Below are 72,089 nucleotides of genomic sequence, written 5' to 3'. Positions count from 1 at the left end.
GCCATCTTGGACAAAATGGCGTCAACGACTGCCGCCATCTTGGACAGAATGGCGGCAAGTACGGTGGCCATCTTGGAAGAAATGTTGGCAAGAACGGCCTCCATGTTGGACAAATTGGCGGCAAGTACGGCCACCATCACGGACAAATTGGCGGCAAGTGCAACAGCCATCCTTGAAAAAATGGCGGCAAGTACGCAGAAATCTTGGACAAAACCGCGAAAAGTAACATGCAGAGTGTCGACAGTGATACGACAGTGATCCCAGAATGTCCCAGTGAAACCTCAGTGACTCCAGATTGCACCTGGTCACCACAGAGTGACTCCAGAGTGCACCCAGAGATCCCAGCATGCACCCAGTCACTCCAGACTGATCCCTGATTGCACGCCGCATCCCAGAGTGAACCCAGTCACCCCAGATTGATCCCAGAGTGCACCTCGGGTTCCCAGATTGCATCCAGTAACCCCAGAGTGCAACCAGTCATACCAGAATGATCCCAGGGTGGCAGTCATTATATTTAGACCAATACAACAAATACTACTACAAGAACAACAACCTGAATTTATAACTTATATGTATGTGTATTGATACACGGCCTGCATGACGGTTGCCATCTTGGACAAATTGGCGGCAAGTACGGCGACCATCATGGACAAAATCGCTGCAAGTATGGCGGCAATCTTAGAAAAAATCGCGGCAAGTACGGCGGCATTCTAAGACAAAATGGCAGCATGAAAGGCGACCATGTTGGACAAATGGCGGCAAGCTCCTCAAGGCTGTAGGACAGGAACAGCAGGAGGACATTGAGCACTTCGAGTCTGTTATACAGTAACAGGTGGAGACCATTTAACTCCTCGAGCCCGTTACTCCAGAACTGGAGGCAAATCATCCCCTCCAGCCTGTTACATCGGAACAGAAGGAGCCATTCAGCCCTTCGAGCCAGTTATTTGGTAACTGAAGTCTATTCAGACCCTCCAGCCGATTACACTGGAACAGAACAAGGCCAATCAACCCTCGAGCGTGTTAAGTAGGAACACAAGGAGGCCATTCAGCCATTCGAGCCTATTATACAGAACAGGAGGCGGCCATTCAGCCCATCGAGTGTGTTTCCTAGTAAAGGGAGTAGGCATTCAGCCCCTCGAGCCTGTTACAATGGAACAGAAGTACACAATTCGGCTCTTTGAGCCTGTTCCGCCATTCAATTAGATCATGACTGATCTGTATCTTAACTCCGTCCACCCGTCTTCGATTCAGAATCCTTAATAACCTTGCCTAACAAAAATGTATCAATATCCGATTTGAAATTTAGTGTTGAAACCCGCCTGAACAAACTTTTGTGGGAGAGAGTTCCAGATTTCCACGACCCTTTGTGTGAAGAAGTGTTTCCTGACATCACCCCTGAACGGCCGAGATCCATTTTATGCCCCCTTGTTCTGGATTCCCCACTAGGGGAAGTAGTTTCTCTATCTACCCTATCAACTCCTTTAATCAACTTAAACAACTCAATTAGATCATCCCTTAACCTTTTATATTCATAGGAATACAAGTCTAGTCTATGCAACCTGCCCTCATAAATTAAGTCATCTTGCCCAAACATAATTCTGCTGAATCTGAGCTGCAACCCCGACAAGGCCAATATATCCTTCCTGAGGTGCAGTGCCCAGAACTGAATGCAATCCTCCAGATGAGGTCTATCCAGAGCTCTCTACAGCTGTAACATAACTTCCACCCCTTTATATTCCAGCCCTCTTGAAATAAAGGCCGACATTCTTCGCCTTTTTAATTATTTTTGTAACTCTCCACTAGCTTTTAATGATTCCTGTACTTGGACCCCTAAATCTCTCTGCTCCTCCACAGTTCCGAGCTCCTCACCATTTAGAAAACTCTCTGATCTATCTTTCTTAGATCCGAAGTGGATGACCTCACATTTCCCCACATTGAACTCCATTTGCTACAGTTTTACCCACTCACATAATCTCTCAATATCCTGGGAATGCTTGGTACTTTTGTTTGGTTGGAAAATGCTTTATGTCAGATCGTTATTTTAAAAAGATTACAATTGATTTTTATTTTGTACAGTTTGAACAAGATCATTATTCCCCGATCAGTAAAATGTCTGTTTTTCAGATAGTGGCGACAGTTCAGAGATAGTTGTCTTTATGCCGACTTTAATGAAGTGAAATTTTGCTGATTTAAAATCAGATATATTTCTAAGCTTGATAAAGCAGCTCCTCTGTCAGTTGAGGCTTCACTCCCAATGTCTCAGTGTTTCCGCTTGTCCTGATATCAATGTAACATTTGAAGGGCTCCAGATAATGAATAGTGCCTGCTCTTCAGAGGGTGTCGATTCACACTACACTAGGCCTTGTTTCAGACTTTAACTGTCAAACAAATTGATGAAACAGTAAGAGAGAAAAAACATAGTAGCAGTAAGACAATAGTTTTACTGTAAAGCTCAACCAGATCCTTACTGGAAAAGAAAATAATAAATAATTTACAAATACTATACGAAAATGTGACTGAACATTCGAAAATCCTCGTTCTTTGTTGTCTTTTTCTCACAAACTATGGAAACTGTCGACTTGATTAACATTCTCAGAGATTCCAAACAGACTCACCAGTTTGAAAAAGACAGGCTGATAAATGCCTTCAAAACAGTGACTGGGAGCCAGTCATTTTAAGCAATGGTCTGTTTAATTCAAAAGAAACTTCCAATCAGAACTGTACGAGAAGAAATGACCCCGGAGGTTTGTATCTGAATCAAATTTTTGACATTGTGAGGTGCAACCTGCCTTTAAGAGGTGCAGCCTGCCTTTCAGAGGTGCGAAGCACTGACGCAATATCTGGGCCCCCCTGCTGGTGAGAAGCGGTTCAACAGCGCAGCCAGGCCTGACTGCTCGCAGGAATCAGGCAAATCACCAGGCAGCACCAATATCACGGACTGTCTGCATCTCAATGACCGGGTGCAGCTTCATGATCTGGGGGGTTAATCGACCCCCGCGCACGGATTCGGGGGTTATCGAATTTAACCCCGTACATATCTTTATATATATATTACATACAATACAGCACGGGACAGAAACAGGCCATTCAGCCCCTCTGGGTAAAGAAGTTCCCCTGAATTTCTTATTTGACAACAACTTCTGCAGTAGAAAATATAATACAATGTATAATCAAATATTATGTGTATATATATTTAACATCGAATGTACAGTACAGCACAGTACAGTGTCCATTCGGCTCGACTACTATTTCTGTTTTACAACAGCTACTTCCTAATATAAAATACAATACAATATATCTTTATATAAATATTACATAGAATTCAGCACGTCACCGAAACAGGCCATTCGGCCCACCTGGATAATTAAATATCCCACAGTGTTCCCACAATGACCAAGTGATCCCACAGTGCACCCAGTGATAGTGCCCCATTGATCCACAGTGTCCCAGTGATCCAAAGTGCACCCAGTGATCCCACAGTGATTGCAGAGTGACCCATTGATACCACAGTGCATTCGTGATATTGACTCAGTCATGCGCAGTGTCCCAATGATCCACAGTGCACCCAGTGATCCCACAGTGATCGCAGCGTGACCCAGTGATCCTACAGTGCACCCAGTGATATTGCCGCAGTGATCCAAAGTGTCTCAGTGATCCCAAAGTGCCCCAGTTCTCTCAAAGTGATCCCAGTGATCCCACAGTGCCCCCAGTGATTGCACGGTGCACCCAGAGGTACCAGTATCAAATTGCATTTGTGTAAACGTTTGAGAGACTTTCTTTATTTACAACAAAGTGTGCATATAAAATAACGTGTTTTATATATGTATTACATATTACATAGAATGGGTAATGAAATTCCTCCTGAATTGCAATGAAGCTGAAACGAAATGGCGGTCATTAAGGCGGTCATCTTAAACAAGGTGGTCGCCAGTGTCCCAGTGCTCCCACATTAACCCAATGATTCCACAGTGTCCCACTGATCTCACAGTGTCCCAGTGATCCCATAATACCCCAGTTAACCTGCAGTGTCCCAGAGATCCAACAGCAACCTGTGACCCCACAGCGCACCCATTGATCCCACAGTGACCCAGACAAAACTCATGTAAGTGTCATTGGGTGCAGCCTGTGGTGAAGGCCTCGGTCAGTGCCCTGTGGAGAGAAAGCCTGTAGTTTGTGGTCAACTTACAGTTTGTGGCTTTTTCCAATCAGCCAAAGAGTTCAAAAAAATTCATGACATTCAAAAGAGCCAAAGCAAAAAGTTTTTTCAAAAACCTAACACACGGCATGATCCCTCATCAGTTGCAGGGACAATCTCTCAGCAACAGTCAATTACACAGAAACAAAGCCCAGTTTATAAAGGAGAAGAAACTAAGTAGTAAAAGATTGAGAGACAATCTTTATCGACAACAACTTGTATTAATATCTTACAGCAACTACCACAACATCAATTTGCATATATACATAAATATATATATTTGCATAATACAACTACTCTTACAAAGCCTCGATAAAGGATGTGGGGAAAGATCAAAGGGGGAAATTGGACGAATTGGACAGCCGTTTCAAAGAGCTGGCACAGGCACAGTGGGGCGAAAGGCCTCCTCTTGTACCATAGTTACCATGAAACCTTAAATCTCTGAACAACAACTTCAATGTCATGAAACCGAAACAAAATGGACACCAGTAAGGCAGTCATCTTATTGAGGGGAAAGCTGGACATCTTACTGAGGGGCAAGCTGGACATCATACTGAGGTGCAAGGCGGCCATTTAACTGAGGGGCAAGGCGGCCATTTAACTGAGGGGCAAGGCGGCCAAATTACTGCGGGACAAGATGGTCATATTGAACAAATTGGCCGCCATGCAGCTTGAACAAATTGGGCGCCTTGATCCTGAAACCTAATGGCCACCAAGAAGGCAGCCATCTTACTGAGGGGCAAGATGAAGCTGGCTGTGTTGTGAGACACGGAGAGGGTTCATTTGCTGTTCCTGTTAAATCACTGTTGAACGATAGTTAAAGACGCAAACGGAGTGAGACTGGCACTAGCTGGTGTTTAACACAAAGACAGCGGAGCAGTGAGGAAATCAAGGACCAAAATGTGAACTTCTGCAAAAAAATGGATTAATATTTGGTTATTTGGACTTAATTCTTACAGAGAAGGAGAGACCAGACATTCGGAGGAAAGGTCAAATGAGCCATGTGTGTAGAGAATGTAATTCTAGCTTCTATTAAATAAATCAGAGTAAAATTGGATTCAATCTGAATGTAGTTCTGATCTGGGATTTGGTTTAATTCTACATTTTTCATATTTTTCTTTAATCTGAAACAATAACAGTATTTGTAACAGTAACAGAACAGGAGAGTGCTGCGGGTCTCTGCCCGGTTTAGTGAGACAGCAGAAGGGGTAAGAGAACATTGTGATTTATTACAGAATCCCAGCAGCTCACTGGGAAAGTTACACATGGAGGAATAAAAAGGTGCAAAGTGATTTTATACTTTAATTTGGGGCAGTGACTTTTTATCTCCAAAAGGTTAAAATTTATGTTTAAATAATGGGCTCTTTCTCCGAAAGAAACTTTAGGCACAAGCCATGGCTTTATGAACAAAACAATCATTTATTATTCTTAATACACTAGAAAAAATTACATTAGAATGTAATCAACATCTGGGGATTATACCCGATTTAGAATTGCTTTAACACCAATAAAACTACACATTCTGAATTCCCAAAATGAATAACCGTTTGGAAATCCAATGTCTATCTTCGAATAAGCTGATAACGAAAGTTATATCCTTGTGGTTGACTCAAGCTTGTCTGGAGGATTCCAGGTATTTTGATGGATACCGTTGTAGGGTAGCCTGTCTTACTCTGGCATCCAGGTCATCTGCTTCACAGGCAATCTGAAAACCAGCATCGAGGCATCAAGCTGGAAGGTTGCGAGCAGTCATGAAGATTCCAGGTGAGGTGGTGCTGCCAGGAAGTGAAAGGTGAGTTTGGAGCAGCAGTGGTGGATCTGCGTCTCTCTCCACTCAACTTCTGCCCAGCTTCTTTGTAACATAGAATCACACCTCTTGGACGTTAGCTGATCAAAAATAGGTTCCTACAAATACAACCCATGATTGATTAACACTTCACTTGTTTTCTCTCAGTGTCCACAACGTAACCAAGTCAAGCCGGCAGGAGTTCAAACCATCTCCAGCCCTCCTGGAATCGTTATTATTGCTATGGTGATCTATCCTCTGCTGTGTGATCTTTTACAATGTGTCGTTAACAATCCTTCCAACAGCCCTTTCTCCTTTTAATCGTCCTTTTCCTTCAGACATGCTGAAGCCGATTTAATCTCAGGCTTTCGTTTATCAGATGATTTTTTTACGACACAGGACAGCTGGGAAACCCCTGCAGTAAGTAATGGTCAGGGTCAGGTACACAAGACTGAGTGACTTTGTTGTGCAGCCTCCCGGCATCAACTCTCTCTTTGTTTCTCTCTGTGGATATACTTTTCCCTTTTCCTTCTTTCTATCTGTCTCTTCCTCCTTCCCTTTCCATCTGTCTTTACATCATTCTGTTTGCTTCTCACTCTCTCCAGCACTGCTTCTGTCTCCTTCTTTCTCTCTGTTTCTATTTGAATTCTCGAACTCTTCTTTGCATCTGTTTCTGTATTTCATTCCATCTCTCTCAGTCGCTGTTTTAATATTTGTATTTCTCCCCCTCTATCCTGTTTTCCATTTTCTCCCTGCTTTCTGTTCCTCTTTTTCTCTTTCTCTTTGTCGTTTTATGTCTGACACTCTCTTGCTCTGAATCTTCCTCAGTCTCTCGTTATTTTGAATTGATTTCTTCTGTCTATTAACCTCTCCTCTCCTTTGTAATTATTTGGCAGTGTCTCTCTCTCATTATATATAGAGAAAGAAAGTATAAATATATATATATATATATATATATATGTATATATATATATATATATATGTATAGATATACTTTCTTTCTCTCTTTATTTTTCTCTCTTGTCTTAATAACTTACTCTTTATTTCTCTCCGTCTCTGAATAACTCTGCCTCTGCCTCTCTTTATTTCTGCACTTTTCTAATTGGTACATTTATGTTGTCCTTGTGTTCTCTCTCTGTCTGTCCTCTCTGTCTCTCGTCTCTCTCCCTCTGCCTCTCTATCTATCTGTTTATTTCCCTTTCTCTGCCCTCTCTGTCTCTCATTCTCTCTGTGTCTCTCTCTCCCTGCCTCTCTCTTTGTCTTTCTCCTGGTCTCTCTCTCTGTCTCTCTCTCGGTCAATCTATGTGCCACTCTCTCTGTCTCTCTCTCTCTCTGTCATTCTCTTTCCCTCGCTTCCCTCTCTCTATATCTCCCTCTCTGTCTCTCTGCCTCTCCTTCTTTCTCTCCCTCTCTCTCTCCCACCCTCTCTCGCCCTTTCCCTCTCACTTCCCCTTTGTCTCTCTTTCTCTGTCTCTCTTTCTCTGTCTCTCTCCAAATCTCTCTTTGTCTCTGACTCTCCCTCTCTCATTCTCTCTGTCTCCCTCTCTCTGTCTCTGTCTCTCCCTAATTGCCGCTCCCTTTCTCTCCCACTTTCTCGCTCCCTCACTCCTTCTTTCTCACTCTCTCTCTGTCTCCCGTTCTCCCCCTCCCCTCTCTCTCTCTGTCCCTCTCTCTGTCTCCCCTCTCTCTCTCCCTCTCTCCCTTCCCCTCTCCATCTCTCTCACCATTTATGTGAAGGACACACATCCTGATCAGGTCCACAGAAGTGACATTGATTTCCAGCTTTGCCCATTTTGTCTTGCGGTCAGTTAATTAAAGTCCAGCTGAGCTCTTTGGTGCCGTCGTTTTGAACAACAATTCACTTGTTGTCTGCAAAGCAAACCCTGCCTCAATAGGTGAGATTATCAATAAAATATAATCTCAGAATCAGATTTAAGATAATTTCAGGGCTCTGTGCTGCTAATATAAAATGTACTTTCCATCCCCCGGGAAGTGTAGGGGATGGAGTATGAAATGGGATTTAGTTCTAGTGCTTGAAACCCTTCAGCTCTTTCGATGATTTCACTAAATTAACAATTAGATTGAGTGGGTATTTCACCGCGTTCTTCAGCTCCTCTCTGAATTTAGTCTGGGTCAGGACATAAATACACGTGTTTGTGCAGGAACTGAGAAGCCGCAGCATCTTTGATGTCTGTTCTGAGATATAACCAGGGTCAGTGAAGGAGTAATAAGACAGAATGTCTGCAATTCGCACATAAATGAAAAATACAACATATGTCAGCCACAACAGTATAAAACTACCCGAGATACTGAAGAGCAAAATGATGGATTTCTTTCGGTTCTCCATCTCTGGATCACTCCGATTCTCTACATTGCTGCGGCCCCGGAGTCCCCTGCGGACTCGACTGGACATTAAAATACGCCTGATCGTCAGAACATTGAGCAGAAAAATCAAACAGAACGGGAGACAAGGGGTTAAAATGAGGTGAAACATGTCAAATGCGGCCCATGCGGGGGAAGTACGGAAGCTCAGTTTACTCGCACAAAACCAGGGAGCATTATCAATTATATATAAAGGTTCATTGGTAAAGTACCAGGGGACATTCACCAAACAGCCCAGCACACTCACTATTCCCAGAACCACAGCCGCCGTTCTCTCGGTGCAATATTTAGTTTTCAGCTTCTCACAACAAATGGCCACAAATCGATCAAAGGTGAAAGCGACCGTGAACCAGACAGAAACATTCGTGGTTACAAAACTCAAGACTATAATAAAACTACACACGGGAGTGATGTCCAGGAATGACATTGTGAAATAAATCGAAGTAATCTGACTCAATATCGGATCAGTGATAACGACCATGAGATCGGCCACTGCCATTCCCACCAGGTAGTGACTGATACATTTGGAGAGACCGCACTTTCCTCGGGACAGGATCACAATCGCCACCAAGTTAACTGTAAGAGAGAGAAAAGGAAGCAGAGAAATTATTGATCTGACCTGGAGTGAAAGCAGCAGTTTGAGAGGATCTGAGGTGAAATTTCCAGCTTTGTTGCTGCATCAAACGGTGGAAAGTGATTGATTGACCTAGGCAGCGCTTTCGGTCAAAGGGATGTTTTTAAACACAATGTTCAGTAATGAATTAAGAGATGGATGCAGAAAGCGAATAAAGTGAGCACCGGATCCACTGGAAGGGCTGGGTGAGGGCACAGTGCCGGTGGGGAATGGAGAAGGGGTTTTGCACACCGGGAATCCAGCTGATTAAAGCCGGATTTGGGTTCCAGACTGATGTGAAAAAGGGGGAAGGGTGGGGAATGTGAGGGGACAGGGGTAGGTACATCTGGTTTCTTGCTCTGGGTTAAGTGAGCCGACAGCGGCTGGCACTAAATGGGAAAGGCAGCTGGAGCCCGAGCCAGTGGGTGAGATTGGGAGGGAGACAAGGAAAAGGACATGTAGGAGCTGAACGGGAGTCAGGAGCAGATGGTTTGGGAAAGCGAACAAATTGAAGCAACGGATGAGGAGACAGAGGATTCAATGCAGTGAGAGGAGAGGCTGGGATTCACAGGGAGAGACTGCAGCACAATGTTATACGAAATCTAATCTATAGGTCCCACTAACACAATCCAACTATTACATTCAATAGTTCATTTCTGTGGTTATTGATATCAGGGAACCTGTGTCGATATAAAATATGTACAATAAATTTACTTTGTAATTCACTTGAAATTAAATTTAAAAGTATTAATTAAATCAACCTCGTTGTTTATTGAATTCACCTAACTTAAACGTACTGTATCCGAACAATTCATTCCGATCAAGACGTTTATGATTATATTTTTTTCAGCAAATTTTAATTATGTTTAGTGTTAAGTTGGAAAACAAGGAACATTCACAAAAACAGACTGAGGACCTGACAGGGATATAAACATAAAGAGCGAGTCCCACAATAAAAACTCACCCAATCTGACCACATCATAATAACACCTTCAAGTCATTTTTTCTCTGTTTAATTGTACTGGAAGTTTCAGCAGTTCATTCTGATGAATTATTCACACCACAGCCTCTCGCTTTCCCTCTCAGTCACCCTCTCTATCACTCACTCCACTCTCTTTCTCAAGTCCATTTTCATATCCGATTAAATCCTATCATCCTGTGCCTGCATTCTGTTCACCAGCCCCGTGTTCCACCGATCCTATTCTCAGTGTTAGTTTGTTAAATAGTGAAGCCTCTGTGGAATAGTTTAATGTTTCTACAGATCATTAAAGTCTCCACCTGTTCACCTACACTGTTCTCTTCATCCACAAATCATGGAATAAACCGAATCGAATCCCTCTCCCAGGCAGATCTCACAATAATTGAGATTCCTTCTCCAGTAATTATAGGGTACAGGGATAGATGGCGGGATTGTTCAATTTACAAAACGCCAACATCATACTTATAAACTACAGGTACATAGAAGGGCTGCTGATTCCAACAGGGACAGTGCAAATTGAGACCACAAAACATCAAAACATTTCATTTCACAATGAAGTCCAGTGACAGTCAGTGAATTCATCCACAGTGAAGCAGAGAAGGAGATTTGAAAGAGTCAGCAGAAAACTCAGTTCAGTAACCAGACATCTGAAGCGGCGTCAGATACTCACATAATGAAATAATATTTCATAACAGTGATCACCAATAAATACATTGAAATCCCAGTTAAACTGAAGCATGTTATTGGAGAGGGGGACATTGCACTGCCTCCTTGTAACACTGAGACCGTGAGCTGTCTCATTATCAATCACTGCAAACACATTGATGAAAATATATTCCAGGACAGGTTAGTTCCACAACAAGAAACTGTTATCAGCTCCCGATGGTCTGATACCAACTCTTAGCTCAATACATTCAGTACAGAGAATAATCCAGTAACAGTGCCAGGGTTGGATGGACAAATTCATGACAGATATAATGCAGCGCTTCAATACCGAAAGAGCAGAGACTTAACACATTCTATAATTCAACCATTACAACAGAACAAGTGACTGTGTAAAATATGTAGGGACAAAAAACAATTTGCCAAGCACAGCAGCAGAGTTAACACCGATTTACACCTTTAACAGCTGAGATAACGGCTTACCTGGAACTCCAATGGCTGCAAGAACAGGATAATAAATACGTACTATCCGAATTATTACTGGATATTCCATTTCTGTGAGAAGCACTGACTTCTGTTGGCCTGGAAACCACAGCTTCGGCAGACACTCTGAGCTGATCCATTCCAACAAGCCCTGATTTATACAGGGGATAAGTCTCCACTGACACGGTTATACTCCTGACCATTGCTATTAGTTACAGTCAGTTTAACAAACACATTATATCAGCAGCTTTGACTCCGATGTAAATAATGTGGTGAATAAAAGACAAATATCTCAAATCCCAGCTTATTATCTTAATCAAATCTCTCTCAGGAATAAAGTTTAAATCTGTTCTCATGCAGGACTGATCCAATAATAATGAGCGGCTCCATTTACAGTTTTTATATAATTGTATTGACCATGTTCACTCCTGGTGATTCATCTATAAATGTTATCGATTCTTCGCAGTGTAGACTGAATCCAGGGACACAAGCAGACCCGTTTCACTCTGTTCCTGCAGTTTCCCAGTTAAAGTATGAATTGTGAGTCTCTGACACGAGGACAGTTAAAGGGCAGGTTGAGGATTGCAGCCTAGAAATGACTGTGGGTGATATTAGGGGACGGACACTGAACGTGTCCCATTGACATTCCTCTCTCCGCTATTTCACTGCAGATGTTTACCCGTTTATTCCACATTGGTTAACGGCTCCAGTAAAATTGGTCCCGTGTAACACCGAGCTGAGCTCATGACCCGATTTGACCTCCTTCACAAAGGCCCTGTGATTCCCTCACCCGCCTCCATTCCTTCCTCAGCCCATTGCCATTGAAACCCTCATCAATGCCTCTGTCCCCTCCAGACTCCATTCCTCCAATGCACTCCTGACCGGCCACCCAACCTCCACCTTCCATAAACGTGAGCTCGTCCAAAACTCTGTTGCCCGTGTCCAACCAGCACCAGGTCCTGCTCGGCCTCACTGACCCTCACTGGCTCACAGTTCCATATCCCTTAAATTTAAATTACTCATCCTTGGGTTTAAAACCCCCCATGTCCCACTACTGCACATCTTCATACCTGCACACAACCCACCGGTCACCATCTCATTCATCGGACACTGGCCTCTTTTGCTGGGACTCCCCTCGCTTGGTTCCACTCACCTATCTGATCAGAGCCAGAAGAAGCTTCTCTTCCCACCCTATCACCGTTATCTCTGATGTTTCTAAAGGTTCAATCCTTGCCTCCCTCCTCTTCCTCATCTACATGCTGCCCTTTGGTGACACAGTCCACAGACATGGACCAGCTTTCAGATGGACGCTGACAAAACCACCGCCTCTCTTGACCCTTCCAATATCTTTGCGTTGTCAGACCCACTTTCTGTTTTCGATGAGCCACAATTTCCTGCAGGTAAAAATTGGGAAGTCATGAACTTTGGCCCCAAAATCTCCACATCCTTGCCACAGATTCCATCCCTACCCCTGGCTTTTTGATTGGTGAGCGGCTAACCAATCACCAAAGCCCTTACTGACCTGCATTGGATTCCAATCTCCAAAGCCTGTAGTATATTTTTGTTCCTTCTTACATTTAAATCTATCAGGGCCTCACCCTTCCCTATCTCTGTTACCTCCTCCAGTCCGACACCCCTTCGCAAACACTCTGCTCCTCCACCTGCGGTCACTTGTGCATCCGCAGTCCATTTGCCCTACTTTTGACAGCCGTGCCTCAAGCCATATCCACGTTCCAGAAAGCACAACCTGAGCCCCTCCATCTCCCACTCCCCCTTTCAGGTCTCAGACGTGGCTCAGTGGCAGCAGTCTCGCCTCTGATTTAGAAGGTTGTGAATTCAAGTCCAACTCCAGAGACTTGAACACATATTCCGGGCAGACACCACAGTGCCATTCTGAGGGAGCACTGTACTGTCGGAGGGTAAGTACTGAGGGAGTGCTGCACTGTCGGAGGGGCAGTACTGATGGGGTGCTGGACTGAGGGAACACACTACTGATGGACGATCAGTACTGAGGGAGCTCAGTGCTGTCGGAGGGTCAGTACATAGTGAGTGTTGCACTGTCGCAGGGTCAGTACTAAGGGAGGGCTGCATTGCCGGAAGGGCTGTATGGACGGAGTGCTGCACTGTCAGAGGGGCAGTACTGCAGGAGTGCTAAACTATCATAGAGTCAGTACTGAGGGAGTGCTGCACTGCGGGAGGGCCAGTACTTAGGCAACGCTGCACTGTCAGAGGGTCAGTACTGAGAGAGCACTGTACTGTCGGAGTATCAGTACGGAGGGAGCGCTGTACTGTCGAAGGGGCAGTATTGAGGGTGTGCTGCACTGTCGGAGGGTCAGTAGTGAAGGAGCGCTGTACTGTCGAAGGGGTAGTATTGAGGGTATGCTGCACTGTCGGAGGGTCAGTAGTGAAGGAGCGCTGTACTGTCGAAGGGGTAGTATTGAGGAAGTGCTGCACTGTTGTGGATGCCGCCTTGCAGACGAGACGTTAAATCGAAGCCCTATCTGCCTTCCCAGGTAGATGTCAAAGATCCCACGGCACTGTTCGAAAAGGGCCAGGCGAGTTCGTCCCGGTGTCCTGGGCAATATTTATCCCTCAATGAACATCACTGAAGCCGATTTTCTGGTCATTCATCTCATTGCAGTATGTGGGATCTCGCTGTGAACAAATTGTCTGCAGCATTTCCAACATGACCACAATGACTACACTTCAAAATCAGAGAATCATGGAATGGTTACAGCACAGGAGGAGGCCATACGGCCAATCGATCCCGTGCCGGCTCTTTGTAAGAGCAATCCAGTTAGTGCCAATCCCCCGCTCTACCCCGGAGCCCTGCAAAGTTTTTCACTTCAAGCATTTATCTAATTCCTTTTTGAAGGCCATGATTGAATCTGCTTCCACCACCGTTTCAGGCAGTGCATTCCAGATTATAACAACTCGCTGTGTAAAAAAAGGTTTCCTCATGTCGCCTTTTGTTATTTTGCTAATCACCTGAAATTATTTTGAACGCTTTTATCAAATCACCTCTTAACCTTCTCTGCTCTAAGGAGAACAATCTCAGCTTCTCCAGACTCTCCACGTAACTAAAGTCCCTCATCCCTGGAACCATTGTAGTAAATCTTTTCTGCACCCTCTCTATCTTCTTCACATCCTTCCTAAAGTGTGATGCCCAGAATTGGACACAATACTCCAGTTGTGGTCGAACCAGCGTTTTATAAACGTTCCACATAACTTCCTTGCTTTTGTCCTCCATGTCTGTATTTATAAAGCACTTGACGCCACATGTTTTTTTAACCGATTTCTCAAACTATCCTGCCAACTTCAAAGATTTGTGCATATATACCCCCAGGTCCCTCTGTTCCTGCATCTCCTTCAGAAATGTACCATTTAGTTTATATTGCTTCTCCTCTTTCTTCCAGCCAAAATGTATCACTTCGCACTTCTCTGCGTTAATTTAATCTGCCACGTGGCCGCCCATTCCACCAGCCTGTCTATGTCCTCTTGAAACCGATCACTATCCTCCTCACTGTTCACGACACTTCCAATCGTTGAGCCATCTGCAAAATTTGAAATTGTGCCCTGTGCACCCAATACCAAGTCATTGATGTATATCAAGAAAAGCAGTGGTCCCCGCACCGACCCCCGGGGAACACTTCCTCCAGTCAGAAACACAATCGTTCACTACTACTCCCTGTTTACTGTCACTGAGTCAATTTCGTATCCATGCTCCCACTGCCCCTTTAATTCCTTGGGTTTCAATTCTGCTGACAAGCCTATTATGTGGAACATTATCAAACAACTTTTGAAAGTCCACATACACATCAACTGCATTGCCCTCATCAACCCTCTGTTACCTGATCAAAAAACTCAGTCAAGTTAATAAAACACGGTTTGCCTTTAACAAATTCATGCTGGCTTTCCTTTATTAATCAACACTTGTCCAAATGACTGTGAATTTTGTCCCGGATTATCTTTTCTAAACGCTTCCCCACCACCGAGGTTAAACTGACCGGCCTGTAGTTGCCGGGTTTATCCTTGCACTCTTTTTTGAATAAGGGTGTAACATTTGCAATTCTCCGGTACTTGGACTCCACCCCCATATCTAAGGATGATTGGAAGATTGTGGCCAGAACCTCTGCAATTTCAACCCATACTTCCCTCAGCAATCTAGGATGCATCCCAGCCGGACCGGGTGACTTATTTATTTAAGTACAGCCAGCCTTTCTAATAGTTCCTCTAACAATTTTTAGCCTATCCAGTATCTCAACTTCCTCCTTTTTTTCTGTGACTTAGCAGCATCTTCTTCCTTGGTAACGACAGATGCAAAGTACTCATTTAGTACCTCAGCTAGGACGTGGGGACGTAGCCGAACATTTAGAGCCAGGACGTGCAGGAATGAAGTTCAGAAATGCTTCTACGCACTAAGGGTGGGAGAAGTTTGGAACGCTGTTCTGCAAGCGGCAGTTGATGTTAGCTCAATCGAGAATTCTAAATCTGAGATTGATGGATTTCTGTGAACCAAGGGATATGGGGCTACGGCGGGTATATGGAGTTAGGTCACAGGTCCACCCTGATCTGATCGAATGGTGGAAAAGGCTCGAGGGGCAAAATGCCACCGCCACTTGCTGCCTCCTGATATGTGCCAGCTTCTCCTGCAAGAAAGCGGGACGTGTGTCTGGGTGATGTTCCTATCATGTTTGAATAGCTGCCAGTGTGTGTGGCCTGTGAGTTGTGGGTGGGCGGCTTGCAACGGTGGTAGTGGGTAAGGGTGAGAAGATTTAGTACCGATGGAAATAGTTTGTTGGTATGTGGGTGATGGGGTGTGTCGTGCGTGGAGCAATGGGTGCGGCTATTGGTGTAGTTGGTAGGAGACGCCACTTGACAGTTGACCTCACTCATCTTGACCACTCATGTCAAAGCATTTAACTTCTTCCTTACTGCATCCATGTTCATGATGCTGTGCGCCTGGCATTGACCTCATCCCCTCGTGCCTCCCACTACCTTTTGGATGTATGTCTAGAGGATATATTGCCCTCCGCTGATATAGGATGTCCCTCCTTCAGTCCACCTCTTGCACCAAGGCCTCTGGTGAATCAGCAGAGAACTTTGGTGCACGGACTCTCAGACCGGCGGATTGGTGAGGTCTGGCCTGCAGATTTGGAGGATGTGGGATTTAGTGGTGCACAACCTTTATTCAACATTTTAAATTAACTCATCAGTATGTAAAAATAGGGATGGGACCTGCATCTGTGCTTTCCGTGTGCGATGTCTGATCTCTGTTCAGACTCTGTGCAGATATATTCGGCATAAGCTGCACAGAGAGACCTCTGGTGATCAGCAGCCTGAAGGAGGAAGAGGTCTCGGTGCCGTCTTCACAGACCGACATACTGAGAATCAGCAAGTCCTTTCATGCCGGGCTCTATGACGCGAAGCCCAGAGACAACACGACCTCCCAATCCTTCCTGTCCTCTGTCTCTTGGAGGAGAGCGAGCGGGAGGGCCTGGATTGGTCACTGACCTTGGAGGAGCTAACAAAGGCCGTCTGGTCCTTCGAGAAGAGTAGATCTCCCTGGAGCGATGGTTTACCCGTTGACTTGTACTCGGCTCTGTGGAACTGGATAGACCCAAACCTACTGGAAGTGTACGGGGGTATGCTTCTGGCAAGTAGCATGTCAGAATCCATGAAGAAAGGCTTCATCACCCTCATCCACAAGCGGAAGGGGGAGAGGAAAGAAATCTGAAATTGGCGACCCATTTCCTTGCTAAATGCTGACTACAAGATTCTGTCGAAGGCCATCGCCGACAGGCTCGAATCTGTTCTGGAGCGGAAGATCCACCCGGATCAGACCTGTAACTGTACCCGACAGGAAGATCTCTGATAGCCTTGCGTTGCTCAGGGAAACGATCGCCTACGTGCAGGACAGAGGGGTGAACACATGCGTCATCACCCTGGACCAGGAGATGGCCTTCGACAGAATATCCCACGCTTACATGATTAACGTGCTATCCAAAATGTGGTTTGGTTCAGCGATTGGATCCGACTGCTCTACATGGACATCCATTGTACAGTCCGAATCAATGGGCGGGAGTCGGAGAGTTTTCCGATCAGATCTGGAGTCAGACTGGGTTGTCCTCTCTCTGCGGTCTTGTTCATGTGTTGTGTCGAGCTATTTGCTGCGTCCATCAGAAAGAACACAGTAATTAGGTAGGGTGACGATCCCAGGCAACGGAGGCTCTCAGGTTCAGGCCTCCCTGTACATGGAGGACGTCACCGTCTTTTGATATGATCAGCAGTCGATCCACAGACTGATGGACATCTGCCATCGTTTCAAGCTGGCCTTGGGGTCCAGAGTGATCTGCAGTAAGAGTGAGGCCATGTTCTGTGGCAGGTGGGAGAACCGATCCTTTGTTCCCTTCACCGTCAGGTCCGACTACCTGATGGTGTTGGAGATCGGGTTCGGGGGTCTCAGGACTCCACCAATAAATGGGAAGAGCGCATCGCCAAGGCCAAACAGAAGCTTGCTATGGTGGGGGGACGATCCCTCTCCAAAACCAACAGGAACCAGATGATAAAGTGTGAGGTACTCGCGCTTTTGTACTACGTGGCACAGATCTGGCCCATTCCCCACAGCTCCGTCACGACAGTCACCCGAGCATTCTTCCACTTTGTCTGCAGGTCCTAAGTAGAATGCGTCCACAGGGACACCATGTACAACACACTGAGAAAACTGGTTCCAGCCAACCGAGCAGACGCAGGAGGTCCCGTTCAGCTGGACTGTCCCCCACCACCTGTCCCAGGTGTCGAAGTTCCTGAGTTGGAGCCACTTCGACCACAAGGCCGTCAGACAGTGGAACGTTCAGGGGGCTCTGCAGGAAAAGGAGAGGGTGGATCCGATCGACCAGTTCCCCGACCAGATGGTTGATGCCATTTGACAGAACGTCTCGTCGCCAGAACTGACCAACAGGCACCAGGATGTGGCCTGGATGATGGTGAGAAAGGCCCTCCCAATGCGGTTCTTCCAACACGCATGGAATCTCAGCATCACCTCGAGCTGCCTTCAAGGCTGCGGGAATGGGACCGTCGTCTGTTTCCTGGTGGACTGGACCTTCATGCAGAATGTGTGGGGAGAGATGCGTTGGTATCTGTCCCAGTTCATCCCCAACACCTCGGTAACACAGGACGCTGTGCTCTATGGACTTTTCCCCGGGAGGCACACCGAGACATATATCAACTGCTGCTGGAAGACCATCAACTCGTTGAAGGAAGCCCTTTGGTCCGCCCGAAACCTGCTGGTCTTCCAGCTGAAGGAGCTGTCCACGACCGAGTGTTGCCGACTGACACACTCTCAGGTCCAGGGGAATGTGCTGCGGGACGAACAGAGGCGCGTTGCGGCCTACGAAAGGGCCCTATGGGGAAAGAGCATCGTGTAAAGCCATCCCACCTTTTATTATGCAGAATGTATAATAAGACATGTACTGTGTATTGTATTGAAATAATGGGATCATAGTTTGTGCGATCTGTTTTGTATTGTTTTGAATTGAAATTGCGATTCTTACCCTGAACTGCAGGTATCATTAAATATTATGAAATAACGTATATTTTGAAAATTAAATTGCCGCTCAACGGCACTCCTTTCAGCAGCGAGAGACCTGTCCGAAAGACTGAGAGAAGTCTTTTTTGCCTGAAAGTGAGTCCGGTTTGACGTGTTGTTGCACAAAGGCGCTCCCTGCTGGTGAGCAGAGGCAAATGCTCGAGCAAAACAGGCGTGTTCGGACAGACACAGAAAGCGTTTCGGTTTGAGAAAGGAAAAGCGCCAACATTTTAAGCAGGAAGCAGTCTGTAAAGTTAAGAAAGCGGCCTTGAGCTCAATGCCGCTTACTCCAAAAGCACGTTCGTTATTTTGAGCCAGAATTAAACCAACGATTTAAGAGTGATTGTGCTTTCAAGTTTTAATCTCTACAAGTTTTCCACACTACCAGCTGAGCTCTCGAAGGGAAACAGCAAATGTCCCTCTCTTTGGTGATTGTTCACCGTGCGCCTTTTGACACTCCCGGACTCGTGGAGTCGCGTGGGCATGACCGAGACTGACTCGGTACCTGCTCATACCGCAGCGCTGTGAGCGTGTGAGCTCCGACTTACTCGACACACCTTTGGCCAGTCGAGCAATGGGGAACGTGTCTGACCAAAGTTCAGAAGATTGTTGGTTCGATTTCCACCTGGATGGAGAGTTTTTGCAAACTGCCGATTAGTTTATGATTTTACACCTTGCAAACTGTCCTACTTGATAGAGCTGCCCGGATATTTATATAGCAAGTGCTTTCTTAGCGCAGCAGGCAGCGCGTCAGTCTCATAATCTGAAGGTCCTGAGTTCAATCCTCAGAGAAGGCATCATTATGCTTTTTTTTACCATCTTTGCTCAAGACCAAAATCAAGAATTTTTGCTTGCTGCAGCACGCCAAAAGATTTGTTGCCCCTTGACCTCTCTGTACCGTAGCATGCAGTTAAGCTTAAGAAGTACATGGACCACGGGCTCGCTGAAAACTGACACCACTTTTGTTTCTGGACAATTGACCCAAGTCAAAAGGTGAGTGGAGAATGCAAGAATCTATCCTGCTATCTCTCACATGCTCAGCGAGCACTCTTTCAGAATCATAGAAATGTTACAGCACGGAAGGAGGCCATTCGGCCCATCGAGTCCACACCAGCTCTATGCAAGAGCAATCCAGCTGGTCCCAACCCCCGCCCCATCGATTTTCTTCATGTCATCTTTGGTGCTTTTGCCAATCACCTTAAATCTATGTTCTCTGGTCCTTCACCCTTCTGCAAATGGGAATTGTTTCTCTCAATACACGCTGTCTAAACCCTTCATGGTTTTGAAAATCTCTATCAAATCTCCTCGCAACCGTCTCCATTCCAAGAAGAACAATCCCAGCTTCTCCAGTCTATCCACGTGACTAAAGTCTCTCATCCCTGGAATCATTCAAGTAAATCTCTTCTGCACCCTCTTTAATGACTTCATACCTTTCCTAAAGTGCGGCGCCCAGAAGTGGACATAATACTCCAGTTGCGGCTGAACCAGTGTTTTCTAAAGCTTCATCATGACTTCCATACTTTAGTACTCTCTGCCTCTATTTATGAAGCCCAGGATCCCGTATGCTTTTTTAACCGCTTTCTCAACCTGCCCTGCCACTTTCAATGATTTGTGCACATGTACCCCTAGATCTCTCTGTTCCTGTATCACTGTTAGAGTTGCGGCCTTTTGTTCTTCCGACCGAAATGCATCAATTCGCATTATTCTTCGTTAAATTTCATTTGCCATGTGTCCGCCCATGCAACCAGTCTGTATATATTCTCTTCAATTCTAGCACTATCCTCCTCACTGTTCTTAACCCTTACAAGTTTGGTGTCATCTGCAAATTTGGAAATTGTGACCTGTACACACAAGTTCAAGTCATTAATATATATCAAGGAAAGAAGTGGTCCCAGCACCGACTCCTGGGGAAAACCACTGTCCACCTCCCTCCAGTCCGAAAAACAACCGTTCACCACTACTCTGTTTCCTGTCCCTTAGACGATTCTGTATCCATGTTGCTACTTCCCCCTTTATTCAATGCCCTTCACAGTGGTTGTTTCGCACTCGCCTCCAAGCAGCTCCACGATCAGCAGAGAAATCTTGCCTTGGGTTGGCCCCCTCCCTGACGACAATCAATACTTTGCTCCAATCGGTGGTACCGCGAATAAGCAAGTGAGCAACAGCAGAACGGGAAGCCACAGTAATCGTGAATGATGCTGAGAAGTTCCCGAGGCTGCGGAAGGTAGACGAGATCACACGAAAGGAACAGCGGCCCCGAGCTTGAGGGAGCAGCGAGAGCCCTGTCTGTCTGCCTGATCGAAGACATTTTTGCCTGAAAGCGGTTTGAAGTGTTGTTGCTCAAAGGCACTCCCTGCTGGTGAGCAGAGGCAAATGCTCGAACAAAACAGCCGTGTTCTGACAGACACAGAAAGCTTTCAGGTTTGACAAAGGAAAAGTGGTCTCCTGTGCCTCAGCGCCAACATGTTAAGCCGTAGGCCGCCTGTAAAGTTAAGAGAATGGCCTAGAGCTACTTACTCCAAAAGCACGTTTATTACTTCGAACCAGCAACCTTTGATCTGTTAATTGTACTATAGACCTCTGCTCTACAAGTTGAGCGATCGAAAGGAAGCGGCTTCTGTCTCTCTCTTTGGTGATTGTTCACCGTGCAGCTTTTGACACTTCCGGACTCGTGGAATCGCGTGGGCATGACCGAGACTGACTCAGTAACTGCTCATTCGCCAGCATTGTGGGAGTGTGAGTTACTGCATGCTTTTTGAAAACTGGGCCAGTGGAGCAATGGATAACGTGTGGAGGTTAGATTCCCGTTTGATTCGAAAGTTTCTGCGAATTTTTTTTATTACAAAACATACATTAGTGCATAAAATTTAAGAATACACAGAGTTAAAACTAAATTTCACAATTTCGAAGCAATACAGTACAATACAGACCGCATCTCACGGTATGAACCGTCCAGTTAAAGGGGCCTCATGCTGTGATCTCACGGTGTGAACCGTCCAGTTCAGGGGGCCTCATCCTGTGATCTCATGCTGTGAACCGTCCAGTTAAAGGGGCCTCACCTTGTGATCTCACGGTGTGATCCATCCAGTTAAAGGGGCCTCAAAGATTATCTTTCGCTCCAGAGTCCGCTCCGTGGAGTAGGACGAGAAGTGCTCGCGCTTCTTCTTCCAGAAGCTGCTCAGGGAGACTTCTGTGATCAGCAGCCTGAAGAAGGAAGCGGGGTCGGTGACGTCTTCACAGACCAACATACTGAGTCCACTCCACCTTGTAATTAGCTCATGCGTTAATATTGCATTTTTTTTGATAAAGATTAGAAAGTTATTTGATAAACTTCAGTAATGAAGGTGGAGAGACAGAAAGTGATATTGGAACAACAACAGAGCAATAAACAGGTGGAGGGAGAAACACATATAGAGAGATAGGGAGATAAAGGTAGATAGATAGATCGATAGATAGATAGATAGCTATATGGATAGATAGAGATAGATCGATCGGTAGATAGATATATAGATTGATGGATAGAGAGACATATAGATAGGTAGATGGATGGCTAGATAGAGAGATGGATAGAGAGATGGATGGATAGATAGATGGATCGAGATATTTATAGATAGATAGATAGTTAAACAGATGGATGGATAGATAGATTGATAGAGAGATATATACATAGAAAGATAGATAGATAGGTCGATGGATAGATGGATGGAGAGATATATAGATAGAGAGATAGATTGATAGTGAGATAGATGAATAGATAGAGAGATAGCTGGAGAGATAGATGGATAGAAAGTTTGATAGATAGATAGATAGATAGATAGATACATTTAAAGCAGTGGAGAGACAACGATACATACGAATCGGTCGAAGGAGATTTATACTGATTTTTAATAAGGTGAAAATAACAATGGATATAGTTGAAAGAGATAAAGAAACATAAAATTAGTAGAAAGAGAGCACGATAGGCAGATTTATAATTAGAGACAGAGATAGAGATTGGCAGAAGTAGCGATAGAGAAGTCGAGTAAGTTGGAACATTGGTAGTGGTGGGGGGGGGGAGCGGGGAGTGGGTGCAGGAATAGCCCGTCTTTTTGTGATAGTTTAATTGAAATGTATTGAGTCAATTGAAGATCAATTAGCAATGGGCAGCTACAAATTGCCCGCTACAAACTCAAATACCCCTCGCCCCAATAAAGGAATGCTGGTAAAGAAAAAACTCTATTCAAACACAAACTAAACTGCAACAAATCAGCAAAGGTTACTTGAAAGGCATCTCGTGATGAGCTTCAGACGAAATGTTCTGGGGATGTTGCACTGAATTAGGCCGACCATGGAAGGCCCTGCGGTGATATTACGCACCACGTGTTTCTCTGCTCCAATGTTGAGAAAAGACTCGAAATTAATTGAATACAACTGCAGTTACTGAACGGGACTTTCTCCTCCAGCTTAATATCCTCTCAACAGATCCGCCGCCTGTCAAGGTCAACCTGCTTGTCCTGTTCGGACTTGACATTTCAGTTAATGATTAGTTTTGGGCTACTGTATTCGTTTGAGGTGCTTTATTAGTTTGAGGAACACTATTAGTTTGAGATGCTGTCCTTTGTTTGAGGAACACTATTAGTTTGAGGTGCTGTATTTGTTTGAGGAACACTATTAGTTTGAGGTGCAGTATTTGTTTGAGGAACACTATTAGTTTGAGGTGCTGTATTTGTTTGACGTACTTTATTAATTCGAGGTACAGTATTATTTTGAGGTACTGTATTAGTTTGAGGTGTTGTATTTGTTTGAGGTACTGTATAAATTCGAGATACTGTATTAGCTTGAGTTACTGTATTAGTTTGAGGTACTGTATTTGTTTGAGGTACTGTATTAATTCGAGGTACAGTATTAGTTTGAGGTGCTGCGTTAGTTTGAAGTGCTGTGTTAGTTTAAGATGCTGTCCAAATTTGAGGTAATATATTAGTTCGAGGTACTGTATTAGCTTGAGGTGCTGTATCAGTTTGAGGTGCTGTATCAGTTTGAGGTGTTCTATTAGTGTGAGGTGTTGTATTAGTGTGAGGTGCTGTATTAGTTTGAGGTGTTGTAGTAGTTTGTGGTGTTATATTATTTTCCCAATCTGTGTCAGTTTGAGGTGCTGTGTTAGAGTAAGGTGTTGTATTAATTTAAGATACTGTATTAGTTTGAGGTACTGTATTAGTTTGAGGTGTTGTAGTAGTTTGTGGTGTTATATTATTTTCCCAATCTGTGTCAGTTTGAGGTGCTGTGTTAGAGTAAGGTGTTGTATTAATTTAAGATACTGTATTAGTTTGAGGTACTGTATTAGTTTGAGGTACTTTATTAGTTTGAGATACTGTATTAGATTAAGATGCTGTATTAGTTTTAGGTATTATATTAGTTTCAGATTCTGTATCGGTTTGTATTAGTTTAAGGTGTTGTATTTGTTTGAGGTACTGTATTAGTATGAGACGATGTATTAGCTTGAGTTATTATATTAGTTTCAGATTCTCGATACGTTTGAGGTACTGTATTAGTTTGAGGTACTATTTTAGTTTGAGAAACTCTATCAGTTTGAGGTGTTATATTAGTTTGGGGTATCTGCATTGTAAGGAAAGAGTTCGTCTTTATATTGAAGTAATACTAAACTTTAGCTTTTGCCTTTAAGGAAGGAAGGAAGTATAAATCTCTGTTGGGAGAATGAAACTACAATCATGAGACAGATTTGCTTCATTTTATATGCATGCATATGTTTAACATAGAGACTAGTAGATTCTGAAGTCCAGAAACTCTTGGATTGCAGCTGATATCATTATACTCGTAAGTTAATTGTCCTTTTGATATAAACAATTCCCTGACAATCATAACAAGGCCTTGCCATCATTCAGAGCTGGTGTGTATGTGTGTCAGACAGCATTGTGTGCTATTTGTCTTACCAGCTTCACAGGGAAGCAGGAGAGGTGTGACGTCTGCATGATTGCTCCGTATCATTCCAAGCTGATGCAGTGGGAAAGGGCTGTACTGATGAGAGATAAACACCATTCTGTTTTCTGGTCAATGGGCAAGGCCATATGTTTGAACTAACAAGTTCAAAAGTTATAGTTATAATTAATACCAAAAGCAGAACACCTGGCTGTGCCGAAGGAGCCTGTTTGCACCACAAGGCGACATCTAGTGGAGGAGTGTAGTTAGGTGATGAGGGAAGTGATACTCTGATAACATCGAAAATGCTGGAAACCCTCAGCAGGTCAGGCAGAATCTGTGGAGAGAGAAACAGAGTTAATGTTTCAGGTCAATGACCTTTCATCAGAACCAAGTTGGCCAGTTGTGTTAGGTAATCGTATGAAACATAGGAATTGTTTCACTCATGTGGGCTGATTTGGGTACTTTTCTGTCTTTGGAAGTTCAAGATCAAAAGTAAAATAAGGGCCCGTCCGGGATTTGAACCCGGGACTTCTCACATATTTGAACTAATAAACCCAAACGTAAGAAACATACCCCGAGACCAACGAGCCCACTACTAAACACCAATCCACTCATCGTAAAACACTTTTTGGTGGCTATCCTTGATAAGCAATTATGAGGACAGGTTGCATGTACTCCACTTGCATTCCCTTGAGTATAGAATAATAAGGGGTGATCTAATTGTGGTGTTTAAGATGATTAAAGGATTTGACAGGGCAGATAGAGACTATTTTCTCTGGTGGGGAAAGTCCAGAACAAGGGGGCGTAACCTTAAAATTAGAGCTCGGCTGTTCAGGGGTGATGTCAGGAAGCACTTATTCACACAAAGGGGAGTGGAAATCTGGAACACTCACCCCCAAAAAGCGGTTGAGGCCGGGGGTCAATTGAACATTTCAAAACTGAGATTGATTGATTTTGGGGCTAATTCGGGAGTTTAATGACTTTGACATTTTCCCCTGTGACTTGTATAGTTTCGATCGATGAAATGTTCGTGAAGAGAGTCAGTGTAAAGAGACTCAGCAGTTCATGTTTTCCCGAGACACTTCCTTCAGACCTGAGATCGAAAAGTTTGTCCTTTCCGTAGTGTAGCGGTTATCATGTTTACCAGTTACATGCAGAAAGTCACCGATTTGACCTCGGAGGGAAGCATTTTGTTGGGACTTGCTCCCCATAAACCTCCAGGGTCGAGTTTGTTCAAGCGTGAAAGGGGCGACAAACCTTTTTAAATTCAACAGCGGCTGCACCAGATTCCTGGTATAATAAGCACTAAACATTTTTAAGCAGACTCCTAAAATACAGTATGTAAAATGGGAAGGGATAAAAGTTTATGACATGCAAAGCTCAAAGATTTATTGACGTTTTAATTGTCACTTGGCAAACAAGTTAACATTTCCTTCAGTGTGCAACAGAACGTATTAATGGTGATTAAAGAAAACATTAAATGTCTCACAGACTTGAATTATTTTTGTGCAATGAACTATTCCCAACCACAAGGGAACACTGCATCAAATATATATATTTAAGGATATAATAAGTTTTTATACATATATAATCGTGGAGAAACGGTAGCGCGTCTGACTCCAGATTCTGAAGGCTGCGTATTTAAATCATGTCGAAATCACTATTTATCTTACCATTCATATCAGCCTGGATAATTTCGGAATCACTGCTTTTTAATAATAAACGGAACTTTGGTCACTACTTCATTGTTCATTGCTCCCTGTCATTGATAATTGAAATTAAATGTTAATCTGGCAAAACCGGAGAACAAAATATTAAACAAGCGAAAACAATACTGAGCAAAATTATTTGCAATGTTTGGGGGAAGTGCAGCTGAAAAGCAGAAGATCTGAATGGAATGATCAATGATTGAGCGGAATACATTGCTCGACTTGTTACTCGATTGCCTTCGACACCATGGAATTCAGGAGAACCTGTTTCATGGTTTGCACTGAACCCTTGGAGCGGAGCCAACATCCGGCTCGCTGCAACAACACACAAGGAAGTAACAGTTCCCTCAGGCTTGGCGAGCTCAGTCGGTGGAGGCATTCCCCTCAGGATCGTGGGTGCGAGTTGCAACTTTTACGCTGCACTCATGAGCGGACCCCAGTGCTCCATTTTCGCTGAAATTGAGAATTTCAACGCCATCTTTTTCATGATATCACAATTGCTGCCGGTGCGAGTGAAAACGGCCCTCCGCTTCACTGTGAGTGCAAGAGACAAGTCTGGAGGTGCCGCGTGGCGTCCAATGAAAGTCAAAACTTTGAAAGAAGAGTTAGCGATTCAGGTACACAAACCTCGCTGGTGGACAAGAGATTTTTTTTTTGTCAGAGTTTACAGCCTTGCCTTCATCTCTTGCCCTTTGCGAGGCACTTATTCCGGTTTAAATTTACAAACTGGGTGAGTTGGTGATCGGGGGGACTGCAGGAGACTCAGCGGCCCCGGGTGAGACACAGAAAAATCCGCCCAAGCCCTTTCCCAATGTACGTATGTGGAAGTAAAGACGGGAGGGGACGGTGTGACGTTCCAGTCATACCCCCTGTCCGGGAACGCCTCGATTTTAAAATTCTCATCCTTGCTTTCAAATCCCACCAGACCCTCGCTACCCCACCCTATCATGTGGCTACAAGAGCAGGTCAGAGGCTGGGTATTCTGCGGCGAGTGACTCACCTCCTGACTCCCCAAAGCCTTTCCACCATCTACAAGGCACAATTCAGGAGTGTGATGGAATACTCTCCACTTGCCTGGATGGGTGCAGCTCCAAAAACACTCAAGAAGCTCGACACAATCCAGGACAAAGCAGCCCGCTTGATTGGCACCCTATCCACCACCCTAAACATTCACTCCCTTCACCACTGGCACACAGTGGCTGCAGTGTGCACCATCCACAGGATGCACTGCAGCAACTCGCCAAGGCTTCTTCGACAGCACCTCCCAAACCCGCGACCTCTACCATCTAGAAGGACAAGGGCAGCAGGCACATGGGAACAACACCACCTGCACGATCCCAACCAAGTCACACACCATCCCGACTTGGAAATATATCGCCGTTCCTTCATTGTCGCTGGGTCAAAATCCTTGGACCTCCCTTCCTAACAGCACTGTGGGAGAACCTTCACCACACGGACTGCATCGGTTTAAGAAGGCGGCTCACCACCACCTTCCCAAGGGCAATAAATGCTGGCCTTGCCATCGACGCCCACATCCTATGAACGAATAAAAAAAATCTCTGTGCTCCTCCCATTCTGGCCTCTTGCGCATCCCCGATTTTAATCGCTCCACCATTTGCGGCTGTGCCTTCAGCTGCCTCGGCCCCCAGCTCTGGAATTCGATCCCGAAATCTCTCCACCTCTCTCTCCTTTAACACATACCTTAAAATCTACCTCTTCGACGCAGCTTTTGGTCACCTGTCCAAATATCTCCTTATGTGGCTTCGTGTCAAGTTTTGTTTAATAACGCTCCTGTGAAGCACCTTGTGAACTTTTACTACGTTAAAAGCGCTATATAAATGCAGGTTGTGTCCTCTGGTTATCGACCCTCCTGCCAATGGAAACGGCTTCTCCCCATCCATTCTATCAAAATCCCCTCATAATTTTGAACAGCTCTATTAAATCTATCCTTAACCTTTTTTTCCTCTAAGGAGAACAATCCCAGCTTCTCCAGTCTCTCCACATAACCCATCCCTGGCCACGATGCAAGGTGGAGGGTTGCAACCAGTTTTGCAAATTATTGCCAGTCGGGAGCTGGACAAATCGAAAGGAACCGAAATGACAAACAGCTTTGTGAATCTGTAGTTCCGCTTTGGGAAACGGAATTGGAGACGAATAAAGGACTGACCAGACAGGCGGCCAAGACGCAGCTGAGTCGGCATGTCCCCCTGGAACAGTTACTCTGATGTTATGAGTGAAATTAAGAGGTCGGAGCCATTTAAACTGCTCCCAGTTACTGCAGATCAGGGATCAAAACCTGACATCAGCATCAGGACGCTCAGAATATTTTTTTTTATTCTTTCATGGGATGTGGGCGTCGCTGGCGAGGCCGGCATTTATTGCCCATCCTAAAAAGCCCTTGAGAAGGTGGTGGTGAGCCGGCTTTTTAAACCGCTGCAGTCAGTGTGGCGAAGGATCTCCCACAGTGCAACTAACTAACAGACAAAGCACCGGTGGACGCGCCGGTTGCAGGAGAGCTGGTTGGCGGTGATATCGATGCTGTGAGCGAGACCAGACCGTTTCCATGTTTCCACAAACAATGTCCCATCCTTTATTGTGGAAAAGTAACACTGATAGTGGTCAATTGCATTTCTGTGGCTGCAAAATGAAACTTTCGGTAGGTGACACGCTGCTTTAGTGTATCTTGCAAAAAAAATACCCAGACGGTCTCTGTGGCGCAATCGGTTAGCGCGTTCGGCTGTTAACCGAAAGGTTGGTGGTTCGAGCCCACCCAGGGACGAAAATTGCACCTTTTTCGTCCCACTTTCGGATTCATTGCCTCATTCTGATCGCCCTGAAGCCGGTGCCAAGTTTTGATTCCTGATCTGCAGTAACTGGGAGCACTTTAAATGGCTCCGATCTCTTCATCTCATTTCAAGTTTTCTAATGTGTGATTTGGCTGCAAGAAAACACTCTGTGAACAATGTCATCTGAGCATGCCTGATTCGCCATAATTTACACTGCCGTCGGATATCAGCAACATGCAAAAAAAACAGTGAAATGTTTGTGTGGGCGCGATGCTCTGGGATTCCCTGCCTGACCATCCCCACCGATCCTTCTCTGCAGCCTTCCGAAATACAGCGCAGGAAATGTATCCCTGTGAAATGAGCTCCTGGACAGTAATACGGAAATTAGTTTGGCTGAGGGGTTATATCCCTAACACGAGGTTGGCGGTGTCAGGTTTCCGTAGTGTTGTGGTTATCACGTTTACCTCACACGCGAAAAATCACCGGTTCGAAACTGGGCGGAAATATTTTGAAACCTTGTCCCCATTAAAAATGATTAAATATTAAACGATTCACATCATTGATTCAATGTGAACAAAGTCCATGTCTCCATGCCCTGTTAATGCAGTCCGCTGAGAGCAGGCGATGAATGCCAGCGTGATATTGGGGGTGAAGGCTGCTTCCAATACTGTCTCATTCCCGGTGGGATCTGGCGGAGATTTGATAAGACTCATCCATTCAACCAAGATATGAAACGGTGTTTGAGAAACATTGAAAAATATAATAACATCCAGGATCCTGTCTTCAGAGTGCGTGGCGCAAAGGTCTGACTCCGGATTAAAAGGCTGGTGAACTTGCTTCTGCTTTCTGAAATGTACTTGTCCATCCTTCAGAGGTCATGGGAAATATGTTTTTTGCCTTTCGAAAAAAGACGCGAAAGTTAGAGACATGTTTTGTTTTAAGCACGGCTGGTGAAATGGCCGGACTATCATAAATTCGGAGTCGCCTTTGAAACATTTAAAGGCGACTACCTAAAAATCACTCAGTGCAAATTTAAAATCACGGTTCCTATTTATTTCGGTCTGAAAGAAATAACGATAAACATGTCAGTCAGTGCCCGCGGTGAGACGGTGATGAACTTGTTTGCTGCGAAGTTCACCGCTGGGCTAAAGTTGACGCCGTTTAAAGGACGCGAACCCACTCAATGTAAAGGATGAGCTCATAACCAACAGGTCCCGTCAACGTCAAACACCTCCTTTCTTGTTCAATAGAGGGAGCAGAGGCGTGTCCATCATCAGACACCAGCAACTTTAAGAAATGGAACAGATAAAGGCACAGACGCAAGTTCCAAATCTTTTCAATGTAAAGTTATTTCACTTTATTTGAAGTGCCATGAGGCTAAAAACGGGTCCCAGATGATTTGCGTTCACTCGTGACTTGTTTTCCAGTGTTGGTCCGTCAGGTTTGCAATTGAATTTGTATTGGATATTGAAGATATTTCAGGATGATTGCACAACATACCATGTGTAAAGCAACCATCTTGATAACTTCAATCATCACACACTCTACATCGACGCTGCAGAGGCCCCAGCACCCCTTTCAATATTGTTTTTCTTAACTCACAGTTTTCAAAAGGGAATTGGATAAACGCTTGGATGGAAACATTTTCAGGGCTATGGGGAAACAGCAGGCGAGTGGGACTAACTGGACAGCTCGTTCAGAGAGCTGGCACTGGCACGATGGGCCGAATGGCGCTATCTTATTCTATGATTCCATTAATGGATCAATTTCCGCCTTTCACTGAGCCTCCCTAAATGGAGCGCAGTAATCGTGTCCCTGTGAAATAAGCTCCTGAACAGTAATACGGAAATTAGCGTGGCTGAGCGGTTTGAAACTCTGGTTCGGCTCCTATCTGGAAAATTCCTCTCTAAGATTGATTAGTTTATCAATTATCTCCCCCTTTTCGATCTTAAATGTCTTTACATATTTTTTTGATTTATTCTTCTACTGTCATGCCCACAATACGAGTCTCCCTGGTAAATACTGAAGCAAAGTGATTATTTAATATTTCTGCCATTTCGCTGTCATTGCCTGTGAGTTTGTCGTGTGTATCCCTTAGTGGCCCTATTCCTATCCTAAACTATCTTTGGCTGTTGATGTGTCGAGAATACTTTGCTTTTTTTGATATTCCTTTTTGCCTTTATAATAGTTCTTTAGACTTCTTTCCCATTCTTTTCACATTCCCATCTCTCCTTTATTGTCCAGTGTGGGCCTTTTTCTTCAGTTTCAATTTTGCCCTTGTTTCTTTATTCATCCCTGGTGTGTCATTTCTGGCTGGTTGGTTGTTGCTTTTTAGTGGGATATATTTCTCCTGGACTCCATTGATCACCGTTTTAAATGTTTCCCACTGCTGTTCTATTTCTTTGTCCAGGTCATTGATATGTCAAACATTTCACCGTTTGAAACTTCTCAAGTCACATTTCCATCACAAAGCCAGTTGCTTTTGTGGGAGGAGCAAATCAACTTGGTCGAAAAATCAGCTGCAACCCAATCCACAAATAAAATATTTTCAGGTCTTGGTAAAAATAAGCAATGTCAGAAGTGGGATTCGAACCCACGCCTCCAGAAGAGACTGCGACCTGAACGCAGCGCCTTAGACCGCTCGGCCATCCTGACTGCAACTTTAAGGTTTCATTCTGCATCAATTCTGCACCGTTGGCCAGTGAACGCAACATAAAAGTTTAAAATTATACTCGCCCAACGTGGGGCTCGAACCCACGACCCTGAGATTAAGAGTCTCATGCTCTACCGACTGAGCTAGCCGGACCTGCTGATTCGCAACCGCCTTATCTATTATTGCAGCAAGCAGGAGAAAGACTCCATTTCAAATTATTGGAATCAATTCTAAGGGACAGGATCAACTGTCACTTCGAAAGGCACGGACCAATCAAGGACAGTCAGCATGGATTTGTTAAGGGGAAGTTGTGTCTGACGAACCTGATTGAATTTTTCGAGGAGGTGATAAGAAGGATCGATGAGGGTAGCGCAATTGATGTCGTCTGCATGGATTTTAGCAAAGCTTTTGAAAAGTTCCCACATGGCAGATTGGTCAAAAAAGGAAAGGACCATGGGATCCAAGGGAATGTGGCTTGTTGGATCCAAAATTAGATCAGTGGCAGGAAGGAAAGTGTAATGGTCGACGGGTGTTTTTGTGGCTGGAAGGCTGTTTCCAGTGGGGTGCCGCAGGGCTCGGTATTTGGTCTTTTGCCTTTTGTGCTCCACTTTAACGATTTGGACCGAAACTTAGGGGACATGATTAAGAAATTTGCGGGTGACACAAAAATAGGCCGTGTGGTTGATAGCGAGGAGGAAAGCTGCAGACTGTGGGGGTTCAGGCAATTTTCTGATAACAAGGCACTCAATCCATCTCTGAACGAATTTTGAACGAATACGTGTGTTTGACCCAGCACAGGCACGATGGGCCGAATGATCTCCTCTTGTGGACTAACATAATACGATGATACTAAGTGTTATCAGTCGGAAAAGCAACACATTCCAAATAAGAGCAGAGAGAGGAAACTCGTCTAACTGCATAACAGCACGGTGAGATATTGTATTTGAGAAGGATGAGGAGGGATAGTTTATCATGGTGGTAGTCACATGGAGTATCATTTGTGACTTTGATAAGGACCATTTCATGCTGCGACTGGGGCGGAAACCTAATTGGAGAGATTCAACCCGGGCGCGGCTCCATCGTGCGCGGTGAGACGGAGGGGGGCGAGGGGAAGTGTCAGAGCTGGGGCTCACCGGTGGAAGCAGCATAAAAGTTTAAAACGGTACTCGCCCAACGTGGGGCTCAAACCCACTACCCTGAGCGTTTTTAAAGAAAAGGTGAAGCAGCCACTGTCTGAATCTCTTGCTGTCCTTGAAAGAACACAATCCAAGTACGAGCAGAGAGAGGACACCATTCAGTTGCCCATTGTGTTGAGCTAAATGCCATCGGTTTCTGTAGTGTAGCGGTTATTAGATATATTTTACACGCGAAAAGTCCCCGGTTCGATCCCGGGCGGAAGCATTATTTTGGAACTTGGTCTCCATAAACATCCAGGTTGATTTTCTTCTCCTGCCAAAAAGGGGGACAGTAGCTGCTCCCTTATTCTTTGTAAGCTGCATCTTTTACTTCATTAAGCAGATAACTTTGAGTGATAGAAAACTGATCCTCAGTGACGCTCATTTTAAATTTTATTCCCTTTTACTCCAAAAGGGTATATTGGCCTTGGAAGGAGCGCAGCCCAGATTTACCAGAATGTTAGCAGGGCTCGAAGGGTTAAATTATGAGGAGCGGTTGCATACTTGTATTCCCTGGAATATAGAAGGCTTTTTAGGATTTTGAAAGGGAGATAGACAAACCCTTTCCGCTGGTGAGGGAGTCTAAGACAATATCACAATATCACAAAAGCTGTTTTACGAGTGAAAACAGCCCAACGCATCACTGTGAGTGTCAGAGACGAGTCTCAAGGTGCCGCGTCCTGTACAGTGAATGTCAAAACTTTTAAAAGTTGCAGAAAGTGTTCGGGGTTCAGATACACAAACCTTTAATGGGAATGAGATTCTGTCAGAAGTTGCAGCCTTCCCTATTTCTCTTGCCCTTTGCGAGACACCTGTTCCGGTTTAAATTCACAAACTGGATGAGTTGGTGATCACGGTACAGCAGACTCAGCGGTCCCGGGTGAGAGAGAGAGAAATCAGCCCGGGCGCGGCCACAATGTGCGCGGTGACACTGCACGGGATGTCGGGGGGAGTCAGAGCTTGGGTTCACCCCTGAAAGCAACATAAAAAGGTTAAATGAGAATCCGCCCAACATGAGGCTTGAGTTTACGCCCCTCAGATTTGAGTTTCACACTCTATCGACTGAGCTAACCGGGCTTGAAAAGCTTCGTCGCTCTTGTCTATCATTGCAGTAAACTCGCCCCTGGGTATGCATGTGCAGCAGTCCCAACATTACGACCATATCATTGGCTGTGTTTATCTCTGTGTGTGTGTCCACCTTCAGGTTGATTTTGAACGAATACGAGTGTTTGTCTTCTGTTTGTAACATTAAATAAAAGAGGACATCAGACACTTCCCTCCCTGACACTGGGGAACCAGTGAGACAGTCCTGTTATTGTGAAAACGCAAATGAAACATTAATTGCGGAATTATATGAACTCTTATCAGCGCCAGAAGTAGATTTACAATATATACACCTCAATAAATAAATAAATAATACAGATTAATGTAAATACATTTGCAACTAACAGAGTCACGAAACCATAAATATTATTTGTACGGAATGCAAACACTCCCAGATATATTTAGAAACTTTCCACCCCTTTCCTGGTGGTCTAGTGGTTAGGATTCGGCGCTTTCACCGCCGCGGCCCGCGTTCGATTCCCGGTGAGGGAATTTGCTCTTACAAAAAACACTTGCCACTTTTGCAGAATCATCTCAAATTGACAGCACAAAAGGAGGCCATTCGGCCCATCGCGTCCGCGCCGGCCGAAAATGAGCCACCCAACCGAATCCCACTTTCCAGCAATCGGTCCGTCGCCTTGCAGGTTGCACCACTTCAGGTGCAAATCAAAGTATGTTTTTAAATGTAACGAGGGATTCTGCCTCTACCACCCTTTCAGGCAGTGAGTTCCGGACCCCAACCACCCTCTGGGTGAAAAAAATTCTCCTCAGCTCCCCTCTAATCCTTCTACCAATCACTTTAAATCTATGCCCCCTGGTTATTGACCTCCCTGCTATGGTAAATAGGTCCTTCCCATCCACTCTATCTCGGCCCTTCATAATTTTGTACACCTCAATTAAATCACTCCTCAGATTCCTCTGTTCCAAAGAAAACAACCCCAGCCTCTCCAATCTTTCCTCACAGCCAAAAATCTCCAGCCCTGGCAACCTCCTCGTAAATCTCCTCTGTACCCTCTCTAGTGCAATCACATCTTTTTTTACCAGTCTGCCAATTGGGACCTTGTCAAAAACCTTGCTAAAATCTATGTAGACTACATCGAAGTACTCCAGGTGTGTTCTCACCAAAGCTCTATTTAATTGCAGCAAGACTTCCTTACTCTTATACTCAAACCTCCTTGCAAAAAGGCAATCATACCATTTTTCTTCCTAATTGCTTGCTGTACCTTGTAAACATTCTGTGATTTGTTTACAAGTGCACCCAACTCCTTCTGAATACCAACATTTATTGGACTCTCACCTTTTAAAAAATATTCTGCTTTTCTATTCTTCCTACCAAAGTGGACAATTTCACATTTTCCCACCTTCTACTCCAACTGCCACCTTCTTACCCAATCACTTAACCTGTCCACCTCCCTTTGCGTCCTCCTCACGGCTTACTTTCCCACCTACCTTTGTATCATCAGCAAACTTGGATACATTACACTCGGTCCCCTCATCTAATTCATTAATATAGAATGTAAACAGCAATTGCAACATAAATTGTCCGCCCAGAATCGAAAGCAGGGTCGTTCGCGTGCAAAGCGAACTGATAACCACTACCCCACAAAAATCCGCTGGTGACTTATACTAGACAGAGGGGAACTGACCAGTCACCTCTCTCTGTTCTGATTGGGACAGTTTTACTTCTCTTTAAACAACATCTCTCCTGTCCCACACTAAAATAATGGAATTGAATCAGAGAATATCACATCACAGAAGGAGGCCATTCGGCCGTGCCGCCATGTCTGCTCTTTGAAAGAGCTGTCCAGTTTCATCCAAAAAACCCAGCCTTTTCCCCGTAACCTTGCAAATCAGTCCTCTTCAAGTACCTGTCCAATTGCCTTTTGAAAGTTCCTATGAAAGCTGCTTCCACCACCCGTTCAGGGTGTGGCTACCAGATAGTAACAACCCCCTGTGTGAAAAGAAATCTCCTCATTTCCCCTCGAGTCCTAAAAAGCTCTAAATCTTTTTCCACGGATGCCTTTTTACAAACATTTCATTCATCAAAACCACACAAGTTACACGGGAAAAAGACTTCATTTTCAAGTCATTAACGTTCCGAAGGAGCTCCCTAATTTCCCTCCCCTAACCTTATGAATCAGATCATTCTCGTCCGGATCGTTTTCCACATGAACCGGCCTCCCCCGCTCAGGAAGTTGCCATTCTGATTCTGTGACTGTGGCCAGCTCCACAGTTGTTGAATGCCCGCCTTGTGTTTCCAGCATATTTTCGTTTACAGCTCGGTTTAGGGATGAGCCGGTGGGCGTCAAAACGTGCCGTGGATGGAGACCGGGATGGTTATTGCGGGAGAGCAAATCAACTGGGACGAAAAATCAACTGCAGCTCAAGGTAAAAATAAAACAGGAGTCAAAATAACCAATGTTAGAAGTGGGATTCGAACCCGCACCTCGCGAGGAGAAAGCGACCTGAACGCAGCGCTTCAAACAACTCGGCAATCCTTACGACCAAATGCTTTCTTCACTGGCCACACTTTCCACGCTGAGACCCTCCCCGGAGAAAGTTTCACTCACTCCAGTGCTTGGTAAGATAAATGTTGCTGTAAAGGCTCGGTGAGCGGGATGCCACCTCCCCGGGTTTTCCTGAGCCAGTTGTACTTTATTCCTGTTTAATCACGGGAATATCCGCAATCAGGAGCTAAAAAGGATTAAAAGCTGAATCACAGAGAAAGGGCAATCCATGTTACATCTGATAAGGATGGAAACTGAGCTCTCTGGTGATCCAGTGGTTTGGATTCGGCGCTCTCATTGCCGAGGCGCTGGTTCGATTCCCGGTCAGAATAGCAACTTTTGAACACTTGTTTTATTAATTGCATGGATTCTTCATACTCTGCGGGAAGAAAAAAAACAATTATTGTTTTAATTACCATTAATTAAACGATAACGTTATTTTGCAGAATGAAAGGCTACTGAGGGAAGTTGAAAAAGTTTAATAATTTATTTTGTGCGATGAACTTTTTATCCCTTCTCATTTTACACACTGTATTTTTAAGGGCTCGGTTGAAAATGTTCAGTGCTCGTGAGACCACGAATTTGTGTTCAATTTAACAGGACCGGCTATTGCACAGAGAAAGAAAAAATTCTGCCCCAACATAATGGCCCCACCTGGGATCGAACCGGGGATTTTTCGTGTATGAGGTGAATACGATAACCACGAGACTACGAAAACCTCTGCTAGATTTATCAGCCAGAAGTTAGAATGACTGCATTGATTCTCTTTCATAACTATTCAATTGATCGAAGTTGCACAAGTCACAAAAGAAAAATGTTCATTTCAAAGTTATTAAACTCCCAAATGTGACCTGCCTTGTTTGGACAGGGGTTGACCCAGACGTCACAGCCTCAACAAAACATATTCTCAACATTTCCACTGGGAACAGGAGGGGGCCATTTAGCCCCTTGAACCTGTTCCGCCCTTCAATTTGATCACAGATGATCTGTACCTCAAATCCATTTCTCCGCCTTTGCTCCCTATCCCTCGATACCCTCACACAACAAAAATCTATCTATCTCAGTCTTGAAAGCTTCAGTTAACCCCCAACATCCACAATCTTTTGGGGGACAGAGTTTCAGACTTCTCCTGCCCTTTGTGTAAAGAAGTGCTTCCTGATTTCGAACCTGAATGGCACGGTTCTAATTTTAAAGTTATGTCCCCCTCGTTCTTGATTCCCCAGAGGAAATTGATTCTCTCTCTCTATTCTATCGAATCATTTAAACATGTTAAACACCTCGCTCAGACCGCCCCTCAATCTTCTATCCTCGGTGGAATACGAGCCCAGTCTCTGCAGCCAGTCCTCATAATTTAACCTTTTTAGCCCCGGTAACATTCTGGTGAATCTGCTCTGCACCCCCTCCAAGGCCAATCCTGAGGTGCAGTGTCCAAAACTGAACGCAGTTACTCCAGACGCAGTCTAACCAGAGCTTTATATAACTGGAACATAACCTCCACTTCTTCATATTCCAGCCACCTGAGATAAAGGCTGACATTCCGTTAGCCTTTTAAATTATTTTTGGACTCGTCCGTTAGCTTTTACTGATTTACGTAAATGAACCGTTAATTCTCTCTGCGTCTCCACAGTTCCGAGCTTCTTACCATTTGGAAAATACCCTGACCACAGGTCCAACGTGAATTACCCAACATTGAACTCCATCTGCCATAGTTTTGCCCACTCACTTAATCTATCAATGTCCCTTTGCAACTTTCCAATCGCATCCACACTACTTACTGTGCAACCTAACTTAATGTCATCAGCAAACTTGGATATACCACTCTCTGTTCCTTCATCTAAGTCATTGATAAATATGGTGACAAGCTGAGACCCCAGTTACAGATCCCTGGGGGACACCACTAGTCCCATGCTGCCAATTGGAGTATGTACCCATTATGCCTACTCTCTGCCTCCTATCTCCGAAACAATTCTCTACCCATGTCAATACATTGCCTCATGTTCCATGCGCTTTCATTTTTTCCAACAGTCTCTTGTGTGGAACCTTATCAAATGCCTGTAGGAATTCCATACAAGTAATATCATAGGAAGATAGGAACAGGAGTAGGCCATTCAGCCCCTCGTTCCTGCTCCGCCATTTGATTAGATCATGGCTGATCTGTGATCTAACTCCACATACCCGCCTTTGGCCCATATCCCTTAATACCTTTGATTGCCAAAAAGCTAACTATCTCAGATCTAAATTTAGCAATTGAGCTCGTATCAATTCCCGTTTGCGGAAGAGAGTTCCAAACTTGCACCACCCTTTGTGTGTAGAAATGTTTTCTAATCTCGCTCCTGAAAGGTCCGGCTCTAATTTTTAGACAAAATGGCTGTAAGTACGGTGGCCATCTTGGACAAAATGACGGCAAGTCCTTCACGGCTGATCGACAGGAACAGAAGGAGGCTATTGAGCTCCTCAAGCCTCTTATATGGGAACTGAAGGCCATTCAGCCTCTGAAGGCTGTTACACAGGAAAAGGATGAGGCCATTCAGCCCCTCAAGCCCGTTACATCGTTACTGGAGGCCGATCATCTCCTCAAGCCTGTTACATAGAATCAGGAGGAGGCCATTCAGCCCTTCGAGCCTGTTATACAGGAACTTGAGGCCAATCAACCCCTCAAGCCTGTTAAATAGCAAAAGGAGGAGGCCATTGAGCCCCTCGAGCCTGTTATCTGGGAACTGAAGGCCATTCAGCCCTTCGACCCTGTTATACAGGAACTAGACGCCAATCAACCCTTCAAGCCTGTCAGATAGCAACAGGAGGAGGCCATTCAGCCCCTCGAGCCCCTTACACCAGATCTGGTGGCCAATCAGCCCCGCAAGCCTGTTACATAGGAACAGCAGCAGGCCATACAGCCCCTCGAGCGTGTTATACGGGAACTGAAGGCCATTCAGCACCTCGAGCCGATTACACTGGAATAGGACTCGGTCATTAAGCCCCTCGAGCTTGTTGCACTGGAACAGGAGGAGGCCATTCATCCCTTCGAGACTGTTATACAGGATCTGGATGCCATTCAGCCCCTCGCGCATGTTACATACGAACAAGAGGAGTCCATTCAGCCACACGAGCCTGTTACATAGGCACAGGAGTAGACATTTCAGCTCCTCAACCTGTTCCGCCATTCAATTAGATCATGGCTGATTTGTATCTTAACTCCATCTACCCGCCTTGGTTCCAGAATCCTTAATACCCTTGCCTAACAAAAGTCTATCAATCTCCGTTTTGAAATTTCGGATCGACCCCCAGCCTCAACAGACTTTTGTGGGAGAGAGTTCCAGATTTCCACGACCCATTGTGTGAAGAAATGCTTCCTGACATCACCCCTGGACGGCCTGGCTCTAATTTTAAGGTTATGCCCCTTTGTCCCAGACTCCCCCAACAGAGGAAGTAATTTCTCTCTATCTACACTATCAACTCCTTTCATCATCTTAAACACCTCAATTCAATCACGCCTTAATCTTCTATATTCAGGGGAATACAAGCCTTGTCCATTCAACCTGTCCTCATAATTTAACCCTTTTAACCCCGATATCATTCTGGTGAATCTGCGCTGCAGCCCTTCCAAGGGCAATATATCCTTCCTGAGGTGCAGTGCCCAGAACTGAATGCAGTCCTCCAGATGGGCTCTAACCAGAGCTCTGTACAGCTGGAACATAACTTCCACCCCTTTATATTCCAGCCCTCTTGAAATAAAGGCGGACATTCTATTGGCCTTTTGAATTATTTTTGTAACTGTCCACTAGCTTTTAATGATTTCTGTACTTGGACCCCTAATTCTCTCTGCTCCTCCACAGTTCCGAGCTCCTCACCATTTAGAAAACTCTCTGATCTATCTTTCTTAGATCCGAAGTGGATGACCTCACATTTCCCCACATTGAACTCCATTTGCTACAGTTTTGCCCACTCACGTAATCTCTCAATGTCCAGGGAATGTTTGGTGCTTTTGTTTGGTTGGAGAATGATTTATATCAGGTCGTTATTTATAAAAAGATGAGTATTGATTTGTAATTTGTATTTTTTCAACAAGATCATTATTCCCCGATCAGTAAAATGTCCGTGTGTTTCAGATAGTGGCGACAGTTCAGAGATATTTGCCTTTTTGCCGACTTTAATGAAATTTTGCTGATTTAAAACCAGCTGTATTTCTCAGCTTGAAAAAGCAGCTCCTCTGTTAGGTGAGGCTTCACTCCCAATGTCTCAGTGTTTCCGCTTGTCCTGATATCAATGTAACATTTGAAGGGCTCCAGATAATGAACAGTGAAACCCCTTCAGATTATCTCAGCCCACTCGTTCTATCCAGTGCCTAATAGTGCCTGCTCTTCAGAGGGTGACAGATTCACACTACATCAGACATTGTTTTAGACTTTAACTGCAAAACAATTTGGTGAAACAGTAAGAGAACAAACAGATCAGTAGCAGTAAGACTACAGTTTTAATGTAAAGCTCAACCAGATCCTTATTGGAAAATAAAATAATAAATAATTCACAAATACTATACGAAACTGTGACCGAACTTTCGAACATCCTGGTTCTGTGTTGTCTTTTTCTCACAAACTATAGAAATTGTCGACTTGATTAACATTCTCAGAGATTCCAAACAGACTCATCAGTTTGAAAAGGACAGGCTGATAAATGCCTTCAAAACAGTGACTGGGATCCAGTCATTTTAAGCAATGATCTGTTTAATTCAAAAGAAGCTGAAAATCAAAACTGTACAAGAAGAAATGACCCCGGAGGTTTGTATCTGAATCAAATGTTTGACTTTGTGAGGTGCAGGCTGCCTTTAAGAGGTGCAGCCTGCCTTGAAGAGGTGCTGACCACTCACGCAATATCGGGGACCCCCTGCTGGTGAGAAGCCGCTGAACAGCTCAGCCAGGCCTGACTGCTCGCAGGAATCAGGGAAATCACCAGACAGCACCAATCTCACGGGCTGTCTGCATCTCAACGACCGGGTGCAGGTTAATCACGTGGGGGTTAATCGACCCCCGCGCCCGGATTCGGGGGTAATCGAATTTAACCCCGAATATATCTTTATATACATTTTGCATAGAATACAGCACGACAGAGAAACAGGCCATTCAGCCCATCTGGGTAAAGAAGTTGCCCTGAATTTCTTATTTGACAACAACTTCTGGAGTATAAAATATGATACAATATATAATCAAATATTATATGTATATATATTTAACATCGAATGTACAGTACAGCACAGCACAGTGTCCATTCGGCCCGACTACTCTTTCTGTTTTACAACAGCTGCTTCTTTTATGTAAAATACAATACAGTATATCTTTATATAAATATTACATAGAATTCAGCACGTCACAGAAACAGGCCATTCGGCCCATCTGGGTAATTAAATATCCCACAGTGTTCCCACAGTGACCAAGTGATCCCACAGTGCACCCAGTGATAGTGCCCCATTGATCCACAGTGTCCCAGTGATCTAAAGTGCACCCAGTGATCCCACAGTGATTGCAGAGTGACCCATTGATACCACAGTGCATTCGTGATATTGCCTCAGTCATGCACAGTGTCCCAATGATCCACAGTGCAACCAGTGATCCCACAGTGATCGCAGTGTGACCCAGTGATCCTACAATGCACCCAGTGATATTGTCGCAGTGATCCAAAATGTCTCAGTGATCCAAAAGTGTCCCAGTTCTCTCAAAGTGATCACAGTGATCCCACAGTGCCCCCAGTGTCCCCACCGTGCACCCAGTGATTCCGCGGTGTACCCAGAGGTACCAGTATCCAAACTGCATCTGTGCAAACTTTTCAGAGACTTTCTTTATGTACAACAACGTGTGCATATACAATAACGTGTTCTATGTGTATGTATATTACATATTACATAGAATGGGTAATGAAATTCCTCCTGTAACGCCATAAAGCTGAAACAAAATGGTGGCCATTAAGGCGGTCATCTTAAATAAAGTGGTCGCCAGTGTCCCAGTGCTCCCACATTAATCCAATGATTCCACAGTGTCCCACTTATCCCACAGTGTCCCAGTGATCCCAAAATATCCCAGTGAACCTGCAGTATCCCAGTGATCCCACAACAACCTGTGACCCCACAGTGCTCCCATTGATCCCACATTGACCCAGACAAAACTCACGTGAGTCTCATTGGGTGCAGTCTGTGTTAAAGACCTCGGTCAGTGCCCTGTGGAGAGAAAGCCTGCAGTTTGTGGTCAAATTACAGTTTGTGGATTTTTCCAATCAGCCAAAGAGTTCAAACAAATTCATGACATTCAAAAGAGCCAAAGCAAAAAGTTATTTAAAAAACCTAACACACAGCAAGATCCCTCATCAGTTACAGGGACAATCTCTCAGCAACATTCATTAACACTGAAACAAAGTCCAGTTTATAAAGGAGAAGAATCTAAGTGGTAAAAGATTGAGAGACAATCTTAATCGACAACAACTTGTATTTATATCTTACAGCAACTACTACAACATCAATTTGCACATGTACATATATATGTATTTGCATAATACAACTACTATTTCAAAGCCTCCATAAAGGATGTGGGGAAAGAGCAAAGGGGGAAATGAGACTAATTCGACAGCCCTTTCAAAGAGCTGGCACAGGCACAGTGGGCCGAAAGGTCTCCTCTTGTGCCATAGTTACCATGAAAACTTAAATCGATGAACAACAACTTCAATGTCATGAACCTAAAACAAAATGGTCACCAGTAAGGCAGTCGTCTTACTGAGGGGCAAGGCGGCCATTTAACTGAGGGGCAAGGCAGCCAAATTACTGGGGGACAAGATGGTCATATTGAACAAATTGGACGCTTTGATCCTGAAACCGAATGGCCACCAATAAGGCAACCATCTTACTGAGGGGCAAGATGAAGCCAGCTGTGTTGTGAGACACGGAGAGGGTTCATTTGCTGTTCCTGTTAAATCACTGTTGAACTATAGTTAAAGATACAAACGGAGTGAGACTGGCACTAGCTGGTCTTTAACACAAAGACAACGGAGCAGTGAGGAAATCAAGGACCAAATTGTGAACTTCTCCAAAAAAATGGATTAACATTTGGTTATTTAGATGTAATGCTTATGGAGAAGGAATGACGAAACATTCGGAGGAAAGGTCAAATGAGCCATTTTGTGTAGAGTTTGTAATTCTATCTTCTATTAAATAAATCAGAGTAAAATTGGACTCAATCTGAATGCTGTTCTGATCCAGGATTTGGTTCATTTCTCCTTTATTCATATTTTTCTTTAATCTGAAACAATAACATTATTTGTAACAGTAACAGAACAGGAGAGTGCTGCAGGACCCTGTCCAGTTTAGCAAGATAGCAGAAGGGGTAAGAGTACATTGTGATTTATTAAAGAATACAGCAGCTCACTGGGAATGTTACACATGGTACAGATGGAGGAGCAAAAAGGTGCAAAGTGATTTTACACTTTAATTTGGGGCAGTGCCTTTTTATCTCCAAAAGGTTAAAATCTATGTTTAAATAATGGGCTCTTTCTCATAAACAAACTTCAGGCACAAACCATGGATTTATGAACAAAACAATCATTTATTATTCTTAATACACTAGAAAAATTTACATTAGAATTTAATCAACATCTGGGGATTATACCCGATTCAGAATTGCTTTAACACCAATAAAACAACATAGTCTGAATTCCCAAAATGCATAACCGTTTGGAAATCCAATGTCGATCTTCGACTAAGCTGATAACGAAAGTTATATCCTTATGGTTGACTCAAGCTTGCCTGGAAGATTCCAGGCGTTTTGATGGATACCGTTGTCGTGTAGCCTGTCTCACTCTGGCATCCAGGTCATCTGCTTCACAGGCAATCTGTAAACCAGCATCGAGGCATCAAGCTGGGAGGTAGCGAGCAGTCAGGAAGATTCCAGGTGAGGTGGTGCTGACAGGAAGCGAAAGATGAGTTTTGAGCGGCATTGGTGGATCTGCGTCTCTCCCCACTCAACTTCTGCCCAGCTTCTTTGTAACATAGAACCACACCTCTGGTGCGTTAGCTTATCAAAAATAGTTTCCTACAAATACAACCCATGATTGATTGACAATTCACTTGTTTTCTCTCAGTGTCCACAACGTAGCCAAGTCAAGCCAGCAGGAGTTCAAACCACCTCTAGCCCTCCTGGAATCGTTATTATTGCTCTGGTGATCTATCCTCTGCTGTATGGTCTTTCACAACGTGTCATTAACAATCCTTCTAACAGCCCTTCCTCCTTTTAATCGTTCTTTTCCTTCAGACATGCTGAAGCGGATTTAGTCTCAGGCTTTCGTTTATCAGATGAATGTTTACTACACAGAGCAGCTGGGAAACTCCTGCAGTAAGTAATGGTCAGGGTCAGGTACACAAGGCTGAGTGACTTTATTGTGCAGCCTCCCGGCATCACCTCTATCTTTGTTTCTCTCTGTGGATCGACTTTTCCCTTTTCCTTCTCTCTATCTGTCTCTTCCTCCTTCCCTTTCCATCTGTCTTTATTTCATTCTGTTTGCTTCTCACTCTCTCCAGCTCTACTTCTGCCTACTTCTTTCTCTCTGTTTCTATTTGACTTCTCGAACTCTTCTTTGAACCTGTTTCTGTATTTCATTCCATCTTTCTCAGTCTCTGTTTTAATATTTGTATTTCTCCTCCTCTCTCCACTTTTCTATTTTCTCCCTGCTTTCTGTATCTCTTTTTCTCTTTCTCTTTGTCGTTTTATGTCTGACACTCTCCTGCTCTGACTCTCTCTCAGTCTCTTGTTATTTTGAATTGATTTCATCTGTCTGTTTACCTCTCCTCTTCTCTCACTTCGTAATTATTTGGCAGTGTCTCTCTCTCATTATGTGTGTGTATATATATATACAGAAATATATATATCGATATGATTTCTTTCTCTCTTTATTGTTCTCTCTTGTCTTAATAACTTACTCTTTATTTCTCTCCGTCTCTGAGTAAATCTGTCTCTGCCCCTCTTTATTTCTGCAGTTTTCTCAGTGGTACATTTATTTTGTCCTAAGGTTCTCTCTCTGTCTGTCCCTCTCTCTGTCTCTCGTCTCTCTCCCTCTGCCTCTCTTTCTGTCTCTTTCTCTCCCTCTCTCTGCCCTCTCTGTCTCTCCCTCTCTCTGTGTCTTTCTCCTGGTCTCTCTCTCTCTCTCGGCCTCTCTCTGTGCCACTCTCTCTGTCTCTCTCTCTCTGTCTCTCTCTTTCCCTCGCTTCCCTCTCTCTATATCGCCCTCTCTGTCTCTCTGCCTCTCCTTCTTTCTCTCTCTCTCTCTCTCCCACTCTCTCTCCCTCTCTCTTCCCCTATGTCTCTCTTTCTCTGTCTCTCTCTTCCCTGTCTCTCTCCAACTCTCTCTTTGTCTCTGCCTCTCCCTATCTCATTCTCTCTGTCTCCCTCTCTCTGTCTCTGTCTCACTCTAATTGCCTCGCCCTTTCTCTCGCTCTTTCTCGCTCCCCCACTCCCTCTTTCTCACTCTCTCTCTCTCTCCCGTTCTCCCCCTCCCCTCTCTCTCTCTGTCCCTCTCTCTGTCTCCCCTCTCTCTCTCCCATCCTCTCTCCCTCTCTCTCACCATTTATGTGAAGTACACACATCCTGATCAGGTCCACAGAAGTGACTTTGATTTCCAGCTTTGCCCATTTTGTCTTGCGGTCAGTTAATTAAAGTCCAGCTGAGCTCTTTAGCGCCGCTATTTTGAGCAACAATTCACGGATCATCTGCAAAGCAAATCCCGCCACAATAGGTCAGATTATCAATAAAATATAATCTCAGAATCAGATTTAAGATCATTTCAGGACTCTGTGCTGCTAATATAAAATGTACTTTCCATCCCCCGGGAAGTGTAGGGGATGGAGTATGAAATGGGATTTAGTTCTAGTGCTTGAAACCCTTCTGTTCTTTTTATGATTTCACTAATTTAACAATTAAATTGAGTGGGTATTTCACCGCGTTCTTCAGCTCCTCTCTGAATTTAGTCTGGGTCAGGACATAAATTCACGTGTTTGTGCAGGAACTGAGAAGCTGCAGCATGGTCCCTGCGTGTTGAGTGATATAACGAGGGTCAGAGTAGGAGTAATAAGTCCGAATTTCTGCAATTCGGAGATAAATGGAAAAGACAACCCGTGTCAGCCACAACAGTATAAAACTGCCCGATATACTGAAGAGTAAAATGATGGATTTCTTTCGGTTCTCCATCTCTGGATCACTCTGATTCTCTCCATTACTGCGGCCCCGGAGTCCCCTGCGGACTCGACTGGACACTAAAATACGCCTGGCCGTCAGAACATTGAACAGCAAAATCAGACAGATCGGGACACAAGGGGTTAAAATGCGGTGAAATATGTCAAATGCGGCCCATGCGGGGGAAGTACGGAAGATCGGTTTAATTTCACAAAACCAGGGAACATCATTAATTATAATGTAAGGATCATATAAAATGTTCCAGTGGACATTCACCAAACAGCCCAGCACACTCACTGTTCCCAGAACCACAGCCGCCGTTCTCTCGGTGAAATATTTAGTTTTCAGCTTCTCACAACAAATGGCCACAAATCGATCAAAGGTGAAAGCGACCGTGAGCCAGACAGAAACATCCGTGGCTGCACCACTCAAGAATATAATAAAACTACACACGGGAGTAATGTCCAGGAATGACAGTGGGAGATACATCGCATTAATCTCTATCAATATCGGATCATTGATAATGACCATGAGATCGGCCACTGCCATTCCCACCAGGTAGACACTGATACATTTGGAGAGACCGCACTTTCCTCTGGACAGGATCACAATCGCCACCAAATTAACTGTAAGAGAGAGAAAAGGAATCAGAGAAATTACTGATCAGACCTGGAGACAAAGCAGCAGTTTGAGAGGATCTGGGTGAAATTTCCAGCTTCGTTGTTGCATCGAAGGGTGGAAAGTGATTGATTGACCTGGGCAGCGCTTTCGGGCAGAGAGATGTTTTTAAACACAATGATCAATAATTAATTGGGAGATGGATACAGAAAGTGAATAAAGTGAGCACCGGATCCACTGGAAGGGCTGAGTGAGGGCGCAGTGCCGGTGGGGAAGGGAGCTGGGGTTTTACACACCGGGAGCCCAGTGGATTAAAGAAGGATTTGGGCTCCAGATGGACGGGAGAGGGAAGGGTCAGGAAGGTGAGGAGACGGGGAGGTGCAGCTTGTGTGTTGCTCTGGGTTAAGAGAGTCGACAGTGATTCAGAATTGGAGGGAGTCAATGAAAAGAGTAGTGTACATGAACGTGTCGGAGCTGGAGAGGAGTCAGGAGTAGATGGTTTGGGAGAACGGACAAACTGAAGGAACCGACGAGACAGATGATTCATTGCAGTGTGAGCAGAGGCTGGGATTCACAGGGAGAGACTGTACACAATCCAACTATTACATTTAACAGTTCATTTCTGTAGTTATTGGTGTCAGGGAACCTGTGTTTGGTACAAAATGTGTTTAATAAATTTAATTTGCAAATTCAATGAAACTTAAAATGAAAAGTATTAATAAAATTAATCATGTTGTTATTGAACTGATCCGAGCTTGAAAAATACAGTTTCCGAATAATTGATTACAATCAAGAAATTTCTGATTCTATTCTTGAAGTAAATTTTAATTATGTTTAGTGTTAAGTTGGAAAACAAGGAACATTCACAAAAACAGACTGAGGACCTGACAGGGATATAAACATGAGGAGCGAGTCCCACAATAAAAACTCACCCAATCTGACCACATCATAATAACACCTTCAAATCACATTTTCTATATTTAATTGTACTGGAAGTTTCAGCAGTTCATTCTGATGAATTATTCACACCACAGCCTCTCGCTTTCCCTCTCAGTCGCCCTCTCTATCACTCACTCTACTCTCTTTCTCAAGTCCATTTTCATATCCGATCAAATCCTATCATCCTGTGCCTGTATTCTGTTCACCAGCCCCGTGTTCCACCGATCCTATTCTCAGTGTTAGTTTGTTAAATAGTGAAGCCTCTGTGGAATAGTTTAATGTTTCTACAGATCATCCAATTCTCCACCTGTCCACCTGCACTGTTCACTTCATCTACAAATCATGGAATGAACAGAATCGAATCCCTCTCCCAGGCAGATCTCACAATAATTGGGATTCCTTCTCCAGTAATTATAGGGTATGGGGATAGATGGCGGGACTGTTCAATTATCAAAACGCCAACATCATACTTATAATCTACAGGTACATAGAAGGGCTGCTGATTCCAACAGGGACAGTGCAAATTGAGACAACAAAACATCAAAACATTTCATTTTACAGTGAAGTCCAGTGACAGTCAGTGAATTCATCCACAGTGAAGTAGAGAAGGAGATGTGAAAGAATCAGCAGCAAACCCAGTTCAGTAACCAGACATCTGAAGCGGCGTCAGATACACACATAATGAAATAATATTTCATAACAGTGATCACCAATAAATACATTGAAATCCCAGTTAAACTGAAGCATGTTATTGGGGAGGGAGGACATTCCGCTGCCTCCTTGTAACACTGAGACCGTGAGCTGTCTCATTATCAATCACTGAAAACACATTGATGAAAACATATTCCAGGACAGGTTAGTTCCACAACAAGAAACTGTTATCATCTCCTGATGGTCTGACACCAACTCTTAGCCCAATACATTCAGTACAGAGAATAATGCAGTAACAATGCCAGTGTTGGATAGACAAATTCATGACAGATATAATGCAGCGCCTCAATACCGAAAGAGCAGAGACTTAACACATTCCATCATTCAACCAATAGAACAGAACAAGTGACTGTGTAAAATATGTAGGGACAAAAAACAATTTGCCAAGCACAGCAGCAGAGTTAACACCGATTTACACCATTAACAGCTGAGATAACAGTTTACCTGGAACTCCAATGGCTGCAAGAACAGGATAATAAATAAGTTCTATCTGATCGATTACTGAATATCCCATTTCTGTGAGAAGCACTGACTTCTGTTGGCCTGGAAACCACAGCTCCAGCAGGCACTCTGAGCTGATCCATTCCAACAAGCCCTGATTTATACAGGGGATAAGTCTCCACTGACACGGTTATACTCCTGACCATTGCTATTAGTTACAGTCAGTTTAACAAACATATTACATCTGAAGTTTTGACTCCGCTGTAAATAATGTGGTGAATAAAACACAAACATCTCAAAGTCCACGATATTACTTAATCAGACCTCTCTCAGGAATAAACTTTAAATCTGTTCTCATACAGGACTGATCCAACAACAATAAACGGCTTCATTTACAGCTTTTATATAACTATATTGACCATGTTCACTCCTGGTGCTTCATTTATAATTTAGACAGATGTCTCCGCAGTGTGCACTGAATCCAGGGACACAAGCAGACCCGTTTCACTCTGTTCCTGCAGTTTCCCAGTTAAAATATGAATTGTGAGTCTCTGACACGAGGACAGTTAAAGGGCAGGTTCAGGATTGCAGCCTAGAAATGACTGTGGGTGATATTAGGGGACGGACACTGAACGTGTCCCATTGACATTCCTCTCTCCGCTATTTTACTGCAGATTTTTACCCGTTTATTCTACATTGGTTAACGGCTCCAGTAAAATTGGTCCCGTGTAAAACCGAGCTGAGCTCATGGCCCTTTTTCACCTCCATCACAAAGGCCCCGTGATTCCCTCACCCGCCTCCATTCCTTCCTCAGCCCATTGCCATTGAAACCCTCATCAATGCCTCTGTCCCCTCCAGACTCCATTCATCCAATGCACTCCTGACCGGCCACCGACCACCACCTTCCATAAATGTGAGCTCTTCCAAAACTCTGTTTTCCGTGTCCAACCAGCACCATGTCCTGCTCGGACTCACTGACCCTCACTGGCTCCCAGTTCCATATTCATTAAATTTAAAATTCTCATCCTTGTGTTTAAAACCCTCCCCATCTCCATACCTGCAGACAACCCACCCGTCACCTCCTGATTCATCGGACATTGGCCTCTTTTGCTGGGACGACCCTCAATTGGTTCCACTCACCTATCTGATCAGAGCCAGGAGAAGCTTCTCTTTCCACCCTATCACCGTTGTCTCTGATGTTTCTAAAGATTCAATCCTTGACTCCCTCCTCTTCCTCATCCACATGCTGCCCTTTGGTGACACAGTCCGCAGACATGGACCAGCTTTCAGATGGACGCTGACGAAACCACCGCCTCTCTTGACCCTTCCAATATCTTTGTGTTGTCAGGTCCACATTCTGTTTTAGATGAACCACCAGTTCCTCCAGTTAAAAATTGAGAAGTCATGATCTTTGGCCCCACAATCTCCACATCCTTGCCAGGGATTCCATCCTCACCCCTCGTTTTTAGATTGGTGAGTCACTCACCAATCACTCAAGCCCTTACTGACTTGCTTTAGATTCCAATCTCCTCAGCCTATAGTTTATTTTTATTCTTTCTCACACTTGAATCCATCAGGGCCTCACCCCTCCCGATCTCTATAAACTACCAGTTCCGACAGCCCCTCCCAAACATTCTGCTCCTCCACCTCTGGCCGCTTGTGCATCTGCAGTCCATTTGTCCGACTTCTGACAGTCGTGCCTTCAGCCATATCCACGCTCCTGAATGCCCTCCCTAAGCCCCTCCATCTCCATTCCTCCTTTCACGTATCAGACGTGGCTCAGTGGTAGCAGTCTCACCTGTGAGATAGAAGTCTGTGCATTGAAGTCTAATTCCAGAGACTTGAACATATAATCCCGGCTGACACTGCAGTGCAGTCATGAGGGAGCACTCGACTATCGGAGGGTCACTACTGAGGGAGCACATTACTCTCGGAGGGTCAGTGCTGAGGGAGCACAGTACTCTCGGAGGGTCAGTACTGAGGGAGTGCTATATTGTCGGAGGGTCAATATTGAGGCAGCACAGTACTGTCTGAGGATCAGCAGTGAGGGAGTGCTGCACTGTCGGAGGGTCGGTACTGAGGGACTGGCGCACTGCTGGATGGTCAGTGCTAAAAGAGCGCGGTACTGTCGGACGGGCAGTACTCTGGGAGCGCTGTACTGTTGAAGGTGCCGACGGTAGGATACTTTAAGCCGAGGGCCCATCTGCCCTCTCAGGCAGATGTAAATGATCCTACAGCAATATTCGAAAAAGAGCAGGGGAGTTCCTTCCAGTGTCCTGGCCAATATTTACCCCTCAACCAATGTTTATAAAACCGACTTACTGGCCATTTATCTCATTGCAGTGTGTGGGAGCTTCATGTGCGCAAATTGGCTGCCACGTTTCCTACATTAACACAGCGACTACTCTTAACAATGTTCTTCATTGACTGTTTAGGGACGTCCCGAGGTCAAGAACGGCGCTATATAAAAGCAAGTACTTTCCTTCTTTCAGACCTTCCAAGAAACCCATCTCTTGCTCCAAGCTTTTGCCGTCCTTCCTACTATTTCCTTCCTTGGTCAGGGGTCGTCGAAATTCTACTCTTGAAAACCAATCATATCCCCTCCGATTCTCCATTTACTTCTCCTCCTTTTACACCCTCCTTAAGCACACTCTTTGACCAAGGTTTTCGCCAGTCCTCCTGATATCTTCTTATTCCGTTTACTCCTCCGTGAATCCGCTTGGGAATGTTTATTCCATTAAAGTCGGTCTGGGAATGCAAGTTGTTGTTAACTTTCATTGGAATGTGTTCATTAGTTGTCCACTGTATGAGGAAAAGTAGTTTCTGGGATCATATTCTTGTACCAGAAAGATATTTATATCAGAGACGGACATGCTCACATAAATAAACATTGGAAACTGCTCGTGGACACCGTTTTGTTCGAACAACATAACTTGGTTTATGTTCAGGCATCGCCTTGAAATCGGTTTGTACAACCGTGAGGGATCCTTTAGGGGATCCTTGATCTAATAGGAGACCAGCAACACTGACAAGGATGAAGATTTATTCGTTATTTGTCTTTTTACTCTTTGATTATAACCCGTTTTACTGCTCCCTGGGACTGATGATTATGATGAAGATTTATTAGTTACTCTATTCGGTTAAACCACATAGTTCCAGAGCAGTTTCGGTGTCCCATTATAGAAACAACATTAAAGCCATAGGGAGAGCACAATGTAGATTCACTCGAATGAGGCCAGGGAAGGGAAACTTATTTGGAAAGACTTGAAAAAACAGGATTATTTCCATGGGAATAGAAAAGACGAGACTTAAATCTTAAACAAAAACAGGCCATTCGGCCCACCTGTTCCATTCCGGTGTATATGCTCCACACGAGCCTCCTCCTGACTTCATCTAACTCTTTCAGAATATCCTTCTGTTCCTCTCTCCCTCGTGTACTTATCCAGCTTACCCTTAAATACATCTCTACTATCCGCCTCAACTACTCCAGGTAGGAGCAAGTTTCAAAATTCCATCCACTCTCATGGTTAAAAAGTTTCTCCTGAATTCCTTATTGGGTTTATTAGTGACTATTTTATTTTGATGACCCCAAGTTCTGGACGCCCTACAAGTGGAAACATCTTCCCGACCTCTAACATATCAAACCCCTTCCTAATTGTAAAGACCTCTATTAGGGCACTCCTCAGCCTTCTCTTCTCTCGAATAAAAATATCCAGCCTGTTCAGTCTTTCCTGATATTTATAACCTCTCAGTTCTGGTATCATTCTAGTGAATCATTTTTTGCACCTTCTCCAGTGACCGTGTATCGTTTTTATAATATGGAGACCAGAACTGTTCACAGACCTGAAATGTTAACACTGTTTCTCTCTCCACAGATGCTGCCTGACCTGTTGTGAGTGTCCAGCATTATCTGATTTAATTACAGTTCACTTAGACTGGTCTAACCAAGCTCCTGTACAAGTTCAATATAATATCTCTGCTTTTCAATTCTATTGCTCGAGAAATGTTTGCATTTTTATGGCCGTCGACCCTCAGTCAGATAGCCAGCTTGCCCCTCAGTAAGATGGCCGCCTTGCCCCACAGTAGTATGGCCGCCTTGCCCCTCAGTAAGAGAGCCAGCTTGCCCCACAGTATGATGGCCGCCTTGACCCTCAGTAAGCCTTGCTGGCAGACATTTTGTTTTCAGTTCAGGGCGGGAGTGAATGGTTCCCTTTTACCCAATGTGTGCTGTACATGTCCAGGAGCTGTTACTGTTCCATACATGGGCCGTAAAGTACAGAGAAGGAGAGACACACTGAGAGAGGCATTTTGTTTAAATGTAAAGGCACTGATTTTTTTACAGGTGCATGTCTCAATTTTGTGTTTATTCAGGGCCACCATTTTGTGTCAACACAGCACTGGGGCATTTATTACAGAGTACCACTCCTCACTGGGAAAGAAACACACTGTACATAGGACAGGAAATATAAAGTGAAACACAGATACAGGTCTGAATGGAGATCAGAAATTGCACAGATAAAACACAGGTGCAGATCTCGTTGTTATGTTTAATTACTGCTTTTTTTATTCGTACATAGGATGTGGGTGTCGGTGGCAAGGCCGGCATTCATTGCCCATCCCTAATTGCCCTTGAGAAGGTGGTGGCGAGCCGCCTTCTTGAACCGCTGCAGTCCGTGTGGTGATGGTTCTCCCACAGTGCTGTTAGGAAGGGAGTTCCAGGATTTTGACCCAGCGACGATGAAGGAACGGCGATATATTTCCAAGTCAGGATGGTGTGTGACTTGGAGGGGAACGTGCAGGTGGTGTTGATCCCATGTGCCTGCTGCCCTTGTCCTTCTTGGTGGTAGAGGTCGTGGGTTTGGGAGGTGCTGTTGAAGAAGCCTTAGCGAGTTGCTGCAGTGCATCCTGTGGATGGTACACACTGCAGCCACAGTGCGCCGATGGTGAAGGGAGTGAATGTTTAGGGTGGTGAATGGGGTGCCAATCAAGCGGGCTGCTTTATCTTGGATGGTGTCGAGCTTCTTGAGTGTTTTGGAGCTGCACTCATCCAAGCAAGTGGAGAGTATTCCATCACACTCCTGACTTGTGCCTTGCAGATGGTGGAAAGGCTTTGGGGAGTCAGGAGGTGAGTCACTCGCCGCAGAATACCCAGCCTCTGACCTGCTCTCGTAGCCATAGTATTTATATGGCTGGTCCAGTTAAGTTTCTGGTCAATGGTGACCCCCAGGATGTTGATGGTGGGGGATTTGGCGATGGTAATGCCGTTGAATGTCAAGGGGAGGTGGTTAGACTCTCTCTTGTTGGAGATGGTCATTGCCTGGCACTTATCTGGCGCGAATGTTACTTGCCACTTATCAGCCCAAGCCTGGATGTTGTCCAGGTCTTGCTGCATGCGGGGTCGGACTGCTTCACTATTTGAGGGGTTGCGACGGGAACTGAACACTGTGCACTCTTCAGCGAACATCCCCATTTCTGACCTTATGATGGAGGGAAGGTCATTGATGAAGCAGCTGAAGATGGTTGGGCCTCGGACACTGCCCTGAGGAACTCCTGCAGCAATGCCCTGGGGCTGAGATGATTGGCCTCCAACATCCACTACCATCTTCCTTTGTGCGAGGTATTACTCCAGCCACTGGAGAGTTTTCCCCTGACTCGCATTGACTTCAATTTTACGAGGGCTCCTTGGTGCCACACTCGGTCAAATGCTGCCTTGATGTCAAGGGCAGTCACTCTCACCTCACCTCTGGAATTCAGCTCTTGTGTCCATGTTTGGACCAAGGCTGTAATGAGGTCTGGAGCCGAGTGGTCCTGGCGGAACCCAAACGGAGCATCTGTGAGCAGGTTATTGGTGAGTAAGTGTCACTTGATAGCACTGTCAACGACACCTTCCATCACTTTGCTGATGATTGAGAGTAGACTGATAGGGCGGTAATTGTTCGGATTGGATTTGTCCTGCTTTTTGTGTGTGAGATTTTTGGACTGGTATGTAATGTGTATCTCAGTCTGCACGAATAGAATTGATACTCTATCTTTAAATCTCATTCTACGAGTACATTCTGAACAGGTATCTAATTTGTTTCTCAGGTTTACTATCTTTCAATATTTCTCAATCCAATACTCTACCTAAGTTTTGGACTTGTATGCAATTTGTATCATTTGATAAACTTTTCGAATGGATATTGCATGTATTAAAGTCATGTGTGTGAGAGTTCTGGGCGAGTATTCAATTTGAATCTCGGGGTACATTATTGGGATTAATTCTGTACCTTTGAATCGGGTACCATGTGTGATTTCTATCTGGTATTTAATTCGTAGCTAATGTTGCTCTATTGTGAGATTGACACAGTGCCTTTCACTCTGAGAGTGTGATTTTGGACTGGGATTTTTGTATCTACCTGTCAGCGGGACTGAGTTAGATGGAAATGGAACAGTGTCTGCCTCACCTACTCTGCTTGACTGTTGGATTGAAAATGTGTCTCTGGAAATTGTGATCAGTGTGGGACTGACTACTTGTGCTGTCTGAGACTGTGGAACTGATGACCTGTCTGTGTCTCTGTGCTCTGTGAGTGATAATATACTTACTGTGTGTGAGAAGGAGCTGGCTGCATTGTTCCTTCTGCTTCGGGTGGAGGAAGCATCACATTTATTCTGGATCGTTCAAGGGTTTGCCTGTGGAAAGAAAATTATCTCTTGTTACTCAGGAACATGTGCGGTAGAAAATACAGAAGTGATCAGTTTAATATCTCTGTTAATGATCATTTTGAATATCCACAAATGAAATCCAGTGATACAAACAGTGTCAGTGTCGGACTCCACTGCAGTACTGCAGCACTCAGCTTCTGCATACCAGGTGTGTTGGGCTGTTTTACAACAATTTAATGACATCCAGACACGGCCCAACCCCTGCACTGATCCATGAATGGGACTACCCGATGGGAAACAGGTCAGGTTTCTAATCCCCTCTCCCATGGGACTGACCGTTCAACCGAAACCAAACAGCCGCTGTTTAAAATGTGTCCTTCACACTTCTCACCTGATGCCTGCAACAGATGCTCTTTGTATAACTCCCCACATCCTTACTGTCCGGCTCTGTTTCCACTCTTCACTGTCAAATCACAATAAACAGGGTGAGGCTGGAACTAAACCAGGACCATTCACGACTGGTTTGGGGAGAGAAAGCAGCAATGATTTTAATAGCAGGTTCTTCCCATTCTCTCTCCCTTCCCCTGGACACACCCTGTCCACACACAGCCCGAGAATGACCTCTCCCTTCCCCCCTCTCACTCCATGTTCCGGGACCAGTTCCTGATCCACTCCGCCTCTTACGAACAGCCCCCGGACTCCCCCTGACCTTCCCCCGGACTCAATGCCGATCTCTGAGCCCATCTGCGGACACGGTCCCGAAGCGATGATCTGCTGTAAAGAGGCTGCTCTTTGCTCCCTTCCCCCGGGGGCCGTGATCTCTCCATTCCCGGCTGTTTTAAACCATCTTCTTCCGCTCACTGAGGGAATGGCGCCCACAATTCCCAATCCAAAAATCGATAGAAACTTTCCCCAATTGGAATTTTTCCGAGTCTGAGCAAAGGAAGTGGGTGTGGGGGAAAGTTCAGAGGGAATGGGGTCCACAGGCAGTGCAGGAACAGGCACCAGAATGGGAAACAGGTGGGATTCCACCAGTGCCCAACGCTGGAATCCAGACTGACTTTACAATCTCCAACTATTAAACTCGATGTTTCCATCCCTGCTGTTTCTCTCGGGGCCTTTTGATGGTAAAGAGCCTTTCAGAGATAAAGTGAGCGGCTGTGAAATCAGCCAATGGATTCTCTTCATTAATGGCCCCTATAATGTGTGACTGAGAGAGGATTTCTCAAACCAATCCTGGAGAAACATGGGAGGAAAGTGGGAGTCGGTGTATTTGCTGGGACCGTGTAGGGTTAATATCAGGCAGCAAAAGTCGCAGATTAATTTAACCGGAGTGAAACTGTAGGTCACTGAGAGTAATATCGAACAGCCCTGAGCTGTAAAACTGCAGATAGTACAACAGGCATTAGAGGGTTAAATGTGGCCCATTGTTTCTGTCCCTCTCTGTACTGTCCCTGAGTGTGGGATTAATAGTGTTTCTGACCCTTGTACAATATCAGTGAGAGATGGGATTGCATCTTCTGTCTCTCCAACGCGATCTTTCTGGATAAAACGGCACTTTACCGGTCAGTCTGGAACTAATACTGTTAACATCTGTCTGTCACTGTGTTTCACCGCTCTCTCTGTCTCTCTCACCGTGTCTGCCTCCCTCTCTCTCTCTGGTGCTGTATATGAAGGTGGATATTGCTATTGAGCGTGATTTGGACACAGATAGGGAGTGTAAGACTGATCCTGTCTCTCTCTCTCTCTATTGCTGGACATGATACTGTCTCATATAAAATAGAGAGAATGAGATGTCCGGGCCGGGCCTCACTGTAACTGGGGATGTGTTTGGCTCCAGTCCCAGTTCATGGTCATAATCTTTTCACAGATTCAGGGCGAGAGTCTCTGTGAGACGGTAACACTGGCGGAGAAACTCCGCGTCATAACTCAAACCCCAACACATGAGATTCTCCAAATAAGCTGGAATTAGGTGTTTTTAAAACGCTGAACCCGTCCGGGAGGGGATGCGTGGGGAGATAGAACAGGGAAACAGACTGAAATGGAGGAGCCGAGTTGACTTTTTATTGAATGGACTGTATTTAGGCAGGAATATTAACGATTTGTCATTGTAACGGGGCTTATTTGAAAGCTTCGGGTTTTGGGAATCCTTGAATATGAAGCCCGGGTCTTTCAGGGTTTGTGCGGAACGCTGAGGTTCGGTTCTATTATCGATAAACGGTTTGAAACTGTCGGATGGAGAGAACTGGAGGTGGAGCTGGAAGATCAGAGGCCGCTCTCCGCTCTGTCACTCTGACTGTCTCCTCCCCTCCCGATTTCTCTGTTTAATCCCCCATATGGAACCAAAGCGGGTCGGTGGACTCTAAACACGGTTTACTCGTTAACAGGACGAAAGGCGAGTAATGTTCCTGATCTCCTGGGCACCAGGCAATTCACTGTTATTTGTTTCTGTACAGAGTTACATTTCAGTGATTCCCCAGTGAGTTTGATGCGTTATGTAAATAATCCAACAAAATAGAACAGAAATGGAGCGAAGCGCTGAATTCCACAGATGTAGAAAGGTTAGTCGAGCAGTTCTGGTGATTCTTTACGAGCCCAGCATGGCAAGTAGTTTAAATAAATACAAGAAATCTGGTGATGTGTGGGCTGGGGTCCATAAGTCACCGTTTAAAGTACCGGACTGTGGTCACTGCCCCGACTCCAGTCCCATTAATACCTCATCTCGTCCACAACGAGACAAAAGCAGCTCAAAGCCACACTGGTAGCATGATATCAGCGTCTCCCTTCAGACAGTAACCAGCCCTTTCACAGATACAGAGGGTGGCTCTGAAAAGAGTGTTTACATCGAGATACATTGAAACTACAGCACAGAAACAGGCCATTCGGCCCAACTAGTCTATGCCGGCGTTTATGCTGCTCATGAGCCTCCTCCTTCCTTACTTCATCTAACCCTATCGGCATACCCTTCTATTCCTTTCTCCCTCATGTTCTGATCTATCTTCCCCTTAAATGCCCCGATGTTATTTGCCTCAGCTGCTCCTCGTACTTGCAAGTTGCACATTCTAACCACTCTCTGAGTAAAGCAATTTCTCCTGAATTCCCTATTTGATTTATTAGCGACTATTTTATATTTATTACCTGAAGTTTTGGACTCCCCACAAGTGGAAACATTTTCTCTACATCTATCCTAAAAAACCCTATCATTATCTTAAAAACCTCGATCAGATCAACACTCAGCCTTCTCTTTTCGAGTGAAACGAGACCCAGTCTGTTCAGTCTTTCCTGATAAGAATATCCTCTCATTTCTGGTATCATCCTGGTGAATCTTGTTTTTTTTTTATTCGTTCACGGGATGTGGGCGTCGCTGGCGAGGCCGGCATTTATTGCCCATCCCTAATTGCCCTCGAGAAGGTGGTGGTGAGCCGCCTTCTTGAACCGCTGCAGTCCGTGTGGTGACGGTTCTCCCACAATGCTGTTCGGAAGGGAGTTCCAGGGTTTTGACCCAGCGACAATGAAGGAACGGCGATATATTTCCAAGTCGGGATGGTGTGTGACTTGGAGGGGAACGTGCAGGTGGTGTTGTTCCCATGCGCCTGCTGCCCTTGTCCTTCTAGGTGGTAGAGGTCGCGGGTTTGGGAGGTGCTGTCGAAGAAGCCTTGGCGAGTTGCTGCAGTGCATCCTGTGGATGGTGCACACTGCAGCCACAGTGCGCCGGTGGTGAAGGGAGTGAATGTTTAGGGTGGTGGATGGGGTGCCAATCAAGCGGGCTGCTTTATCTTGGATGTTGTCGAGCTTCTTGAGTGTTGTTGGAGCTGCACTCATCCAGGCAAGTGGAGAGTATTCCATCACACTCCTGACTTGTGCCTTGTAGATAGTGGAAAGGCTTTGGGGAGTCAGGTGGTGAGTCACTCGCCGCAGAATACCCAGCCTCTGACCTGCTCTTGTAGCCACAGTATTTATATGGCTGGTCCAGTTAAGTTTCTGGTCAATGGTGACCCCCAGGATGTTGATGGTGGGGGATTCGCGATGGTAATGCCGTTGAATGTCAAGGGGAGGTGGTTAGACTCTCTCTTGTTCGAGATGGTCATTGCCTGGCACTTATCTGGCGCGAATGTTACTTGCCACTTATCAGCCCAAGCCTGGATGTTGTCCAGGTCTTGCTGCATGCAGGCTCGGACTGCTTCCTTATCTGAGGGGTTGCGAATGGAACTGAACACTGTGCAGTCGTCAGCGAACATCCCCATTTCTGACCTTATGATGGAGGGAAGGTCATTGATGAAGCAGCTGAAGATGGTTGGGCCAAGGACACTGCCCTGAGGAACTCCTGCAGCAATGCCCTGGGGCTGAGATGACTGGCCTCCAACAACCACTACCATCTTCCTTTGTGCCAGGTATGACTCCAGCCACTGGAGAGTTTTCCCCCTGATTCCCATTTACTTCAATTTTACTAGGGCTCCTTGGTGCCACACTCGGTCAAATGCTGCCTTGATGTCAAGGGCAGTCACTCTCCCCTCACCTCTGGAATTCAGCTCTTTTGTCCATGTTTGGACCAAGGCTGTAATGAGGTCTGGAGCCGAGTGGTCCTGGCGGAACCCAAACTGAGCATCGGTGAGCAGGTTATTGGTGAGTAAGTGCCGCTTGATAGCACTGTCGACGACACCTTCCATCACTTTGCTGATGATTGAGAGTAGGCTGATGGGGCGGTAATTGGCCGGATTGGATTTGTCCTGCTTTTTGTGGACAGGACATACCTGGGCAATTTTCCACATTGTCGGGTGGATGCCAGTGTTGTAGCTGTACTGGAACAGCTTGGCTTGAGGCGCAGCTCGTTCTGGAGCACAAGACTTCAGCACGACAGCTGGGATGTTGTCAGGGCCCATAGCCTTTGCTGTATCCAGTGCACTCAGCCGTTTCTTGATATCACGTGGAGTGAATCGAATTGGCCAAAGACTGGCTTCCGTGATGGTGGGGATATCGGGAGGAGGCTGAGATGGATTATCCACTCGGCACTTCTGGCTGAAGATGGTTGCAAACGCTTCAGCCTTGTCTTTTGCACTCACGTGCTGGACTCTGCCATCATTGAGGATGGGGCTGTTTGCAGAGCCTCCTCCTCCCGTTAGTTGTTTAATTGTCCACCACCATTCACGACTGGATGTGGCAGGACTGCAGAGCTTTGATCTGATCCGTTGGTTGTGGAATCGCTTAGCTCTGTCCATAGCATGTTGCTTTCGCTGTTTAGCATGCATGTCGTCCTGAGTTGCAGCTTCACCAGGTTGGCACCTCATTTTTAGGTACGCCTGGTGCTGCTGCTGGCATGCTCTTCCACACTGCTCATTGAACCAGGGTTGATCCCCTGGCTTGTTGGTCATGGGAGAGTGAGGAATATGCCGGGCCATGATTGTGCTGGAATACAATTCTGCTGCTGCTGATGGCCCACAGCACCTCATGGATGCCCAGTTTTGAGCTGCCAGATCTGTTCTGAATCTATCCCATTTAGCACGGTGGTCGTGCCACACAACACGTTGGATGGTGTCCTCAGTGCGAAGACGGGATTTCATCTCCACGAGGACTGTGCGGTGGTCACTCCTCCCAATACTGTCATGGACAGATGCATTTGCGACAGGTCGATTGGTGAGGACGAGGTCAAGTAAGTTTTTCCCTCGTGTTGTGTCGCTCACCACCTGCCGCAGGCCCAGTCTAGCAGCTATGTCCTTCAGGACTCGGCCAGCTCGGTCAGGAGTGGTGCTACTGAGCCACCCTTGGGTGATGGACATTGAAGTCCCCCACCCAGAGTACATTTTGTGCCCTTGCTACCCTCAGTGCTTCCTCCAAGTGGTGTTCAACATGGAGGAGGACTGATTCATCAGCTGAGGGAGGACAGTCGGTGGTAATCAGCAGGAGGTTTCCTTGCCCATGTTTGACCTGATGCCATGGGGTCCAGAGTCAATGTTGAGGACTCCCAGGGCCACTCCCTCCTGACTGTATATCACTGTACCGCCACCTCTGGTGGGTCAGGACATACCCAGGTATGGGACGTTGGCTGAAAGATATGATTCTGTGAGTATGGCTATGTCAGGCTGTTGCTTGACTCGTCTGTGGGACAGCTCTCCCAATTTTGGCACAAGTCCCCAGATGTTCGTAAGGAGGACCTTGCAGGGTCGACTGGGCTTCGTGTTTTGCCGTTGTCGTGTCCGGTGCCTCGTGGTCCGATGCCAGGTGGTCCGTCCGGTTTTATTCTTGTTATGACTTTTCGTAGCGAGATTTTACAACTGAGTGGCTTGCTCGGCCATTTCAGAGGGCAATTAAGAATCAACCACATTGCTGTGGGTCTGGAGTCACATATCGGCCAGACCGGGTAAGGGCGGCAGGTTTCCTTCCCTAAAGGACATTAGTGAACTAGATGGGTTTTTACGACAATCCGGTAGTTTCATGGCCATCATTACTGATACTAGTATTTTAATTCCAGCTTTTTATTTAATTAATTGAATTTCAATTCGCCAGCTGCTGTGGCGGGATTTGAACTCATGACTCTGGATCACGAGCCCAGTAACATAACCACTATGCTACCGTACCCTTATGTACAATACACTGTGGGTTGGACTCAGTCCATATCTTATATTACATTCTGGACAATACACAGTGGGGTGGACTCAGTACATATCTTATATTACATTCTGCACATTACAAGGTGGGTTGGACTCAGTCCATATATTATATTACATTCTGTCCAATACAAGGTGGGTTGGACTCAGTCCATATCTTATATTGCATTCTGCACATTACACGGTTGGTTGGACTCAGCCCATATGTTATATTACATTCTGTACAATACACAGTGGGGTGGACTCAGTCCATATCTTTTATTACATTCTGGACAATACACAGTGGGGTGGACTCAGTCCATATCTTATATTACATTCTGTACAATATAAGGTGGGTTGCACACAGTCCATATCTTATATTGCATTCTGCACATTACAAGGTGGGTTGGACTCAGTCCATATCTTACATTACATTCTGTACAATACACAGTGGGTTGGACTCAGTCCATATCTTATATTACATTTTGTACAATACACAGTGGGTTGGACTCAGCCCATATCTTACATTACATTCTGTACATTACACAGAGGGTTGGACTCAGCCCATATCTTACATTACATTCTGCACATTACACAGTGGGTTGGACTCAGTCTTTATCTTATATTACATTCTGCACAATACAAAGTGGGTTGGACTCAGTCCATATCTTACATTACATTCTGCACATTACAAGGTGGGTTGGACTCAGTCCATATCTTATATTACATTCTGCACAATACACAGTGGGGTGGACTCAGTCCATATCTTATATTACATTCTGTACAATACACAGTGGGTTGGACTCAGTCCATATCTTATCTTACATTCTGCACATTACAAGGTGGGTTGGACTCAGCCCATATCTTATATTACATTCTGTACAATACACAGTGGGTTGGACTCAGTCCATATCTTATATTACATTCTGCACATTACACAGTGGGTTGGACTCAGTCCATATCTTATATAACATTCTGTACAATACACAGTGGGTTGGACTCAGTCCATATCTTATATTTCATTCTGTACAATACACAGTGTGTTGGACTCAGTCCATATCTTATGTTACATTCCGCACATTACAAGGTGGGTTGGACTCAGTCCATATCTTATATTACATTCTGTATATTACAAGGTGAGGTGGACTCAGTCCATATCTTATATTACATTCTGGACAATACAAGGTGGAGGTAGAGATTGAACAGGGAGGGGCGAGCTTCGAATTCAAACAAGAGAAAACAGTTGAGGGAAAAGCTGTTGACCTTTCGCTGACAGCGACCGACAGAATTAAAGTTGCAACAATGTCCAGAGCAGGTGTGGGCGGGGCACAGGGACAGAATAGAAAACACACCCAGGGGGAGGGTTGGACCCTGCAGCAAACACTGAGCAGCTCAGACAGGCAGTGCGGCACCGGTTAGAGACATTCAGAGGAAAGGCAGGGGAGAAACAAGCTGCAGACTTGGATTAGGGAGAGATTCTGTGGCAACTGGGGGAGTGTGAGAGAGGGAGAGGGAGAGGGGTCGAGAGAGGGAGAGAGAGAGAGAATGAGAGGGAGAGGGAGGGAGAGAGGGAGGGAGAGAGAGAGGGAGAGTGAGAGAGGGAGTGGGAGAGAGAGAGAGGGGGAGAAAAAGAGAGAGTGAGAGAGGGAGTGGGAGGGAGGGAGTTCTGGGCTCTTGCTGTGCCTTTTTAATCCCTTGCTTTTGTATTTTAATCAATTCCCTCTCTCTCTACCCTCAGGAATCTTTTTGATGAAATGCTGCAAGGAGATGATCCAGAAAGAGACATTTTGTGAGGAGGAGGAGGAGTGGGAGAAATCCTGGGCCAAGAATCGTTGTCTCCGCTGGGGACTGACTGACTGAGACCTTCACCACAGCCTGGACCCGATGGGGAGCACGTGAGTAATGTCTGGGTTACTCTGGGGTCACTGGTTGCACACTGGAATCACTGGGACATTGAGGGGACACTGCGGGGGTCACTGGGACATTGAGGGGACACTGGGGGGGGGGGTCACTGGGACATTGTTGTGGTAGTTCTTGTTGTTGGTGGTGGTGGTCTGATGATCAAGACCGCCACTCTGGCATCACTCTGGCATGACTGGGTGCAAGCTGGGAACCCTGGCTGCACCCTGGCATCATTGTGGGTTGACTGCGGGATCACTGGGGACACTCGGTTGGCTACTTGCCGCCATCTGACCAAGATGGCGGCTGGCGCAGCCGCCATTTTTCCAAAATGTTGGCCTGGCTGTCCTCCATTTTGTCCAAGGTGGTGGCCAAGTTGGCCTCCATTTTGCCCAATGAGGAAGCCAAGCTGGCCTCCATTTTGTCCAAGGTGGTGGCGACGCGGGCCTCATTTTGTCCGGCATGGGAGCCGCGTGAGCGGCGACTTTTTTTAAAATGGTGGTCGCGCTCGCCCCCATTTTGTCCGGGACGGACTCCCCGCTGGCCTCCATTCGGTCCAAGCCTGGCTGCCGCACCTGCCACCATGCTGCCCCTGTGCAAATACACTTCCAAATATATAAATACATCATAAACATACAGGTAATATATATATATATATATTATAAATACATGTTGTTGTTGGTGGTGGTGGTCAGATGATAAAGACCGCCACTCTGGCATCACTCTGGCATGACTGGGTGCAACCTGGCATCATTCTGGGTTGACTGCGGGATCACTGGGGACACTCTGTTGGCTACTCATTACATATCTGGTGTTCTCATTACATATCTTATATTACATTCTGTACAATACAAGGTGGGGTGGACTCAGTACATATCTTATATTACATTCTGTACAATACAAGGTGCGGTGGACTCAGTACATATCTTATATTACATTCTGTACAAGACAAGGTGAGGTGGACTCAGTCCATATCTTATATTACATTCTGTATATTACAAGGTGAGGTGGACTCAGTCCATATCTTATATTACATTCTGTACAATACAAGGTGGCGTGGACTCAGTCCATATGTTATGTTACATTCTGTATAATACAAGCTGGGGTGGACCCAGTACATATCTTATATTACATTCTGGACAATACACGGTGGGGTGGACTCAGAGAGGCGGAATATGACACAGAGGGGAATATGACACAGAGGGGCTATTACATAGAGATGGAATATTACAGAGAGGGGAATATTACACAGAGGGGAATATTACACAGAGAGGGAATATTACAGAGAGAGGGAATATTACAGAGAGGGGGAATATTACCCGCAGAGGGGGAGAGATTGAACAGGGAGGGTCGAGCTTCTAATTCAAACAAGAGAAAACAGTTGAGAGAAAAGCTGTTGACCTTTCGCTGACAGCAACTGACAGAACAAAAGTTGCAACAAAGTCCAGAGCAGGTGTGTGCGGGGCCCAGGGACAGAAGAGAAAACAAACCCAGGGGGAGGGTTGGACCCTGCAGCAAACACCGAGCAGCGCAGACAGGCAATGCGGCACCGGTTAGAGGCATTCAGAGGAAAGGCAGGGGAGAAACAAGCTGCAGACTTGGATTAGGGAGACATTCTGTGCAACTGGGGGAGTGTGAGAGAGAGAGAGGGAAAGGGGTAGAGAGAGGGAGAGAGAGAGAGAATGAGAGGGAGAGGGAGGGAGAGAGAGAGGGAGAGTGGGAGGGAGGGAGAGTGAGAGAGGGTGTGGGAGAGAGAGAGAGGGGGGAGAAAAAGAGAGAGTGAGAGAGGCGAGTGGGAGAGAGGGAGAGGGAGAGAGACAGAGAGGGAGAGAGATTGAGAGGGAGGGAGAGAGACGGAGATAGAGAGGGAGAGTGTGAGGGAGTGAAAAAGAGAGAGTGAGGGAGGGAGTGGGAGGGAGGGAGTTCTGGGCTCTTGCTGTGCCTTTTTAATACCTTGCTTTTGTATTTTAATCAATTCCCTCTCTCTCCCTCTCCCCTCAGGAATCTTTTTGATGAAATGCTGCAAGAAGATGATCCAGAAAGAGACATTTTGTGAGGAGGAGGAGGAGTGGGAGAAATCCTGGGCCAAGCATCGTTCTCTCCGCTGGGGACTGACTGACTGAGACCTTCACCGCAGCCTGGACCCGATGGGGAGCACGTGAGTAATGTCTGGGTTACTCTGGGGTCACTGGGTGCACACTGGAATCACTGGGATATTCAGGGTACACTGGGGGGAGGGGGTCACTGGGACATTCAGGGGACACTGTGAGGGGGGTCACTGGGATATTCAGAGGACACTGGGGGGGTCACTGGGACATTCCGGGGACACTGGGGGGATCACTGGGACATTCAGGGGACACTGGGGGGATCACTGGGATATTCAGGGGACACTGGGGGGGTCACTGGGACATTCAGGGGACACTGGTGTGGGGGTCACTGGGACATTGTTGTGGTAGCTCTTGTTGTTGTTGTGTTGGTCTGACCATCAAGACCGCCACTCTGGCATCACTCTGGGCTGACTGGCTGCACCCTGGCATCATTGAGGGTTGACTGCGGGATCACTGGGGACACTCTGTTGGCGACTTGCCGCCATCTCACCAAGATGGCGGCGGCGCAGCCGGCTTTTTTCCAAAAAGTTGGCCGGGCTGTCCTCCATTTTGTCCAAGGTGTCCGTCCCCTCATATCACCCACAGTCATTTCTCGGCTGCAATCCTCAACCTGCCCTTTAACTGTCCTCGTGTCAGAGACTCACAATTCATATTTTAACTGGGAAACTGCAGGAACAGAGTGAAACGGGTCTGCTTGTGTCCCTGGATTCAGTGCACACTGCGGAGACATCTGTCTAAATTATAAATGAAACACCAGGAGTGAACATGGTCAATATAGTTATATAAAAGCTGTAAATGAAGCCGTTTATTATTGTTGGATCAGTCCTGTATGAGAACAGATTGAAGCTTTATTCCTGAGAGAGGTCTGATTGAGTAATAAGGTGGACTTTGAGATGTTTGTGTTTTATTCACCACATTATTTACAGCGGAGTCAAAGCTGCTGATATAATGTGTTTGTTAAACTGATTGTAACTAAAAGCAATGATCAGGAGTATAACCGTGTCAGTGGAGACTTATCCCCTGTATAAATCAGGGCTTGTTGGAATGGATCAGCACAGAGTGCCTGCTGGAGTTGTGGTTTCCAGGCCAACAGAAGTCAGTGCTTCTCACAGAAATGGGATATCCAGTAATGATTCAGATACAGCTCACGTATTATCCTGTTCTTGCAGCCATTGGAGTTCCGGGTAAGCCGTTATCTCAACTGTTAAAGGTGTAAATCGGTGTTAACTCTGCTGCTGTACTTGGCAAATTGTTTTTTGTCACTACATATATTACACAGTGACTTGTTCTGTTCTATTGGTTGAATGATGGAATGTGTTAAGTCTCTGCTCTTTCGGTATTGAGGCGCTGCATTATATCTGTCATGAATTTGTCTATACAACCCTGGCATTGTTACTGCATTATTCTCTGTACTGAATGTATTGGGCTAAGAGTTGGTATCAGACCATCAGGAGATGATAACAGTTTCTTGTTGTGGAACTAACCTGTCCTGGAATATATTTTTCATCAATGTGTTTTCAGTGATTGATAATGAGACAGCTCACGGTCTCAGTGTTACAAGGAGGCAGCGGAATGTCCTCCCTCTCCAATAACATGCTTCAGTGTAACTGGGATTTCAATGTTTTTAGTGGTGATCACTGTTATGAAATATTATTTAATTATGTGTGTATCTGATGCCGCTTCAGATGTCTGGTCACTGAACTGAATTTGCTGCTGACTCTTTCACATCTCCTTCTCTGCTTCACTGTGGATGAATTCACTGACTGTCACTGGGCTTCACTGTAAAATGAAATGTTTTAATGTGTTGTGGTCTCAATTTGCACTGTCCCTGTTGAAATCAGCAGCCCTTCTATGTACCTGTAGATTATAAGTATGATGTTGGCGTTTTGTAAATTGAACAGTCCCGCCATCTATCCCTGTACCCTATAATTACTGGAGAAGGAATCTCAATTATTGTGAGATCTGCCTGGGAGAGGGATTCGATTCTGTTTATTCCATGATTTGTAGATGAAGTGAACAGTGTAGGTGAACAGGTGGAGACTTGGATGATCTGTAGAAACATTAAACTATTCCACAAAGGCTTCACTATTTAACAAACTAACACTGAGAATAGAATCGGTGGAACACGGGGCTGGTGAACAGAATGCAGGCACAGGATGATAGGATTTAATCGGATATGAAAATGGACTTGAGAAAGAGAGTCGAGTGAGTGATAGAGAGGGTGACTGAGAGGGAAAGCGAGAGGCTGTGGTGTGAATAATTCATCAAAATGAACTGCTGAAACTTCCAGTAAAATTAAACACAGAAAATGTGATTTGAAGGTGTTATTATGGTATGGCCAGATTGGGTGAGGATTTATTGTGGGACTCGCTCCTTATGTTTATATCCCTGTCAGGTCCTCAGTCTGTTTTTATGAATGTTCCTTGTTTTCCAACTTAACACTAAACATAATTAAAATTTACTTCAAAAATAGAATCAGAAATTTCTTGATTGTAATGAATTATTCGGAAACTGTATTTTTCAAGCTCGGATAAGTTCAATAACAACGTGATTAATTGTATTAATGCTTTTCATTTTAAGTACAATTGAATTTTCAACTTAAATTTATTAAACACATTTTGTACCAAACACATGTTTCCTGACACCAACAAATAACTACAGAAATGAACTGTTAAATGTAATAGTTGGATTATGCACAGTCTCTCCCTGTGAATCCCAGCCTCTGCTCTCACTGCAATGAATCCTCTGTCTCGTCGGTTCCTTCAGTTTGTCCGTTCTCCCAAACCATCTGCTACTGACACCTCTCCAGCTCCGACACGTTCATGTACACCACTCTTTTCGTTGTCTCCCTCCCAATCTCACTCACTGTCAGCTCTCTTAACCGAGAGCAATACACAATCTGCACCTCCCTCGTCCCCTCACCTTCCTGACCCTTCCCTCTCTTTCCCGTCAGTCTGGAGCCCAAACCCGGCTTCAATCCGCTGGATTCCCGGTGCGTAAAACCCCTTCTCCCTTCTCCACCGGCACTGCGCCCTCACTCAGCCCTTCCAGTGGATCCGGTGCTCACTTTATTCACTCTCTGTATCCATCTCCCAATTCATTATTGATCATTGTGTTTAAAAATATCTCTCTCCCGAAAGCGCTGCCCAGGTCAATCAATCACTTTCCACCCTTCGATGCAGCAACAAAGCTGCAAATTTAACACCAGATCCTCTAAATCTGCTGCTTTGACTCCAGGTCTGATCAGTAATTTCTCTGCTTCCTTTTCTCTCTCTTCCAGTTAACTTGGTGGCGATTGTGATCCTGTCCCGAGGAAAGTGCGGTCTCTCCAAATGTATCAGTGTCTACCTGGTGGGAATGGCAGTGGCCGATCTCCTGGTCGTTATCGCTGATCCGATATTGAGCCGGATTAATTTGATGTATCTCCCAGTGTCATTCCTGGACATCACTCCCGTGTGTAGTTTTATTTACTTCTTGGGTTTTGCAGCCACGGGTGTTTCTGTCTGGTTCACAGTCGCTTTCACCTTTGATCGATTTGTGGCCATTTGTTGTGAGAAGCTGAAAACTAAATATTGCACCGAGAGAACGGCGGCTGTGGTTCTGGGAACAGTGAGTGTGCTGGGCTGTTTGGAGAGTGTCCCCATGTACTTTACATTTGAACCTAAATTTATAATTGATACTGTTCCCTGGGGTTGTGTGGGTAAACCGAGCTTCCGTACTTCCCCCGCATGGGCCGCATTTGACATGTTTCACCTCATTTTAACCCCTTTTGTCCCGTTCTGTCTGATTTTGCTGTTCAATGTTCTGACGGTCAGGCGTATTTTAATGTCCAGTCGAGTCCGCAGGGGACTCCGGGGCCGCAACAATGGAGAGAATCAGAGTGATCCAGAGATGGAGAACCGAAAGAAATCCATCAGTTTACTCTTCAGTATATCGGGCATTTTCATACTGTTGTGGCTGACACAGGTTGTATTTAAGATTTATGTGCTAATTGCAGACATTCGGTATTTTTACTCCGACACTGACCCTGTTTATATCACACAACAGACAGCAAAGATGCTGCAGCTTCTCAGTTCCTGCACAAACACGTGTATTTCTGTCCTGACCCAGACTAAATTCAGAGAGGAGCTGAAGAACTCGGTGAAATACCCACTCAATCTAATTATTAAATTAGTGAAATCATAGAAAGAACTGAAGGGTTTCAAGCACCAGAACTAAATCCCATTTCATCCTCCATCCCCTACACTTCCCAGGGTATGGAAAGTACATTTTATATTAGCAGCACAGAGTCCTGAAATGATCTTAAATCTGATTCTGTGATTATACTTTATTGATAATCTGACCTATTGTGGCGGGATTTGCTCTGCAGATGATCCGTGAATTGTTGCTCGAAATAGCGGCGCTAAAGAGCTCAGCTGGACTTAATTAACTGACCGCAAGGCAAAATGGGCAAAGCTGAAAATCAAAGTCACTTCTGTGGACCTGATCAGGATGTGTGCACTTCACATAAATGGTGAGAGAGAGGGAGAGAGGAAGGGAGAGAGAGAGGGGGGAGACAGAGAGAGGGACAGAGAGAGAGAGGGGAGGGGGAGAATGGGAGAGAGAGAGAGAGTGAGAAAGAGGGAGTGGGGGAGCGGGAAAGAGCGAGAGAAAGGGCGAGGCAATTAGAGAGAGACAGAGACATCGAGAGGGAGACAGAGAGAATGAGAGTGGGAGAGGCAGAGACAAAGAGAGAGTTGGAGAGAGACAGGGAGAGAGAGACAGAGAAAGAGAGACAAAGGGGAAGAGAGAGGGAGAGAGAGTGGGAGAGAGAGAGGTAGAGAAAGAAGGAGAGGCAGAGAGACAGAGAGGGAGATATAGAGAGAGGGAAGTGAGGGAAAGAGAGAGACAGAGAGAGAGAGACAAAGAGAATGGCACAGAGAGAGGCCGAGAGAGAGAGAGAGAGACCAGGAGGAAGACACAGAGAGAGGGAGAGACAGAGAGGGCAGAGAGAGGGAGAGAAAGAGACAGAAAGAGAGGCAGAGGGAGAGAGACGAGAGACAGAGAGAGGGACAGACAAAGAGAGAACCTTAGGACAAAATAAATGTACCACTGAGAAAACTGCAGAAATAAAGAGGGGCAGAGACAGAATTACTCAGAGACGGAGAGAAATAAGGAGTAAGTTATTAAGACAAGAGAGAAAAATAAGGAGAGAAAGAAATCATATCGATATATATATTTCTATATATATATATACACACATAATGAGAGAGAGAGACACTGCCAAATAATTACAAAGTGAGAGGAGAGGAGAGGTAAACAGACAGATGAAATCAATTCAAAATAACTGGAGACTGAGAGAGAGTCAGAGCAGGAGAGTGTCAGACATAAAACGACAAAGAGAAAGAGAAAAAGAGATACAGAAAGCAGGGA

At 45.2% G+C, this 72,089-nt stretch overlaps 4 non-coding genes across 4 annotated transcripts; 2 read left to right on the top strand and 2 right to left on the bottom strand.

The window, feature by feature from the left end:
• The first annotated feature begins 19,413 nt into the window (after positions 1–19,413).
• trnam-cau (transfer RNA methionine (anticodon CAU)) lies at positions 19,414–19,486 on the top strand. Its single transcript has one exon. It is a non-coding gene; the product is annotated as a tRNA-Met (tRNA).
• Positions 19,487–29,019: 9,533 nt separating this feature from the next.
• trnan-guu (transfer RNA asparagine (anticodon GUU)) lies at positions 29,020–29,093 on the top strand. The gene has a single exon. It is a non-coding gene; the product is annotated as a tRNA-Asn (tRNA).
• Positions 29,094–31,672: 2,579 nt separating this feature from the next.
• Positions 31,673–31,755, bottom strand: trnal-cag (transfer RNA leucine (anticodon CAG)). The gene has a single exon. It is a non-coding gene; the product is annotated as a tRNA-Leu (tRNA).
• A 78-nt stretch (positions 31,756–31,833) lies between these two features.
• Positions 31,834–31,906, bottom strand: trnak-cuu (transfer RNA lysine (anticodon CUU)). Its single transcript has one exon. It is a non-coding gene; the product is annotated as a tRNA-Lys (tRNA).
• Positions 31,907–72,089: the final 40,183 nt, after the last annotated feature.

Source organism: Heptranchias perlo, unplaced genomic scaffold, assembly GCF_035084215.1.
Source record: "Heptranchias perlo isolate sHepPer1 unplaced genomic scaffold, sHepPer1.hap1 HAP1_SCAFFOLD_52, whole genome shotgun sequence".
NCBI lineage: Eukaryota > Metazoa > Chordata > Chondrichthyes > Hexanchiformes > Hexanchidae > Heptranchias > Heptranchias perlo.
Note: the sequence above shows the minus strand (reverse complement) of the source record. Positions and strands in the feature narration are given on the sequence as shown.